Source organism: Nelumbo lutea, chromosome 1, assembly GCF_056320005.1.
Source record: "Nelumbo lutea isolate HS-2025 chromosome 1, American lotus-T2T, whole genome shotgun sequence".
NCBI classification, from domain to species: domain Eukaryota; kingdom Viridiplantae; phylum Streptophyta; class Magnoliopsida; order Proteales; family Nelumbonaceae; genus Nelumbo; species Nelumbo lutea.
Window position 1 is genome coordinate 105489713 of NC_142684.1, and position 72089 is coordinate 105561801.

Sequence of the window (72089 nt, forward strand, 5' to 3'; positions counted from 1 at the left end):
AATAGTCTGATCTATGGTTGTAAACGGATTGAATTTGGATCAGATTCAGTTGCACCTGCATCTAATTATATGTTTGATTTCGGATTAGATTCAGATTTAATCTACAACTATTTTATTGTGTTTAAATATTTTTAACTTATATATATAATAATAAATGTGTATAAATATAACATCAAATTTATCAATTATAAACTTTATATAAATATACATAATTATACCATAATTAAATGTGTATATGTATGTATGTATGCAAGATGGTCTAGGTCACCTTGCTTCTCCTTGCTCCATTACCCTAACCCTTCATTCTCCTTGACTCTCTCTCTTCTCCCCCATCCCACCACTCTAATTTGCAATCTCAACACCATCTCTCTTCATTCCTCTCCCTTCCCATTGGGTTCTCTCTCCCCCTCACTATTCACGTCTCTCACTTTCAATAACAACCTAACGTCTCTCCTTAATTATCTCAATATATGTTTTATCCTCTTTTTCATTTCTATCTCTAATTCCCCTCTAATCTCTCCACTTCCCCATAAAGAGAAGGCTATAATTTTTTAAGATTTTGATTTTCCAAATCAAGCAATATTTATATCTATTGATGTGATTTCAAGCAAAGAGATGGGAATAAGAGGAGTTCGATGTTTCCTATATATTCATGGCATCTTCCATTATTGTTAAAAAAGCTATTCTTAAATAAGAATCTATTGTTAAATAATCCATTAGTTATGAAAATTATTAAAAATTTGTGGAAAATAATCAATCAAAATTATGAAATAATTACTTCAAAAATAATCCATTGTTTAAAATATATTAAATAATTTAATAATCTACCAAAAATTAATAAAAATTCCATTATTTAATAATTTTTTGTTACTAATAAATGTTGAAAATTTAAATGTTTAGCATAATTTAAATTAATCATTGTAATTAATCTCCAAAACTATTTAAATAATAATCCGCTATTATTATTATTCAACTAAATAATTATTAAAAAATGTAGGGAAATTAAATTAGGAAATAAATATATCAGAAATTGTTTGATAATTATTTAAACAATAACCCATTGTTATAATTTCAATAAATAATTATTAAACAACTTAGGAAAATTATTATAAGTATATACACACCAATCTAGACCACTTGGTTGACTTCGATTATACCTAGTTTTACATTAGTTAACAACAATTGGCTTATTTTTAATTAAAAACAATGTAATTTACTATAGTTACATTTACTTCGATTAATAGTAAATAATTTAGGCTTAAAAAGTAAATAATTTACATTATTTTTTTGTTATTGTAAATAATTGATTTACTATACATTACTATGAATCAATAACAATTTCAATAATTTTTGTTTGGAAATTATCATAAAATTTTGTAATTTGTTGTTATTATTTAATTTACTATTAGTTAATTAGTTATAGAAAACTATTAGAATTATAAGGATGGAAGTTTTACCTATAAAACTAGGGCCCTACCCTGCCCTGCCCCGAATGGGGCAAGTTTTCTCAAATCTTAAACAAGGAGGGGGTAGAGATGGGATGGGGATAGGGAAAATATTTTTGCCCCAAATTAGGGATGGGGTTTGCATATAATTCCCCAAACAAATGGTAAATTAGTAAAATATCCATAGATTTAATATTAATTTTTAAAATATCTCTAAGTTTTTCTCATATTCTTATAATCCTAGGATCACATCCAAATTCCCACAATCCTATTTGTAAAATATCCAGCACCAATTGGTGGTGCGCAATGTGGTTGCTACTTGTTGGAAGGTGACTCAGATGTTGACCTAGCTAGTTTATCAAGTTGGCATGCAAAAAGAGAATATGAGAGTGTCTGGGCTGCTTTATTTGGGTGGGCACTTTGATGCTTAAGTCAACAAGCTGGAGATTTAGGAGAGAGCTAAAGAGTAAGATAATAAGAGTATCCGAGAGCTGAATCATGCATACCTTCTCCGAGGGAGGAAATGCCTTTATATAGGCATAAGGAACCAAGAGCTTCTTGCAATGCATCCGAGATTCCTAAGAAACCATGCTTGCCATGTTTAGATGAGAGGGATAGAATCCATTCAATTAAATCTGATGTGCACAATATAGAAAAATGGGTGTAATGGTCGAGCTTCGTGATCCCGAAGAAGTAAAAAACAATAACCTGCTTACAGGAGTGGAGCCAGGGGAGCCATGGCCCTCCCTAAGGCCCAAAAATCCCCACTATTTCATGTAAATTTCCCCCTCCCTCATTCCCCACTCCAATGGGTTGGCCCCCCTATAACCATCCATATTTGTTCCCCCCTCCCGCCAATCCACCTTAGGTTTTGGTCCCCCGAATTAAAATTTCCTAGCTCTGCCCCTACCTTCTTAAGAGGTTAGCAAGCACGTCTTGTAGGTTGCCAATTGGACCTCATTTAGGTCGACAAGTCCTTAAGGAGGTCGCTGCCCACACCAAGGTCACTTCGACTGGTACTAACGAGGTACCACAGGTGGGCAAGTCCTTGAGGAGGTTGCTCCTTACACCAAGGTCCATTGGAACGGTAACGACGAGTAAGGGTGCTCACAGTTCAGTTAACCAAACCATGGGGCATTTTTTGGAACTGAATTGGTATTATCGATTTTTAGAAAATCGATAACCATAACCGAATTGAACCCAGTCGGTTAATCGATTGACCAGTTCAGTTAACTGTTGGTTCGATTCCTCAATTTTTTTGTTTCTACTTTTTACGATATATATTATAAATATATGTAAAATATTATATTTTAAATGATAAATGATAAATAATATATTATAATATAAAAAAACTAAAAATATATAATATATATTTTACATATTAATTTAAAAATAAATATATATATATATAATATCGGTTGGTTCGGTTAACTGATTTTTTGGTTTGGTTTTTTGGTGTTTTTTGCTCACCCCTAACGACGAGGTACTACAGGTCGACCCTGGACGAGGTGTTGCGAGCTGCCCTACTAAGGTGCCTGAGCTGTGTGTGAGGTGCCTCGGATTGATTCTAGGGTGCATCTCCTTGACTCGACGAGATACACATCTATTTGTGTGGCACTGAGGTGTCAAGTGGTGAAGATGGATGCCACATGTCGCTAGGTCAGTGGAGGACCAAATCTGCTATCATCAATTGCCCCCCACACTCGAGCAGAGGCTAGTTGGGCGAAGGGTGTAACTTGTTTGAAGATGAGGCCCGAGGTGGCCTACTCTAGACGTTAGTTAAGTCAATCCGCACTAGTTGGCTGACCTACCGAGCTACTTGTTGGCGAGAAGGCGTATACTTGAAACCGAGCACCACTTTTGAGAGGGCGTAGTCTTTCAAAATTCAAAATAGAGCGCACTTTCGAAATTTAAATTATGGTGCATGCATCCTTCAAAATCTTGGATGTGGGCTTCTTCTAGTCCATTGGATTGGGCGAATCTAGACCATCAGTAGTCTGCACTACTCTCCCTCAAGGGTCCCATGTCACTTTTTGATTTTGGACTTACACTAAGGCAAAGATTGTTGATGACCTCCAGCTCAGTTGTGACAATTTCCGACAACTCATCTTTTCTTCTTATCATCGATAAGTCTCCATTACTTCCTAGTTATGTCTAGCGGATCAGAGAGAGACTGCTACCTCTCAATAAGCCCCATCTAGAACAAGTTTCGGTCCCTCCGAACTGTTTGTCAAGGAGATAGTGGACCTAATTAACACCTATCAAATCCCTAATAGCTTAAACTGTATTTAGTCCGAGAATGGGCAATATCCATGGAGCCATGGAGCCATGGAGAAACCGAGGTTTGTGTCTTTAGGGAGGCCCTCATTGCAAGGCCCCGCTTTCCCCTTCATTCGTTTATTTGTGAAGTCCTCCATCACTATAGTTTAGCACTAGATCAACTACATCCCAACTCAATTAGAACCATTGTAGGCATCATTTCTCTTAGCTATCACCTTGGTTTCCCTTTAGACATAGAGATCTTCAGCAGGATATGTCACATAAAGTGAGTGCCAAGTGAAAACTGTTGCTTCTACTTCAGCTACTAATCTGGGTTTAGGCTTATGGGTAGTTTTTCATCCAAGATCGCGAATTGGAAGACAAAGTTCTTCTTTTTGAGCTGTGAGGAGGGTTGGCCTATGCCGATGACCTAGAGGGCCAAGGCAAATAGTTATGAGGTCGAGTTTGACGAGGAGTTGCTGAATGACCTTAGACTCCTCATTAAACATCGCTCCATGGTCGACGAGTTCTTGGCTGAACCGATGCTTAATGAAGCCAGCCTTAGCCCCATAGGTAGGTTGCACTATATTTATTACCTTCAATTTTTATTCTTACCCTTAGCATCTTGATTGTTTTTCTTTTTCGTTTGATCACAGGGATGACTATCTTTTCCTCGATTGTAAATGCAACACGATGTTCATCAAAGAAGAAGAGGGGGGTGGATGGTGAGTCTAGCTACGATGTCAAAGAGAGGTCAGCGGAAGGTCTCTGTGTTGTGGTCGACTTAGAGGAGGGTGGCGACCCGATACAGGCCAACCCCGCTCACGTTGCTCCAGTGCACTTAGTGAGCGCATCCCACTTCAATGAGGCAACGACTCCTTACATTCATTCCTGGGGTCAATTGCTTGATCACTGATTGGATTCATGACTCGTATGTGGTGCTCCATATGGGAAGGGGTATTCTCCTTCCCATATGGAGGTCCCTACATTCATTCCTAGGGTCAATTGCTTGATCACTGATTGGATTCATGACTCGTATGTGGTGCTCCATATGGGAAGGGGTATTCTCCTTCCCATATGGAGGTCCCTACATTCATTCCTAGGGTCAATTGCTTGATCACTGATTGGATTCATGACTCGTATGTGGTGCTCCATATGGGAAGGGGTATTCTCCTTCCTGAAGATGTCCGCATTTATGACGAGTTGGATCCCTCTGAACTCGGTGCTCGGATTATTCGAAATGCCATGCAGGTAAGCATCTTCGAGACACTTGCCCCATTGTTTTATCTGTCCCTTACCAAGTTGTTTTCTTGTCCGTAGATCAACCCGTTGGGTCAAGTCATGCTAGATCAAGTCACTACCACGAGGCGCAAGTCTTGTGAGATGAGGGCCAACATAGAGACCCTCCAATCTCAGCTAGAGGCAACTCGTCTTAGCGCCAAGGAGGACCGCTAGCAATTCTGTTCCCTTTACGCAAGTATGAACCGTGAGCTAGAGGAAGCTAGGGGGACGATTGTTAGTTTGAGCGGTGAGCTTCAAGAATAGCGGGCCAGGCACTTTGATGACATTCACCAAGCCCAAGTTGTTTCTATTGAGTGCTTTTGTCGATCATCAAGGTCTGAACATGAGAGAATTAAAACAGTGGTTCCTTCTCTAAAGAGGGCTTCAAATTGTGCCATTGCTTTCTTCGATGCCAGTACCCGTACCTCGACTTGAGCTCTATCTCGCTTGGGTCAGTCCTAGACGATCTGACCCGAGAGGTCACGGAAGAAGTAACTACTCAAGAGGAGGTAGACGGCGATGAAGATGATGATGAGGGTGGTGAAGAGAATTATGACTTGTGGTGAACTCCCTTTGTCCCCCCCTTTTTTACTTTTTATGCACCGAGCCTGCGAGCTCGGTAAAACTTGAATTTATTGAGACCTATTCTCTATTTCACTAGTTTTATGAAACCCTCTTGGAGTCTTCCCTTCTCCATTTCTCTTTTTATTAGGTCGGCGAGGAGAACCTCTATCCTTTGAGACCTATCCGAGTGTGGTAGTGGCAATGTTATAACACTGTCGAGCTAGATAGATGGGGGCCGGCCTGCTTAGATCGGTCTACCTATTGACGATGTGTTTCAAGGTCGTCTTGAGGAGACCTTAAGCTGAAAGTGGTTTAGCTTCCCTATAGAGTTCGGCTTGACCAACTCGCTGAAGTGGATGGTCATTCTGTAGTTGCAACTTCTATCATTCGATTTCAAATAGATGTTTATAGGTTAGAATTACACTTACCCTGCGAGCTTACCAGTCGTGATGTGGTGTGGGTGCACCTGAAGCATCTAGGAGACAGGCACGAAGCGCGACTAAATCTATGCAGTCACAAGGGAGTGACTTCCTTGGGCCTACGTTTGCGGATCAATGCAACATGTGTATTGCACTTGCCCCTGGAACTGTTGGCCGTCTACTCCTACTAAAGCCATGTTGGGCTCACCTTGATGTGGTGGCTCTACTGTCTGCAAGTTACCTACCTTGAAGGGAATCATGTAAGGTTTAACCTGTGAGGCTGGCTCCACAGTTAGCCAACTGCCAACTCTCATGGGAGCCATGGAGGGCTCAATTAGCAGTGAGGCTTTGTAGTTAGGGCTAGACTATTTGGGCCAGATTATTGAAACTTGCCTAGGTTGGTCGCTTAGATTCTTCCCCCCTTGTGATAGCATTGTCGATATGTATGTTGCTGTTAGCGTTGGATGATAGGTCGGTGGCACGGCTACATTGCGTTAGCCCTCAGAAGCACGGTCATCTACTCCTCCGATATCTACAAGGAGCTCAACTTGTGGGGGTGACTCTACTAATTGTAGGCCGCCAACTCGCACGGGAGCCTTGAACGGCTCGACGTGCAAGGGTAACTACATAGTTCATTGGCTGCCAACTCCCACAAGAGTCACGAAGGGCTTGACCTGTAGAAATGACTTCACGAACAAAACTGACGAGGCTCATCTTGGCTGATTACTGTTGAGTGCGAATTTGAAATGAGAGTTGAGAACCTAGCTTCTAAGTAGCGGTTCCCACATACAACGCCAATTGGTGGTGTGCGATCTTGATGCTCCCTGTTGGAAGGTGACTGAATGCTGAGTTGACCTGCAAAGAGAGAATATGAGAGTGCTCGGGTTGCTTTACGCAGGGTGGGCACTCTGATGCTTAAGTCAGCGAGCTGGAGATTTAGGAGAGAGCTAGAGAGTAAGATAGCTAGAGTATCAGAGAACTGAATCGCACATTCCTTCTTCGAGATTCTCGGGAAACCATGCCCACCATTTTGGAGGAGAGGGATAGAATTCGTTTGATCAACTCCGATGCAGGTGATATGGAAAAACAAGTGTAACAATCGAGCGTCGTGATCTCAGAGAAGTTAGAAACAATAACATGCTTAAGGAAGAGGCTGACAAGCATGTCTTGCAAGTCACCACCTAGACCTCAATCAGGTTGGCAAGTCCTCGAGGAGGTTGCTGCCCACGCCGAGGTCGCTTCGACTGGTATTGACGAGGTACCATAGGTCGATAAGTCCTCGAGGAGGCAACTCCTCACACCGAGGTCCCTTGGGCCGGTAACGACGACGTACTACAGGTCGGCCCTGAATGAGGTGTTACTAGCCGTCTGCTAAGGTGCCCAAACTATGTATGAGGTGCCTCAGATTGATTCCGAGGTGCATGTCCTTGACTTGGCGAAATACGTGTGTGGCACTGAGGTGTCAAATCGACAAAAATAGATGCCACATGTCGCTAAGTCAATGAAGGGCCAAATCTACCCTCATCAGGTGCCTTGCCCCGAAAATGCCCCATCATTAGGGTTGGGGTAGGGGTGGAGTATAGTTTCTTGGCTTACTTATAATGGATAGATTAAGTATGTGTTTGGTTCTGTTTATGTTTATTGAGTAAACAGTGCCACATAGGTGCCTCATTAATTATTTCCATACGTATCAATGTTTGTTCTGTGCGCCTCTCCCGTTTCAAGAAGCTTCTTGAGACACGTAGGTGCTTATTGGCACTTTGCTGATGTGGTGCCTAATGGTGCCTATGTATCATAAATGCCCACATTAATAGCTTTTCTCGATTTTGCAGCCACACAAGTACAATGAACCGGTTAGGGTTCAGTTCCCAAGTTGAGTGGTCCGATTGTTCCCAAGCCACTGAATGGTTCAGATAGTTCGACTGCCCAAGTCAACTGTTTGTTGACCAAATCAAAGCTTTTTGGCAAAATTCTGGTTTTGGGAAAAAACAGAACCGGTCACCTGACCAGTTCCCAGTTTCCCGGTCCAACCGTCCGGTCCAATCCGGTTTTGAAAACCATGATTATTCTCACCAAATGACGGAAGCTGTTGCAATTCACAGTTTGAGAAGCTTGAAAATATGAAATCGACAAATTCAATTTGTAATAAAGATTTTGATTCTGAACAACATTTCCTTTTTCTTTTGGTTTTCGAATTCTACTTACATCATGTACACCAGTTTCTGATTGAATTTAATCCCCAGAAAATGGTAGAAAATCTTTTCTTTTCGTTTTTTTTTTCCCGGACTTAGATCCATTCGTGGCCACCATTTTTGGTTGACAAACTAAAATGGTGGAAGTTCTTCCACGACCACCGTGTTCGGCTTCTCCTCGAACTCAAACTAACTATGTTCACGTTCCTCACGTGCGTTACTTTCTTCTTCACCAGCCCACGCACCTCTTCCGGCGGTCTGTAGCTCCGTATCAACGGCCACTTTATCCCCTTAAAGAACGGGTGCTGTTTTATCTCCGTCGCACCCTTGGCGTACCCTAGCCTCCTCCTCGGGTCCTTCACCAGCAATCTCTGTATCAGCTCTCTAGCCTCCGATATTCCCTCCTCTTCCTCCTCCGCCCTACCACAGTCCCGAAACCTAAATGACTTGGTCGACGCTATGTTGCGCAGTGTGGCTTCTTTACTCCCTCCCTTAAACGGCGTTTGTCCGTATAACAGCTCGTAAATGAACACCCCAAACGCCCACCAGTCCACTCCGTTACCATGTCCGTTGGCACTCAACAACTCCGGCGCCAGATACTCGTGCGTGCCGACGCAATATTTCGAGAACGCCGTCGTCGGCTCCGCCACGAACTCTGCCACCTCCGTCATTTTATGCCGTCGGGAAACCGTTCCAAAACAGGTAGGCTTCTTTTTTGTTGACTCTACCCCCGCCGGATGAAAGTGGCGTTTGTCGAGGGTGGGGAGCACATCGGCTCTGAAACACAAGTCAAAGTCCGACAACATTATATGGCCATCATCCCTGATCAATACGTTCTCTGGCTTCAGATCCCGGTACACCACCCCAAGCGCGTGTAGATATTCCAGAGCCACCAACACCTCCGCCGCGAAAAAACGAACCGAGTCGACCCGGAAGCGGTGTGTCGGCTGCTTGCGGAGGAGCGAATGGAGGTCACCACCGGGGCAATAGTCGATGAGTAGACAAGAGTAATGTGACTTCTCTAGATGGGCGTAGAGCGTTGGCAGGAAAGGGTGGTCGACCATGGAAAGGACTTGAGCTTCCATCTGCACGTGGGAAAGCTTCTTAGCTGTGAGAACGTCTTTATCGACGACCTTGAGAGCGAAGTTGGCTCCGTCATAATCTTGGAGACGGCAGAGAAAGACGCGTCCTAGATTTCCGCTGCCGATGTGGCGGACGAGCTTGAGTTGGCTGAGGTGCAGGGACCCGTCGGAGGAGAGGTTGGTGGCGGCTTTGATTGCCGCCCAATGGGGGTCGGATTTCCGGTGGGGCCGTCCTGCTCCAGTGGAGGAAGAAAGGCGGGATCCGTTGAAGCTGACGCTGAGACTGCTGCGAGCGCTGGAAGAGGTGAAGGTGCGATCCGTGGAGGTATTGGAAGCGCAGCTGGTGAAGCTGAAGTCGAGATCGGTGTCCGAAGATAAAAGGATATCTTCGTCCATGGCTTGAGACAGAGAGATCAGTCGAGCATCTTGTGGAGGCCACTGCTGGTTATATAGGATCGAGAGATCGAGATCGATACTCGAGACAGAAATGGAGTATTTTTAATTTACTGCTCAGTTGACCCATCTCATCTCTCCGCCATTAAAAGTTTAAAACATTTCTTTTGGTGACGTTGGGAGCTATCAGGCATCAGCTCGACCGCGATGGCTCTGAGCCTCTGAAGTAAAAATAAACGAAAAGCGGTCTCACGTTGTCTTGATTCCTTTTAAGTTTTAACCGTTAAGAAATTTCCAGTTGACTTCTTTGACATTGTTGTTGGCTTGGGCCACCGTATTATGGTTAAAGAAAGGAAAACTTTGGGAAGATAACTTGGATGACCGTAAGGCCCAAAGGCCCACACAAAACGATTTGATCGAACGGTCAGGAATGATTTGATCAACGCCTAGGATTAAGGATTAGTTCTCGTGCCTGTTGAAGGCGGGTGAATTAATTTCAAAGACAAGTTCAGCGGAGCTGCGCCGGCATGTAGCCGACTGACGCCCTAACTTGAAATTTTTAATTAAGGAAAGGGCTTATTGGTTTAGTTATTACGAAATATTTTAATTCCAAATTACATTTGGTTATTAATTCGGTTCTTTAATTTTTTGTGATCGGTTAAGGGAACAGGGAGTCAGGGACTGTTGAGGGAGGGAGTACCATAATACCCGTTAACCCTATGATGGGCCAAATCTGACCGCTAGGGTAGGACCCACGTGGGAAACTAGACGATGCTGTCTGCCACGTGGCCAGCACTGGTCCAACATTGTCGCTCGCTCCCCACCTCTCCCTCAAGTGGGGTCCCTACCCAACCTAAATCCCTAAATAAATAAATAACAGAACAAAATAAAAAAAAAATACTCTGTAACATTTGGTTACAGAACTAGCCTAAATTGGGGAAGATTCTAGATGGGATTCAATCAGATATATACGTGTGTGATTGTGAAGGGCGGGCGGTAGATGGGCTTTACAGGTAAGGGCTTTCATGGGTTGGGCCGACTAGGCCAGGACTGGACCACTTCTATTAATCCAACTATTTAGATTTTGAGCTTTGAAACGGTGTATTTGCACCAGGAAAAACATGGGAGGGGGATGAATGGTTAAGGCAACTGTGATGCATTTAATTCTAAATTTCTGGTTCATAGGGCTTCAACGTGGCACAATCTCTGTCCATACAAAATCCGAACTCTGGGCCCACATGCTGTTGGACAGTCCGATTGAATGTTGCATTATTTTTCGACATTGCTTTAACTGTATGAAATTGGAGAAAAGATGTGTCTACTAGTCTGATAACCGAAGCATGTTAACCCTCAGACCAGATTGGGCCCTATCGGCGTCAACCTCATTATGGGCCGGTCAGTTTGGAGGGCTGAGCAAAGTAGGTTTGTCGTGTGTTTGCAATTTGGGCCACGCTTCAGCTTGGTGAAATTGAGTGAAGATGAAGTGACAGATATTTGCTAGGAAAACTTTATATAGGTCCATGGAGCCCCATTCATGCATTAATTGAGCCACAATTTTAGGACTCGGATCCGCCACACTCCTCAGTCTGGAGTTCCAAACCCACAGAAATTTACTAGAAAACATGAGCAATGTTTAGATCTTCCACAAGCTATGAGATCAATTAGGGATTGTTTGGTTTACTTTCAGAATGGGAATGGTCTATTTGCATAGTCTGCTTGGTTCAGATGGGAATTAGAATCAGTTGGAATGAGATCTTGTTTCCAATTAAAATGGGATTTTAATTCCGTCCAGCCAAATGGTTGGAACCGGAATGGGTGATTCTGATTCCGGTTGCGATTCCAAACCCCTATTCCAACTAACCAAACGGGCCATTAGTTCTTAAAAGTAGTGTATAATTTGGTGAAGATAGTCAATTTTTGTTTCCCATGAAGACATGGCACAGATGAATGTATTAAGATGGAATGCAGCTGATCTTTTAATATAAGAAAATGACTAAACACATGCATGCGCCGAAGACAAAGAGGATTAATGAAGAATACAGAGTTGACATCATGGCATGGTCCCTTTGATCTGCTTTATCAAGTGCGATGCATTCTTCTATCTAGTTAATTCTGCTTAAGAGCCAAGACTTGAATCCAATGTAAAAAGCAAATCTTCTTCATCTCTTGGTTCCTACACCAAATATTTCTTGGTGCCCTCGCCTTTCCTTCCTCGGCTAATAAAGTGCAACTCTGAAGTCTGAACTAAAACAACAAAGCTAATACTATGAAAATCGAAAATAATACTGGTTTACTTCTAATCTGTCTGTTTTATTTATTTGTGAGAACCCTACCTTATAAGAAAAAGAATAGAGGTGGAAGGAGAGTTATTTTACTTGGGAGTAATAAGCAAATTGATGCAGTCCCCACTTTATATTAGAGAGGATTGATGTGGGAGTAGGAGGAAACTGATGTAAATTTTGCATTGCAGTGAGTGCAAATGAGGCAAAATGTACTTTGTATCAAGTAAGATGTAAATCATAATTACAAACAAACAAATACAAATGTGAACTGGGCGCAAGTCAGATTTGCATTAGAAAACAAACAAAGTTGAATTTGGAGCCAATAATCAGTATACAAGAAATTGAAATTGGTATAGTTTTATTTTTTTTATTGTTTAAAACATTTTCAAGAAAAGTATGTTGCCTTTCTTATTGAAAATGGAGGAGAATTAAATATCTGGAAATTCTAGTATTAGGGCTGTCAATGGACTGGGTTTCCGTCGAGATAGGTAAAATTAGAACCTACTCGACAAGAAATATCAATGCCCCAAAACCAAATCAATCTCTATAGTGTCTATAGTTTTAGACCCAGAACCGAACTGATTGTTTTCAGGAAAATCGAGTCAGATCCGATGGACTGATAACAATAAACCTGCTGAAAATACTATTTATATCAAATAAATTGTCAGCAGGTTCATTGTAATAGTATTTTCAGCTAGACAATCGGGTCTGTAACAGTTATTGTCACCGGTCCATAAAGTCAGACCCAATTATCTCAAAAACCAACCAGTTCGATTTTGGGTCTAAAATTATAAGGGTTGATTCGATTTGGGGACCCATTACAATAAAACTGCTGAAAATACTATATATTTAGTATATTATACATTTAATATTAAAAAAACAGCTACATTGGATCCCTCCAAGGTAGCAACTATAAAATGAATTGTTGTTCAGTCCATTAATATAAGACTCAACTTTGTCCTGGAGCCAACTTTGTAATAGTTTTAGTTAATCCAATTGGATTGATTTTCGGTAAAATTAAAAATGCATCCTTATGGGTAGGGAGAGGGGGTTTTCAAGCTCTCACATCTTCAGTTTATAAGAGAGAGAGAGAGAGAGAGAGAGATGCAAGCTGATCGGATAAGATGAGCAGAATCCTTACCACAACCATTTGTTAGAGGCTGAGAAATATTTTAATGAAGATGCAAGATCGTGTCACCCAGAAACTCTGTGGGGCGCATTCAATGCGGACTCCAAGTTGAAACCACAGAAGTCTAGACGCTAAACGGGAATAGTATGTCATCTTGCTTCTTCAGGCAGCAGTCAGTAGCCACTCAGCAGCTAGCCTCTCGTGGACGGAATCTCGCAGCCCAGCTGCACTGACATATGTCTACTAGTTTTGACACCACGCCCACGCTCGGAGCTCTTTGTCCTGTCAGTTTTTGTCTCCCTCAAGCCTTGAGCTCAGCGCCCTTCAGACCCAGTCCATGCATCTATCTATCCATCTGCCATCAGATAACATTAGAAAACAGGAAAAGAAGAAAAAAAAGAAACAACATCACACAGAGACTCTCATCGGTAGCTCTTCTGGCATGAGTTGGCTTTGGCTTTCACCCTGTTCTCCCTAGATTCTCATCTGACACAGCTAGCTTGCTCTTGTGCTGCGTTTCTTGGCATTAGTTTATGCAGTCAGACGACGGCCATGACTGAATCATCTCAGCACTCAAGTTTTCCGTGGCATTGCCCGTGACTCAAGCTATTATAATTTTTATATATGAGAGAAGCTTCTTACAGTCATCCTCGACTGGGTTCCTGCCTACAGATCTCCGGATAAACGAGACTTGCAGCTCTTTTTCCGGTTAAACATGTGAAGTTTGTTGTTGTTCGCCGGCATATCTATGCTAGCTGCATGCCCACGCTCTGCATTTCAAATTAAAGAATGTAATGTGATATAAGAGGATCAGAGTCTACTATCAGGAATACAGAAAAAAGCCTGTGGATTGATCAAATCCTTTTATCTTGGGAAGTAAATGGAATATACCAAGTCTCTAGAAATAAGATGGAGACGAGCACTCAAGGTTACAGTCGATAGTTTCCGACATATCTGCAATATTCTATCCCATGCTACAGATTCGATGTTTGTTTTTTCCATTTTTTGGCTACGATGAAGCATGGACATGCCTGAATGCAAAGTTTAGAGTTTAGACAAGTAAGCCTCTTCCTATACCTCTGCCTTTCAGGTTCAAGTAGAATGATGAGCAATTTAGCATTGGGGGTGCAACCGGGCTGGTTCGAGAGGGGTTTCGTAAATTTTAGACCCTACCCGCTTTCCTATCCATACCCGTAGCTGGTTGGATATTGAGAATCCAACCACTTAATGCACGTGAAAATGCAAAACCCTCCCCGCGGGTTGGGTTTAAAACCCACATCTAATTTCTTATTATTTCTTTGTTATGTATAAATAATAGACAAATAAAGTAATACAACTAAACAACAAAAGTTTCAATTATTTGATTAAGACATGTTAAAAACACATAAACTATCAATTATTCTTCATGTAAAATTTAAAATATTATTACATTCAAGACCTAGTATATATAATTTATATGCTTTCCAACAATGTGTGGATCGGAGAGGGTTGGGTTTTGCCTAATATTGTAGCTTACCTGTACCTATACGGGTTGTAGAATTCCAAAACCCATCTTTGCCCCAAAATCCATTCTTCAAGCAAGAAAACTTGCCTCATTGGAGAGGGTAGGGACAAGTACCTATGGGACAAGATAGAAATTGTCATCCCTAATTAGAACACGAGACATCTTTAATATGATTAAATAAATATTCATTTTTGCATTGTAAATAGGACTTGAAATTATTAGACCTTGAGGGCTTACATTTTTCCAATAAATTGAGGGAAGCTGGTCCATTGGAAAGTTGTGGAATTTTTTTCACATTTGCTTTTTGGCAAGTATAGGTGTGAGTAAGTAAGGTGGCGTTTGATAACACTTTTTAGACATTTGAAGTCTAAAAATGTTGCTTTTCAGACACCACTTATGTTTGGGTTGAGACTAAAAATTCAAATCTGAAATGCACTTTTTAGATTTGAATTTATTAGAGACAAGGCAATGACTTAATGCGCTCAGACATTTTTTAGACCGCATTAAAAGACAAAAATGCCCATCCTCGATTTTCCTCACCCTCTCCCTCTCTCTCCCCTTGTCTTCCAACCACCGCCGCTCCAACTCTCAACAATAGTGTTTCTCTCTCTCTCTCTCTCTCTCTCTCATTGTCTTCCCGCCACTGTTGCAACTCTCAACAACAGTGTTTCCCTCTCCCTCTCTCTCTCTCTCCCCTTGTATTCTCACCATCGCCACTACAAAGAGTTAGAGTGGAGTTCGATTTCCCACACCCTCTTTCTCTCTCCATCTCTCTCTTTCCCCCCTTGCCTTTCTGCCACCGCCGCCACAACTCTTAGTAGTGGTATTTGAATGTTATTCTTAATAATTTATTATTATTTTAATTATTAATAACTTATTTTTAATTTATAAATTTCTATGTATTTTCGATATTACTTATTTTAGTAAATTATTTTTTCATAATTTTTATTTGTATTAATTATTAAATATTTGAACTTTTTAATTATTAAATAGTTTAGTAGGTTTACTTTAATAATTTGATAATTATTAAATATTTTTTAATTGCTTCATGAATTTTATTACTATTTTTTTTATTATTTTAACTTTTAATAATTTATTTTTATTTTATAAATTTATAAATAGTTTCAATTTATTCTTATTTTAATAATTTTATAATTTATCATAATTTGTTCAAAATTTTTAATATTATTTTGAATTTAATAAATTGTATTTTATGAAATAGTATAAATTGAACTCAAAATTACCAAATAATATGTTCAAGGGGTAAAATAGTAAAATTAAGGAATTTCAGATGTTGAAGGTTTGATCCAACATAAACAACCTTCTCTATTCAGAACCTCTAAAAGTCAAAAAGCATCTGTCTCTTTTCAAATTTTAGACACCATTAATATCTTTTTAACTTTTCAGATTTTCAGATTTATCAAATGCCATCTAAGATTTCCAAAATGTGAAGACTCTAAAATTAATGAGACAAAATTGTCTATTAAAAATAAGCTTTAAAAACAAATGGATAAATTGATGAAACTTTTTTTGACCATTACTGAAACGTCTTTGAAGTTTGGTAATTGTAATTACTTCCCTTGAACTTTCTAACATAATTGCAAGTAGACTCCATTTGTTAGAATCTTCTAAAAAGGGGCATGAAAATATCCAAAATATCTGTAGTTACTTTTGACCAAAATGTTTATTTTCCAAATTTTCTCTTCATAATAATGCTAGCCCAAGCTCTTCCCAATCCCTTTTTTTATAATTGTTTTGCTTATTTTTCAAATTTGCCATTCATATCAATCGCTCAAAGGTAAAATTGCAACTTTAAATTCTCTTTTTTTTTTGTTGTTTATAAAGGTTGTAGTATTTTTCTTCTGTAGAAACCAGCTTCAACTGAAATTGTATGGATATTTTGGACAATTTTGTGACTCTTGATTCTAACAAAGAGGGTCTACTTACAACTGTGTTAAAAAGTTCAGGAATGATAATTGTAATTACAAACTTCATGGGAGGTTTCAGCAACCGTAAGAAACTTCAGGGGAGGTCTCATGGATTTATCCAAAACAAAAAGTACAAAGAATATAATGTAACATCAACACCTGTAAATGCACTTGTCCAAAACACTTACCCAAATAATTATATTTTCCTCCATGGCCCTTGTATTACCCAGCATGGGCTCATGATGAAAATTAGAAAGCATGAAATAGTTGGGAGAAAATCTATGATGCAGAAAAGATATGATATAGAAAGAGTTTTGACCAATCAAAACCCATCCATAAATTTTGATAAGTAAGACGCTATTAAGGTTTGTTGTTTTCTCAGATATCATATCTTTTCCATATCATATTTGAACCCGTTAGTTAGAACATGAAACGAGAAGACATTTTTGTTTTTGAAAAATGTTTGTGTAGCCATATGGGCTACTATTTGGTATGTGGAACATCAAGATATCCTGTGTATAGTCTCTTCTATGGATCATATAAAATCCACAGGATAAGCTCTCCTCTTACACCACTGCAACAGTTAAAGAGAATCATATCTGACGTGGTTTTATTTTTCCACAATATCTAGTCTAACACCTTCCATTTAGACCTGTTCACGGGTTAGACTGGGTTTAGCCTTTTTATAAGGCTGCATTTGGCATTTGGCATTCCATATTTTAAGGATTTTTCTCTTTTTTTTCATATAAAATGCTCCTATGAATACTGAATTTTTAATTGTAAAAAAGAGATAAATCCTTCAAATAATAAATGTCAAAAGCAACCTAAAAAAATGACCACATCTGATCCCAAGCCTAACCCAACAATTTGGGCTTAGATCTTAATCTTGAGCACGGCCCCATATAAATCCCAAAGCCTGGCCCAAATATATATAAGCCCTTCAAATAAATAAGTCAGTGCCTTCTGGTGCATGGACTAGGATCACAAAACTTGAACAATATTTGACATAAGAGAAACCCACATGATAATTTATATTCCCAACATTTTCAATTGAAAATGGGATCACCGACATGCAGCAGAGCTTCTTGCGACGTCAGATGGAAATCTAGATTAGATGACCTACGCCCACCTTGAACTGATGTACCAATCTCCTCGAGCAGCGCGCTACAGAGAGACTTGCCACAGAACAATATGGAGTTCGAACATGACACTTTGCGCAGAACTGCAAATTTCAAGCTTCTATTCTAGCTTATGTTCCAACTAACACTTTGCGCAGAACTACAAAGATAAACCCCTCTGAGTCGATTAGGGGTACAACTTGGGCGGGCTTAAATAGAACATGGTAGAAAGCAACCCGAGCTTTTGCATGGGTTGGGCCTGTATTTTGGGCTGTAGACTGGGCTGGGTTGAGGCATTGGGCACATTTGTAAATGAAATTTGTATGTATTTTCAAGCTTCTATTCAAGCTTATGATCCAACTAATTCTGGTTGATACAAAGATAAACCACTCTGAGTCGATTGGAAGTGCAACTTGGGTGGGCCTAAACCGAACCTGGTAAAAAGCAACCCGAGTTTTTGCATGGGTTGGGCCTGTATTTTGGGCTGGGTTGAGGCCTCGGGCACTTCAACCAGATCAAACCGGCCCAAATTGCACCCCTGGAATCAATGTCACGAGTGTGGACATAGCAGGAGACATCCGTACTGCTGTTGATGTGTTGGGTCTGATTTGGGTCAGGGTAAGTCCCAACCCTTAAGTGTATACAAAGCCAGGACCAATTTTGAAGCAGACCCTATAGGATTCGTATCGGGACTAGAAGGTCAGACCCAATTTTTCTGTGGATAAAGACCCGATCATATTGTGCTACATCTTTTAACCTGTAATTTGATGATAAAAATATTTATTAAATTGACACATTTGGACATCATAATATCACTAGTATATCACGAAAAAAACAGGTATTAGAGTCGGGCTATCTTTGTAATATGTTAAGTTATAATCATAACACATAATGTAGAACCAGACCCAAAATAATTGGGTCGATTTGGTTTGGGTCTGTCGAGTCTGCCCAACCCATTTCCAAGAGATTATCTACTTTAATGGTGGAAAAAAAAATGCAGAATTCCAATGTGAAAGAAAAACTACTTTGTTCTCCCACAGGATTTTAACAGGACAACCACTTCCTACCATCCTTTTACTGTTGACAGAATAAACCAACTGTTCAACATTCAATGCCACAATCTAGTACAGAAACCGTTTCTGTAGATAGGTTTCTGATCATTGCAGATTTCCCCCATGAATGTATCGATAAGCTGACCAGCCAGGCTTGGGGGATCATCAATGAGAGTGTCCACAAAAGCACTGACCACTCTCTTCTCTTGCATTGTTGCTTTCAGGCTGAACCATGTTAGGAACTTCACCCTGAAATCCTTCTCAATGTGCCCTTCACGTTCTAACCATCTGATCACTCGCACACAATATTCATAGTTCCTTTCAGTCCACTGCTTCTTAGAAACAGAACCCAGAACTTCATGGATGCCATCAGATTTGCTTGGTGTGGGAGGAACAGATGGAGCACCAACATAACATGCAACCTCCACTGGAGGAGGGGGCAGAAGGTACTCATCAAGCTTACTGATGTCCTCCAATGATCGAAGCTTTGAGTGGTGGTCATTTGAATTGGTTGAATCCCTCTGTGAATTTGCTTGAACCATCAGAGCTTGATTTTCCTTCCCCTGCTCTTCATCCACAGCTGAAACAGAACTTCTGCTTGGTGCTTCTGTGATCCATTTAGCTTCCCATGCACCCAATTCCTTTGTGCTGCTGAACAGAGAAACCTTACAGAAGTACTCTGTTGAAGGATCAAGATCTGAAATGACGAATCTCTTCTCTGGCCTGAGGACAATGCAAGTAGGCTTCTCTGGATAGTCGATCACATTGGACCTACGATGCCAAAGTCTGCAACCTAGGAAGTCCTCCAACAGCTTATCTTCATATTCCAAAACAATGACAATGGTGGTTGCTGATGGTTCTTCAAATCGGATCTGACAAGCTGATGAGCACCCCAGACTTAGCATCAATGCAGAAACAGAGAAACTAACATTGAAAATATTAAGCAAAGATTAAAAAAGAACAGCTTACTTAGTTGTCCTTTAAGAGCAGTATAATCAGGACTCGGGCCTGAAAACATGGAGTCAATGGCTTCTACTGCTGAAGCACATAACTTTTGAACTTCAGCACCACAAGAAAGTCTGTTAACAATGCCTCGTCCTAACTTCACAGATACTCGATCTAGAGGTCCAACCTCTTTCTTGAGTTTTTTCACTGCAGCATCAACTATCCTCTGAAGTTCTTTATATTGCTCTGTTCCTTTAAGAATCTTATGGCTTAGTGATATCCGGTAACAAAGTACATCCACTCTCCTGGCATCCTTGGCAATTACTAACTGTTTTCTCCAGGTTCTGAAGTATACAGAAACATGGGTTTTAGCTTTTTAGGACAAGACTTAACTTAAGGTTAACCATTCTACTTATATTTTTGTTTTATCTTCATATTGATTTTCTTTAAACAAAAAATAATGTACTAGGATATTCCCTCCCAGAAGTGTTTATATGCTTGTTCATGCATGTATGTATTTGTGTATATCATTCAGGGATGAGAAAATGGTTTATTCAGTTAAAAACCAAACCGAATAAACTGGAATTTTAAATGAAAAACCGAACCGGAACTGAAATAATGAAAAATCAAAATTTTCAGTTCAGTTTTCAGTTATTTTGGTTAAAACCGAATTTCATCACTATATATATCTTTTAATATATATATATATATATATATATATATATATATATAGATAGATAGATAGATAGATAGATAGATAGATAATAAAGTTTGGTTAATTCGTTTTTTTTGGGTTGACCGGATTTCTAAACTAGAGAATTGAAATTGAAACCGGAACCAAAATTTTCAGTTCAGTTTTTTGGATTTAACCAAACAATGCTCACCCCTAATCATTCATTCTAGTACTTGTATTAGAACTCACCTATAAAAAAAAATTGTATTAGAACAAAAAATATTTGGTATGGAAGAGAAGAGCTTATTACCCCATTAGTTCATTAACTTTTCCACAGAATGCACAATAGAAACTTCCATCCAACTTTGTATGGCATCCAATCTTCAAGATACCAGCCCTTTCATGCCTAAGAGCACATTCTAAGTGGCATGACACCCCACATGAATCATCCTGATTAGGAGGATCAGAACTGCAGGTTAACCAGAGACTAGGATCCTTATTTTCATCATAATTATGACAGATGCAACATGAACATCTCTTGCAAAATGTATCCTGTTGGCTCAAATTAGCTCTACAGGCAAGATTTTGACATGGTACAGTGTTAAATTGCTCCTCTTTAATGTTCACTTGTAAAAGATGCTCTGTGTTAGTGGATAACCGGAGTGGGTGCTCTTTCTTCCTTTGCCTTTTACCACCAGTTTGACTCTTGGATGGTGAAAGTGATAATGAATCATTAGTAATGTTTTTCCCTGCTCTCTTTCCCACTAACGTGAGGAGATGCTCTATCATTTTAAATTTTGTAAAGCCAGTGTATTTCCTTTCTTTACCCATTTCGGCACAGATGATTTCGAGAAGCTCTCTGCGACTCCAAGATCGAAGGATCTCCGGGGCATCATTTGACCATTGGGAAATTTCATGAACTAATTCCCTTTTCTCTTCCAAGCTCAACTGACTACATTTTACAGGATCAAGTACGAAACCTGGAAGATGAAAACATAGAAGAATGATTAGCTTCAATACTAGATAGAAGGAAGAACTTGACAACTTGTATGTCTGACATGCCATGGCAGGTGGAGAAACAGAACTGAGCTGAGTTTGTCAACTGTTTATATTGTTTCAAGACCCCATGTTATTTTGAGAGGGAAACTTGTATTACTAATGTTAGTAATAACTCTTTCATAGCATTTTAAATGCCTATAGTAAAGCTGTCATCCCAAATATCTACTTTCTTATGCGCATATAAGACACACTATTACTGTTCGTGATGGAATAAGATTTCATCAGAAACATGATTTCATGAACCATAAGATCAAAGTTCATAGTTTTAGTCATGGAAGAACATCTGTTAATTCTAGTGAAGCAAATTGGGAACAGCTTCTAGATCTTGAATAGTAGGATTGATACAAGGTTACCCTATTTTCTTTGCAGAGATGGACCCTTTTTCTTTTAAGAGGTAAAAGAAAAACAATGCATTGATACCCTCAAATCAATATCTCACCATGAAATCTCAAACCATCCTGTCATCCACTTGAAAAGCAGCAGGGTTCAAGAACAAGTCTTAAGATCATTGCACAGTACTAATGGATGGTGTTAAAAGCTGAGATTCTAACTTTATCGCACCAAGAAATTTTAGCTTTTCTCTGAAATATAGTGAATATTTTGATAATTCAAGTTTTTTTGTTGGAACTATGAACTATAGAGTAGATCCTACCATATTTGCTAAAATAACTAACACTAACCAACTGTGAACTGCATTACAAAGATTTTAAATTAATATTTAGATTCATTGCTGGAGTAGTTTATTGCCAATGTAACGTAACAATCAACCCATGACAGTGATCACCATCAAGCTTCCACTAGTTAAATTATTAAAAAAAAATCCAAATGCATCAACTACTAATAGTGAGAACAAGACTCGACTAGGTATGACTATTTGCAATATGCTTTAATTGTTACAGTAAAAGAAGGACAAAAAAGAAGAAAAAGTCCTGCTGTGGGGTCTTCTTCTAAAAGGAAAAGGAGAGAATTAAATGGAAAAGAAAAGAGAGAGATCGGTGGCATTTGCTGTAAGACTGTAAACGAAAATATATACATATATATATGCAACAGTTTGATCCTCCGCCATTCAATTCAAAAGAAAATCATGAATTCTCAGAGATAAAGTTAAAAGAGAACAGGGGAAAAAGAAGTGCAAACGAAAATATAGAGATGCAACAGAGTGTAAACCACCAGCACCAAGAGAAATTATCGAATAAAGCTAAAGAAGAAGGGCGTCAAAAGGGATCAACGTGGGGCGTAGAACAGAAAATCTGCATGCAACTAAAGAGAGCTACCCATTATACATTCTCAAAACTACAGTCTAAAACCGGAGCAGAAATTCTAAAACGGAGGGGAAAAAACAGTTACTTTGGAAAAGGAACCGACTGACCAGAAGGAATTAAGCTCAGTCCAACGCTACCCGACATACAATCTCAGGAAAGCATCAAGACTGGAAATAGCAGAAAGGATAGAAGATGGAAAACGAGCAGCATTGCCTGTAAAACAGAAAACCCAGATGGAAAACTGACCTGAAAACAATGATTCTGCGCCTGGAGACCTCTCCCCTGGTTTTCTCATGGTAAACCAACAGAAGAATCTGGGAGAAGAACAGAGAAAAATAAAATAAACCCTCTTTTCTTCTCAAGCTGAAGCTGGAGAAGAAAAGGGCGTGTTCATGGTTTTTAGAGAGGCCTTATTCCCAGAAAAGGAAACACGGAAGGGGAGAAACAGTAGAAACAACGATTGAACAACTCATTAAAGAAGGAAACAAGAGAACAGGACCCAGAAGAAAGCCAGAAGAGAATGAAAAAGAAGAAAAAGTCCAGACCTGTGAGCAGTAAAAGTGATGCTAAAAAAAGCAAATAAAATAATAACTTTTGTGATAAAAATTAAAAAGAAAGTTAAACAATCTGTTCATTTTGGACCTGATCGAACGGCCAACCGAGCTTATGAAATTATTTATCTTACTTTTTTGTTTTTAATTTGTTCTGGATATATTTTTAAATTGGAGACATTGGGACGAGTCGTGCAGAGAGGGAACGAGTTTTCACCAGACAAAAGCAGAGGAAACCCGGAAGAGCCCCACGTGCAAGACACTCGCGCCCTACCTCTGCGATAAGTTCTTACCAGTTACCACCATGACCGAAAACAAGCCCGTTAAGTCAACTTCAGCGTCCATTATTACTGGACGAGCTGCACTGCAATCGTCTACATTTCTACTCATAGTACTGGGTAAGTAATTTGGTCCGTACACGTGGACCCCACGCATCAGACAGACATGGAGTGACATGATTGGCCCTGTGTCCCGGCTCCCGTTCCTGTGGATAATCATGCGTTGCTGGGTTACAGAGAAATCTTTTGTAAGGCTGGTGTTTCGGAGAAGATGTTGCAACTGATGGGTTGAAGTAAAACAAGTTCCGATTCATCACGGGCTTTCTTTCAAACAGTTATATATAGAAATTGAAGATGATGATTCTGTGAGATTGTTCTGGGTTTTGCAGTGGTTATCGATCGAGAGAAAGACGAAGTGTAGGAGCTGTGAATTGCTTCACTTCTCTGTTTCTTCTTCCTCCTTTTCTCGTATGTACAAAGTACAATATAATACTCCATCTGGTTTTCTGTTTTGAAGAATGATTAGTTCTCCTTGAAGGAAACTGGGTTTTTAAAGAAAGAAGAAAATGATTTCTGGGACAGAGAAAGTGAAGGGTGGTGGAGGCCTGAGGGAGGAGAGGAGGCGATTAATTAGAAACTAGATAGATTATGTCATTCTCCGCTAAGTGGTTTGATTCTCAGGTCTCAGCTCCTTCTGCTATCTGATCTCTAATTGAGTTTGAGACCGATAAGGTAAAAGGCATGGAAACTCAAATAGAAGGTCTGGTACATGAAAAATGGAGAGACAGAAGTGAATCGAGCTCGTGGGGAATCAGAATATCAGATACATTTGGAAAGAAACCTACAACCATGGTGCTGCCATTCTCAAATTCGACGTCTGTTGCTGCAGAAACTGAATACAAGTCGACGACTTGACGTATCTTACGCCTTGAGAAGCAGACAAGCCGTGGTATGCAATGCAAGTGTAATGTGCAGGTAGGTTGAGGAGAATTTCTCAGCCTAATGGTGTGCCTACTGTTCTCCATGAGTAAGGCTATGTATCCCAAGTCCGATCCTATTTTATTTCTTTATTTTAATTGTTATATATTCTTTTAATAATTTATTATTATTTTTTAAATTAAATACGATCAAATCAAATTCGGACATCCGACATTTGACATCCCAAGTGCAATGCATTTGGAGAAAAACTCTTTGTAGTTTTTTTTTGACGTACCCATCTCTCAAAGATGTAGATGTGGTGTTTGTATATCACCAATTCTTCTTATCAACAAAATACATTCCAATACCCAACCAACAAGATTTGATAGGACACATCTCATACAGGGTAGGTCCCAGTTTCATGGTGAGATATGTGGCATCAGATCATGTTGATAGAGTGTCGGAATCTATTTTATTGGCAGGAGATCCCAATTCATATTGATTCTAGATCTCTTATCCACTTGATTTAATACGGTACATCTCACCATGAGGCTGGACCCATCATAAAAATGAAACCCGCTATATCTGAAATATGTGGTGTGAGATCATGATAGTAGAGGATTCGAATGTGTTCTTTTTGACTAAATAACCACCATCAGCTAATCGGGTATGTGATTTTGCTGCTTCATCTGTTTCACAGTCAATCATCCCTCACGAGCCAAATTTGATGGGCCCAGTCATTTTCCAAAGAAAATGGATTCCATTTTGTCTTCTCGTTGGGCTCGGCTTCAACCACATGCGCATAAGCGCAGCAATATCAACAACAACAAGAATAATGAGCTTTATTAATTGGGCTAATTGTGGACTACGTAGCCTTGGGGATCCAAACCATTGGGCAACAGTAGGGGTGAGAAAGAAAAACCGGAAAACGGAACTGATCGAGAAAATCGATCGAAATTGAACTGAAAAATCAGGTAATCAAATTGATCGATTCGGTAACTAATATATAAAATTGGCGATTAATCGAATTGACAATATACATATATTCTATAAATTATATATATATATATTTATGTATACTATATATATTTTGTATATATTATAAATTAATAAATATGTATTATATAAATATATATTTATAATATATGATATATTATTTATTAATTAGAATATAATATTTTATATATTTATAATTTTTTATTATATATTTATATATATTTTTATAATATATATTATAAAAATTGAAAAACCAATGAACTAAACCGACGATTAACCGAACTGGTCAACCGGTTAACCGACTAGTTTCGATTCAGTTTCAGTTATTGATTTTCCAAAAACTAATAATACCAATTCGGTCCTAAAAAACCCGATGGGCACCCCTAGGCAATAAAGGAGCCATTGGATGGGTTACATTTTCAATCTCATGGTATCAATGGCCCAAAACCAACTCGAATCTGCTACCACGATCTATTCTCACATCTCTGCCCACAAAACATTACAGCTACGCATTTCCTTGTCATTCACGAGGAGATGTTGCCAATACACTGTGGTGATGCTATGTGAGTAGGTATGTAAGAACAAGTGACCAGAATCATATACCAATATACCCGACCCTGGAATAGTTGTTTTTGGAACTAATATTAAATTATTAACACCATTCAAATTTCAACCTTTCTATCAATTATATAAGAGAGTAGGGCTGTTCACGGGTCGGGTTGGGTCGGTTTACTAAAATTTTTTCAACCGACTCGACCTAGTCGGGTTATTTGAAATTGAAACCGAAACCAATCCTGTGTTAAGCAAAACTGACCTAATCGGTTTGAGTCAGGTTGGGTTGGTTTTGACTCTAAGTACAACCATGCTTGAGAGTCAAAATGTATTAGAGGTTGTGCTTGAGTTGAGGGGCTAAGGGGGGCAGACCAAGTTAGAATAGAAGTTATCAAGAAAATAGAAAGTCAAACTGTATTAGAGAAAGAAGACCAAAATTTGTATATTTCAAGAAACCTTCTAATCTAAGTAAAAAATGATACCTAATTATAATTGTAATTGGTTGCCTATTTGGTGTAAAAGAGAAACTAGGATCCTTTGATTCTTTTCTTTAAACTTTTCCAAAAAAATTTCCTTGTCTAATTGTTTTACAATACTTGCCATTAATGTCATTCCTAACTAGAAGACTAGAAATTAAGTTAGGTTGTAACTAGGATAGAAACAACTTAGTTAAGTAGGAACTAAGTAGGTTGTAACTACTAACTAGGAACTAACTATTAACTATTAAGTCGGTTTGGCTCAATTCGGGTCAGTTTTGGTTTTCATGTGTGAAAACTGAAACCGACCGGTGCTAAAGAAAATCCAGCCGATTCGGGTTGGATCGGCCTGAGTTGATCGGTTTGGTTGGGTTGGGCCTTCTTATGAACAGTCCTATAAGAGAGAGAGAGAGAGAGTTTCATGCTCTAGATTTTTATTTGTTTGGCAAGTTTGGTAAGAGTACAAATACAAATATTTATAATATAAATACATATAAAATACAAGATTTTGCACTCTATATATTTGTTTTTGTACTCCTTTAAAACAGAACTTTTTTACAAAATTTGTGAAACAGTGCTATTTTATTTTTTTCCCCCTTTCTCTCATGTTCTTGCATGTCATTGTATCCCATTTCCTCTCTCTCTCTCTCTCTCTCTCTCTCTCCAGTATATGGGGAGTCACTAGTCTATTGGTTCAAATGTTATTGGTTTTTAGTTTTGTGATTATGGGTATAAATTATTTTTTGAAGTTTCTTGGAATTTCCAATGTGTTCCTAGACAATTATAGGGGGAGGGGGAAGGTAAAAAAGTGAAAAAAAAGGTTAGCTTTATGTATATATGATGCAAATTTTGAAAGTAGAAAAACAAGAAAAAGTGAAGAAAAAAAAGCCCATATCGACTCTTCAAGAGTTTGGACTCAAAACGAAAGAAACTCAACCAAACCGTAGAGTTCTCTTTCTTCTTCCAGCTTCATCTAGAGGCAGAAGCCATTAACGATTGCAAATTCAGAGCATATATTTTAAAAAGAAAGATCTGTTTTTCTTCTCAAATCTTCGATCAATAGACTCGCGTTTCCCTTTTCAACCTTTATCTAAGGCTACAAGTCTCGTATTATTTGAAGCTAAAAAGTTACTTCAGTCAAGGCTGAATTACAAGTATTCGATCTTCAGTTTTGGGGTTCAACTAAAGCAATCTAACTCATGCTATTGAAAACCACTTCCATTAACGAATGATTATGAGCTCATTGTTAGGGCTAGAGGAGCCAGCTATCCAGCGAAACGACTGAGTTAGAGGCACTGCTATTTTTTAATTTGGTTTTGTTTCTCAAAAGCTATGGTGTTTAATAATAGTTTGAGATCTAACTTATTAAGTTGATATTGTTGAACAATGATTTGCGATCTCGCTTGAGTTAATGTTGTTGAATAATGGTTTCAGATCTGACAATCAGTACCGTGTAGCAGTTTCATTTTAGTTGTGATCTTTTTCTAGGAAAAGAAGAACATCTCTGCTTGATTTGTTATTTTTCCTTTTTTCTAGATTAGTTGGCATCAATTTCTCTGTTTGTAACTATGACTTACCAATCTTTCTTCTTCAAAATCGACAACAGAAAACAAAAACATTCAAGAAACCAATCCTCTCAATCTCACTCACTCCATTTTGTCTATAGCCTTACTCACTTCCACGAATTTCTGTGGCAAAATCAAAACCCAATCATGTCCTACAGTGAGGGGAATAATGGGCAACACGCATCACAAACATCACCCACTGTAACTTCACCTTGCTGAAATTAGGTCTTCAAGTATCAAAATTTTTATCGAATCCCCTTTTTCAAAATTATTCAAGTTTTAAGTTCTCCTTGCTATATCACAAAGATGGTTGCTTTTTCTATCGTTTTGATAATTCAAACTATCTTATTTATTTGTTTTAGGTTTTTATTTTAAAATATAAAAAATAAGACACTAACGGAGTTATCGCGACTCTCACACGCAGCTGACATGTTATCAAATGAATGGAAGTGCACTTTGACATACACCACATACACCATTCCGAGTGGTATAATTAATTTAATTCCATAGAGATATGCAGGTAAAGGAACCAACAAACAGTGGCAATAGCACATGCCCTTACACTAATTAAGGGCATTTTTGGTACTGCAGGATGATGGAGGTACATATATGACCCGTAATGAGGGTGGTGTCAACTGTCAACTGTCAACACCCACATTGATGAATTAGACAACAAAAGCTCCTTCTATTGACTTGATGATTTTGAGGGAACGAGATCGTCAAAGTTAATTTGATTTTTTTTCTTAAGTCCGGATAGACAATTTCATTTTGATGAGAGCTCCTCCAAAAGAGTCCAGATTTCTTTCTAACGGGACACTTCTCACACTGATCTCACACTATATATCAACTATACATCTTTTTTCACACTTATATGTTATTATTCATGAAAATTATAAGAAAGAAGGACCACAGTTATCTACAGATTTATTGGGCTCAATCAACGGAGCAATAAGAAATGAGACTGAAAAAGCTCTGTCCAACCTTCTCTGAGATGATGATTGATTGGATCACCAACCTGACCTTGAAAATGTTGGTCAACATATTAGGTTGGTCGTATAAAAAATTAATGGAGGTGGGGAATTGATTGGATCACCAACCTGACCTTGAAAATGTCGGTCAACATATTCAACAAATTAGGTTGGTCGTACAAAAACTTAATAGTGGTGCGGGTAACCAAACCCGTACCTCTCGCATGCGAAGCGGGGCTACACCAAATGATTAATATATTATTTCTTAAATCATTAATATATACAGAAAACTTGAATATATATACTCAGACTCACACAAAAATAAGACGAATAAAAAATGGTTTTTTATTCTGTAGGACAAAGCATTAGAAATCTTTCATGGAAGTCTGGTTTTTTCTTCTTTTTTTTTTTTTTACAAAAAGGTATTATTTAAAATTTTGGCCATTTTGCTCAATATTTTAAAACACAACTTGGAATTGGAACCATTCTAGGCATGTTCTGACAAAACAAATTAAAAAATAATTAAAATAAAAAAATGACAAAAAATCATCAAATGGGTCAATAATTTATTGACTAATTCAACGGTTTTTGACAAAAGACTGAATTTGAGGTAAATCAGAACCAATTGCTTGGGTGGTTCTTAAGCCGAATGGTCCGATCATGCAGATCAATAGCAATTCAAAAACCATGATTTTGGTAGCCTACTATAGATAACATCTAATCATAAGTGTGGATAAAACAGTATTTACATTCCACATTCTCTTAATTGAAAAGATAAATAAAAACCGGAATTCGCTAAGGTGTCATGTGCAGAGGCTCGCAAAACAGTTAACGTTGTTTTATCCAAACATCCAAAGTGATATCGTTTATATTATTGTTCACATTTCCAGTGAGGAGTATTGCATTCCTGAAGGGCTTTGATAGTGGACATGGAGTCAGACTGGACAAATAAGAGGGAATAGGTTACTTTGAAGAGCATATAAAACACCTTCACGAATTGCCCAAAGCTCTGCTTTTTCAATGGACGCCCATCCCATATTAATAAAAAAACCCCGGCCCACACCATCTTCCCATGTGGTTACTGAAAATTCCCGGCTTTACTTCGTCTTCATTTAACAGCTCATCTGTATTAAGTTTGAAGTAGTTTTTCAGAGGAAAGGTGCCAACCAGCGGATTGATAAAGGTCTCTTGCAGGTCGTAGCAGAGACTTTGGGATTGAATCATGCCTATACTTGGGTTGGGAGATGGGCTATTCCCCGTTGTATATCCTTTAAAAAAATATGCAAAAAAGTAAGCCCCATTTAGCGTGTCTTTTTGTGTGGGCTATCAGCTTTTTAGATACTCGGGAGCCTATGTTTTCATTTTCTTCCGTTTTGTTAGAAAAAGATCTAATAGTTAAAAGACATCGTGCTGAAAGGACACACAAAACCCATTTTGAATGATTTTCGGAAAACTACAAATGGAGTTTTTTAAGTTTTATTTATTTATTTTTTAACTCGTTTTTGAATGGAAAGACACACCTTCAGGTATGTTTTGTTGGCAGGTGATCCCAAACTCGTGTAAATTGCCCCCACAACCACTCCAATTTCTCACTTTGCATGCAGGGATGATTTGTGGCATTGTCATGGGTGAAGCATCATTTAATATAATCACCATATGTAATTAATCTGGATTTTATCAAAATTTGAATAGATCTAGAGTAGAAATCTGGCCCAATGCAATGTAAAATCTTCAAACCAGGTGTATCATGTGCATCTTTAGGCTCTGTTTGGGAATAATGCAAATATGCAGAGTATAAAACGGTTCATGTAGATGCAAAGTTGGGTTAGTTTTGCATTAACAAATTTACTTTCTTACCAAACAGATTTTTAACTGTAATGGATGTAAATATGAATCCCAATAGAATATATGTCTTCCACATTGAATGCAGATTTATTTCTTTTTTATCGATGTACATTTACGTCTCATTTTAAATATAAATACGCATTGAAAAATGTGTTTTCTTTTATTTATCAATGCATAATTGTATTCTTGCCAAACACTGGCAAAATCGAACCACATTACATATTTACCCTCAACCGGAGTTTACATTCCATTCACATCATTCCCAAACAGAGCCTTAGTACCAAAGTATATACTACTAATTTAAAATTCACGAAAACTTATAACCCCCAACTCTTACTTCTTTATTACCAAAAAATCTTACTTCTAAGATTCTGACCAATAAAAATCACCCCTGAATTTCTAAGAACCTCAGAACTTGCCACCTCAGTCAAGGTAGGTAGGACTCATCACCAATATAAGAAGCTTCTAGTTCACTTAAAATTGAGGTTATACTTTGAATGGTTTGTTTGAGATGCAAATGGAACTATAGAGATGGGTACAATTGCATGGGAAGAGCAGGTGGTCCCACTTTATATGGGAGAAGTTGTAAATGCATGGGGATGTGTGGAAGTTGTCTCCACTTATTGTGTGAGAAAAATAAAAAGTATAAATGCATGAGAGTACAAGTGTAAAGTGGGAGGTGGGAGGAAAGTGGTGCAAATTTTGCATAAAGTTTGGTGATGCAAAAAGCAGAACTGCACACTCCCTACAAATGTAAATGAGACAAAATCTGCAAATTTTGTAGCGGATGGAAATACAAATCATAGTATGAAATAGATGCACATACTAGTGCAAAATTTAGACATAGCTCATACTATTAGACAAATGGAGATATAACTGCAATCTTTTTGAAGGCCAAGGCCCAAAATATCTAACCATGGTGAAATGTAGTTGGTGTTTGATGATACTTTTAAGACATCTAAAGTCTAAAAAGGTTGTTTTTCAGACCATTAGTGCATTTGTGTTCATGTCTTGTTTCATCCTTTGAAATAAGAAATAAGAGATGATTTGGTAAGACATGGCTCGATCTCTTAACACAGATAGATGCATTTCAAACTTGCACTAATGTCTAAAATATCCCAACTAATTACGGAACCTCTTGAACTCTATCTACGTTGCCTCATCTCCAATGAACATTGCGAGTGTTCAATGTTTTAAAAGGCTAAAGGGGTGGTTGAGACATAATGACCCAAAAAGGTGAGATGTAAGCCTCATGGCGTAATAATAATAATAATTATTATTATTATTATTAAAATGAAAAAAGATCCATTAGTATAAGATATGAATAAAATAACAAATTTAGGATCTTACATTTAGAATAATAAGAAAAATCTCACTTGATTTATCCAAAAGAAACTAAAAACTTGATTAGTCCTTTTTGCATTGAACTCTCTTAAAACACTAAGAAAACTAATAGAATTTGATTTACCTTATCATTTTTTCTTTTTTACTTTTTTATTTAGCCTAGAATTACTGCAGTATTATTTGCTATATGTCTTTATAAAAATATAAAAATATATACTTTTTTGCATTAATCACAAAGTAACCATTGATACTTGAGGCTTGTGCTATAAAGGCTTAAGTTGTGAGGCTTAAGCCTCAAGTAAAAATGTGTATGCCTCGACTTTATAAAGCCTTAAGTGAAGAATGATAACCAACATTTCCATAGTGGTTGGACAGTATGACCATTAATCCCAAAAAAAAAAAATCAGAAAAAAATCAGAAGTGTTTCTTTCTGTGAATGAATCAAACGTAAATTAGGGCATTAAATGCAACCCCAGCGGCCATCTCGTTAGCAGTACCCAAGTGGAGATGTGAACGCAATGATGCCATTAAAAACTCTCCAACGATCTTGAAAAGATTCACTGCACCAACCTATCTCTCCAGCCTCCATATAAGCAACTACCCATTGGCCACAACCACCTCTCTCTCTCTCTCCCCCTCTCTTCCTTTCCATCCCTCCATCGCCCTTTTCCGGCCCCCTCTGGTCATGGCTCCGGAGGAAGTCGAAGACCCAGTTTATGACATAAAGCTGTCGTCGGTGGTACCGGCGTCAATAACTGGAGAAGACAGAGTTCATGAGTTCAGTAGCATGGATTTGGCGTTGAAACTTCATTACCTCAGAGGTTTGTACTTCTTCAAGAGCAACATGGTCCAAGGTCTGACGATCTACGACTACAAGAAACACTTGTTTAAATGGCTGGAGATCAATGGCGTCCTCTCTGGCAGGATTCGGAGATCGGACTCGGGCCGGCCGTTCATCAAGTGCAACGATGGTGGCGTGAGGGTCATCGAAGCTCAGTGCAGCAACACCCTTGACCAGTGGTTAGAGATGAACGATTACTCTCTCCATAGACGCCTTTTTCCGAACCAAGTCCTCGGTCCTGACTTGGGTTTCTCTCCTTTGATTCTTGTGCAGGTACTGTTTCTAACTCTCATCTACCAAACTCTGACTTCTATAGAGACCTGTTGTATAGTTTTGCCTGAAAAGGAGAAGGGATTTCAATTCGAGCATGGACACTGATCTAGCATAGTTTTGCCGGCAGTTGGTACTATATTCAATTAACGGGGTGTTCTACAACATCATTATTTTTGTTTTCATATGCTTTTGAGACTGCCCCATCAGCAAAAAAAAAAGAAAATAATGATATTAATAAAACTGTTCTAGAATTCTGGAACATGTTTATTGATATTAGGGCCCAAAAGTTGCCTTTATCATTTATAATACTTTTTTTTTTACTAGAAATGCAATATACAATCAAATAAAAAATATGTATTTAAAATCAGAATTCTGGAACATGTTTTGATTTCAATTTTGCAAACAAAAAATATGCACAATAAAGAGCATGTTTTATTTTTTCTTTTTGTTTTAAGAAACAATCTATTTATTGTAGAACCCCCTCTAAACCATTAAACTTCAATTGTTTTCAAGTTTTCTGAATTTAGATGGTTTTCTTCTTTTATTTATTCAATGGTTTTCTAAAAATATGGGATCAAGAATATATTAAGGTTTCTGAGTTTTTTATTTCACTAGCTAATGTAAACATGATTTGCACATGACAATTTTAGATGATAATGATGATGGTAGTAATAATGTATCCAAATTATTTTAAATTTTTTTATACATTTCTATGTTTATAAAAATGATTTTTATTTATCAAACATTTTTTGTTTAAAATAATTTGAAAATAGAATTAATTTTTTTATATATTTCTATGTTTATAAAAGTAACTTGTTGTTTCTTTACTGCCCAACACTTTGATTCATACATCATAGTTGGCCTTACATTAACGAGGGTGATAGAAATGTAAATGCTAGGATGGATGAGTGAAAAACTAGAAAGAATAGGATCCGGGTTGCAGCCATCAATAAAACCTAGTAATTGTTCCAATAAGTGACAAAATAAGAAAAAGTAGATTAAGATGGTTTGATTACATGTATGGAAGACCATGGATGGCTAGAGTTAGAAGAAAGTGGTTTCATGATATGTTACAAGTGCAAGGGGCTAGAAGAGTTAGGGGTAGACCAGAAATAGTACAAAACTATTTAAGCACTAACAATTTAATGGTAGATATAGCTCTAAATAGAATGGATTAGCGAAATGGTATTCATGTAGGGGACACCATATAGTTAAGATAAGGCATGGATGTGCCCAAATGGTTTCTACAAATTTTATGTATTTTATGTAATCTTTTTGTGTTTTTATCTTTATTTAATTACAAAAAATGGATTGACCCATTTGACCCTAATAGTTGAATGGTTGAATTGCTTATCTACCACCTATACAAAAACAATTTTGCCTTTTGTTTATTTTAAAAAATATAAGCTTTACATTGTTAAAAGTATTGAATATAGATCGAATATTAACTCTCATTCTCCAATTAAATCATATATTTAAGATGCTTTTTCTCACCAACTAATTCTAATGTTACATTTATATCCAAGCTCATTCATACTAGTATAGGTATAAATATTTTAAAATAAATTAAACATATGTTTGTTTTTATTTTTAATAACCATCCATGTCAGATTTATTTTTAATTTTAGTTTTTGAAATATATTAAACACATAACAATGCTATTTGAATCGTGGAATTTTGGTGAACAACTCTCAACGGAGGGTCTTTTGTTTTTGTTTTTTTTTTTTTTTTCGATAGATACAATGGAGGGTCTTAGAAAAAGAAAAATCCTTCATTAAAATTTTGAAATGAAGGATTTTAATTTCTTTACACAAAGTACCTTCAAGCAAGGTTTTTAAAACCGAATCGGACAACAAACCAGTCAGGGGTCTGGTTCCCGGGTCAAACAGTTCAACCGTTCAAACCGAATAAACAGCCCATTCTGACAAAAAAATAAAAAACAAATAAAAACCGACCAAACCATTGAATGATTCGAATAGATCGACTGTCTGGATCAGCAGTTTGCTGACCAATTAACGGTTTAGGGGTAAATAAAGGTTATAGGGTAACACGGAACTGGTTCCTGATTTTTCCAGTCTGATCGTCCAATCCAATCTGGTTTTGAAAACCATGCCTTCAAGAGAAGATTGAAGATACCCTTGAAAGAACACCTAACCTGTAGTAGTCCAATCCCTATCAATAGAGGTATTGGACCTCAACAGTCCATTTTGTTCCATGGATTGGGCCTAAGAAACCATCTACCACAAATAATCTTGCTCTCCCAATGTCCACACCCACAACTACACCAACTTATGAATATCCACTCATCTAATTTGTGGATGAACTCATAAATAATACAGCTCAGATCTGTTGTATTTATTATTCTCAACTGGCTTTCCAGACAGTTCCAACTCTCAACAGAATTTTTATTTTCTGTATTGTTTTTTAGTTTACTTGGTTCAAATGTGGAGGAGTATCAGTGGGGCTAAGCTGGGCCCATGTCCTTGGAGATCCATTCTCAGCTTCAAGACTCATCAACATCTGGGCCCAAATGCTGTCCGATCGTCTTCCACCCAAATCATTCAACCTTCCAAAAGCAGAGCCCAAACCCCAAATGCCCGAAACCCCGGTTCATGATGGCTCAGAACCAGTCTCAGTGAAACGGGTCGAACCCGTGGGAGAACACTGGTTAGTCGCTAATAACTGCCAAATGGAGACATTCTCCTTCCAACTGACTTCCGCAGAACTTACTAACCTGCACTCAAAGATGAGAAATCAAACTGGTAAAACCCCAACATTTGAATCGCTCTCAGCTATAATCTGGCAGAGCTTAGCAAGGGTTAGAGGAAAACCAGAGCCAAGAACGGTCACTGTTTATCGGAAAGGTCGCCATGATGGGGAGTTGGGCAACAACCAGGCAGTGAGCGTAGTGAAGGCCGACTTCTCTATTGCAGATGCCAGTGCGTCAGAACTAGCACAGATGTTGGTTGGACAATCAGTGGAGGAGAATAGCAAGATTGAAAAGGCAGTAGAGAGAGACCAGGGGCTGACTGACTTTATTGCACTGGGCGTAAACCTGACATTTGTGAATTTGGAAGAGGTCGAGCTTTATGGACTGGAGTTCAAGGGACAGAAGCCTATCTATGCGAACTGTCTGATCGACGGAGTTGGCGATGAAGGCGTTGTGTTGGTGCTTCCAGGCCCAGAATCAGGCAGTGTTGCTGAAGATAGAGGAGGAAGAACGGTGACTGTGACGCTGCCAGAAAACCAAGTTGCCCAGCTGAAAAATGAGCTTCAGAGAGAATGGTGCATTAGCGTCTGAACACTATGCTTAGATCTTATGGTGGTGATGTTGGTTTAAATGTTTTATCTCTATTTTTTCGGTGTGTAGGTCTGAATTGTTGAAGAATAACATTTTCATTTTTTTTTTTTTTTAAAGTTTGAACATGATTATGAATTTATGATGGGGCGGAGTTAATTGCATTCTGGTTTGCAACAGTGGATCTCTCTCTCACAAACAGAAAATTATTACATAGTATGGGCTGTACTGGGATATGATTTTGGTTGTGACAACTGGCGACAGGGTGGTGACTGATGAGATGAACGCACATCATCAGCCCATGCCCATTCCCTCTTGCAGATATGGGCGTACTGACATTTAAAAGCTTGCAAATTAATCTATATCTATACTATCCGATGTTTTAAAAACCGAACCGGAACCGCTGGTTTTTGGGTCAGCGGTTCGATCATCTGGTTCGAATGGACGGCCCATCACAATTAAAAAAAAAATTAAAAAATAATTGAAACCAAAAAATGGTCAAAATCCATTCATTGGGTCGAATGAATTGATGGTTCGACAGCCTAGGTCAATGGATCGTTGACCAAGTCAAAGTTTATTAACATAAGATCAGGTTTGGGGTGAAATGGAACCGGTTGCCTGAACAGTTTCTAGGTCGAATGATCTGACCATCCAGGTCAATGACGGTTTGAAAAGCATGATAACTATACTATATATAAATTGTGTTGTCTATGTTGAAGTCTCAACCCATATATATATGGAACAATTTTGAGGTGAACCACATTGTATGTATTTGGTATAGCTTCTGTTTATTAAATGAAGGTTTGTATTTGATTTATCTTCAAAACCGAGAAAAGTACTTGATAAATCATTTATGGACAACTAGGCGCCATTAGGTGCCATATTAGCGGAATAGTAAATAAAAAAACCCACTTTTGTGAATTTCAATGCATACGGATAAATATGATGGGAAAAATGCTGATTTGGCGATGACATGGCAGTGTTCTAATAAATGTCTATCAAGAAATAACCACTGAACAAAACACATGCTGACACACATTACACATTGTTTTCTACTTTCAGGCATATTACTTAATGGGTTTATGCCATTATTAATTTATTATTAATGATGAAAATCATACTATTGGAAGAAGAATACCAATTTCTCAAAGGAAATTTTTCCAATCAGTACCCTGTGCTTTGGCTCAAGTGACAATTTGATCCCCAAACTTTAAAATACAACAATCCAATACCCAAACTTTTGAAACCCAACAATCTAGTATCTACCATTAACTGGCCATTGAATATCATGTGAAAAGACAAGAATGCCCATCCATTAGTTTACCCCTCGTTATTTCATCAAATCCCAATCCTAAATATTTTGATAACTCAACCAAACAATATAAATTACTCAGCACCGATGTTGGGGACTTTGGGGCTGGTGACCTCTATTCTATTCTCCATTATTATCGGATAGACCATTGTCATCAAATCAAAACCAATTTTAGAGCAGAGCTATGGAATCAACAATTAGAGAGAAGCAAGGGAGAAGAGTCCTAGACTCAAACTTCTAAGATCGGAAGTTTCCTTTGGGGTTTTTCGTTTTTTGGTTGTATTTTGAGATGAGGAGAGCACTTGTCACTGGTGAAAATTCGATGATTGATGATGAGAAAAGGAGGAAGAAGAAAAAGGATCAAAGAAGAAGAGGAGGAGAGTAGTCAAGAGACAGGGTTTGTGCTTCTCTACGAGGATCTGCTCTTCGAGGTGCTGAAGCACTTGGACGTGCGATCGCTTGCCATTGCATCTTATGTTAACAAATACTGGCAATCGACAGCTCCAATAACCGCTGAAATGGCTGCAACAATCAACAGCCGCTTCGCTCCACACACATGAAATAAAAGAATAAAAACACTGCGTTAAAAATGCTAGGCTTTATCATCCTTTTTATTCTTTTATTCATGCACTAGACGAACATCGGTTGTAGCAATCAGCAGCTCCATTCCGTGGTTCTTGCTCTCGAAGGTTTTCGTCACCTCCATTCCCACTGCCTTTGGCCCCTCTTAAAACCACCTCCATAAAAAATGCAAGTTCATTGGAGAAAAGACGAGGTTCAACTCTCCTTGTCTCTCCTCTCAATTTGCTATTTCGAGAAGATGAATGTACAACAAAGGCAAATGAAAACGCTTTCTGCTTTACTCATCACCTTTGTTAATAGAATTAGTTTGATTGACATCTCTCTCAGTTGTACTTGTATTTATAAATATAGTGACATCTCTCTCAGACATGTAATGAAAAGAATTCTCTTCCTTCTATTTTGAATGTTCTTTATGTTTTTCATGGTATCAGAGCTACTCTCCTTCTATTAGTGGAGATATGGCATCGTCGAGCACCACGCTTGCTTCAACACCGAGCAATCAAAAGGTTGAGGTGAAGACCTTTACTCATGCGATTTCTGTTTGATTAATAGAGAACAATTTTCTTCTATGGAAGCAGCAAATTATATCTGTGATCAGAGGATACAAATTACAACACTTCTTAGATGGTTCTTCAGTTCCAAAGAAGTTTCAAAGGCAAGAAGATGAAGATCAAGGTAGAGCCAGTGAAGAGTTTATAGAATGGGATCAACAAGATCAATTGTTGTTGCCTTGGATGCTTTCGTCAATGTCCGAGAACATGTTGACCAGAGTTGTTGGCTGTGAGACATCTTGGGAAGCTTGGGAGCGAATTCAAATCTTCTTTGCGTCTCAGATTCGCGCTAAAATCAAGCAGTTGAAGACGCAATTATGGAACACAAAGAAAGGTTCATTGTATATTAATGAGTACTTGTTGAAAATTAAAGGTACTGTTGATGCTTTGGCTGCGATCAGAAATCCGATCTCTCCAAGTGATCATATTGAAGCTATATTCGATGGACTCTCAGAGGATTTGATCCTTTCATCACATTAGTTACATCTAGACTGGATCCATACACTGTAAGTGATATTGAATCACTTCTTCTTGCACAAGAATGTAGAACTGAGAAACACAAATCAGTGGAGACTCTCACAGCTAATGTTGCACAATTGCAAGTCAAGAATAATTCAAATAATCCTAGCAGCAGACCTCCATTTGCAGGAAGAGGAGGTATGAATGTTCAAGGTGCCAGAGAAGGTATGAACTCTGGTAAGCAAGGAGGAAGACTAGGCAGAGGTGGTTTCAACAGACCATTTGTTATTTGTCAAGTGTGTGGTAAATTTGGTCATCTTGCATCCAATTGTTACCATAGGTATGACCAGAATTATCAGTTATTAGTTGCAGATTTTCATAATGCACAGAAGCAGCAGCAACAACAGCAACAGCAAGTCTCCTCTCCACATCTATAGGCTTATATTGCTACTCCTGAATCAGTCTCTAACCACTCATGGTATCCTGATTCGAGTGCACCAAATCACATTACCTATGATGCAGCCAATCTTGCTAGCAAGACTCCCTACACAGGAATTGATGCTCTTTATATTGGTGATGGATCGGGTTTGCAAATTTCTAATGTTGGACACGCTTTAATTCACTCCTCTTCCTCTCCTTCACCTTTGATTTTGAAAAATCTGCTTCATGTTCCTCTTATTACTAAGAATCTTCTTAGTGTCTCTCAATTTGCTAGATATAATAATGTTTTCTTTGAATTCCATCTTGATTTTTGTGTGGTAAATGATCAAGTTTCCAAAAGAATTCTTTTGCAAGGCAAGCTTAGAGCAGGTCTCTACTCTTTTAAAGATCTATATGTAACCAGATATGTTTCTTCTTCATCATTCAGTTCTGCTTCTGCTGTGTCTCAACAGCCTTCTTCTCCTTCTGCTACACCTATGTCTGCTCATACTGCTTACACTACTTCAGCGTCCTCTTCTGTTCCTGTATTTCATTTGTAGCACAATAGACTAGACCTTTTCATAGGCCGGGCTTTCACATGTCATTAAGGGAAATATTCTAGGCCCGAGCCTGAGCCCGACCCTGATAAAAGCCCAAAGCCCAAGCCTGAGCCTGAAGCCCGACCTAATAAAAAGACAATTTCCCTATTCAAATTAGAATTAAAAATCCATATAGTTTTTTTTCCTATTTAAATGAACAATGGGCCTACAAGATGGTTTTTTTCCCCTTTCTTTTATATTTTAAAACACAATTTTACATTCTTAAATAAAAAAAAAATTATTCAAATGGACATAATCACATTACTCACTTTAAGTCTAATATTAGGTCGGGTCGGGCAAGGCTATTTTGAGAAAACCGGATCCTGGCTCGAATTTATTGCAGGCTGGGCTTTTTGGCCCAAATTTAAGTCGTGGGCCTATAACCACATTCAAGCCCGTCCGGGGGCTGGACCGGCCCATTAGGCCACCCGGCCCATGAACAGGTCTACAATAGACTAGGCCACCCTTCTTTACCTATTCTGAATAATGTACTGAATGCTTGTAATGTTCCTGCTGTTAATAAAAATGATTTGGTTGTTTGCAAGGCTTGTGTAATTGGTAAATCTCATCAGCTTCCTTATCATGCTTCTTCTTCTGTATACACACAACCTCTGCAGTTAATCCACACTGATTTATGGGGGCCAGCACCTCATAAATCATACAATGGATATACCTATTATATACATTTCACTGATGCCTTCTCTCGCTATTCCTGGATATATCTCCTTAAGAATAAATCTGATGCTTTTTCTACTTTCCTTCAATTCAAGACTATGGCTGAATTACAATTTGATCATAAGATTAAAGCCATTTAGAGTGACTAGGGATGGGAGTTTAGAGCATTTTCTCAGTTCCTCTCTGATAATGGTATCCTCCATCGCTTGAGTTGTCCTCATGCCCACCAGTAGAATGGTTTGGTTGAATGCAGACATAAACATATAACAGAAATTGGTTTAACTCTACTGTCCCAATCTACTCTTCCTCTCAAATTCTGGGATGAAGCCTTCTGAACTGCCACCTTCCTTATTAATCACTTACCTACTCCAGCTCTGAATGGTTCTTCACCATATTCTCTCTTATTTCATTCTCCACCTGATTATTCAGCTCTTATAACTTTTGGTTGTGCTTGTTATCCTCTCACTGCTTCTTACAATAAACACAAGCTTGATTTCAAGTCCACTCAATGCATTTTCCTTGCCTATAGTCTCCAACACAAAGGCTACAAGTGTTTGGCACCTTCTGGTAGAATTTACATTTCTAGAGATGTCATCTTTGATGAGCATTTTTTTCCCTATTCTACTCTCTTTTATTCATCTTCCAGTTTTGTTGCAACCTCTTCTTCTTCACCTCTTCATTTTCCTTCAGCATCTCCTCCCCAAGCTGAATTACAGGGTGTTCCTAGATCTTTGACACCTGAATCATCTACTAATGTTGAGAGTGTTATTCCTACTGATCTTGTTACTAATACTTTGCCTGGCAGTTCAGATTGTTGTCCTGCAGCTGAGCCCACTTCTGCTCCTGTAGTGAGAGTTGTTGGTTCTGTTTTATCTGGCTCTACAGAATTACCTGCAACACCTGTTCAGACTAGCTCTCAGTCACTTCATCCTATGATTACCAGATCAAAGAATGATGTGTTCAAGCCTAAAGCCTTGGCTGCTTATAAAGAGCCTTCCACTGTCACAGAGGCTTTGCAGTCCCCTAGTTGGAAACAAGCTATAACAGAGGAATATTTTGCTCTTTTGAAGAATCATACTTGGGACTTGGTACATCTTCCTGCTGATAGAAAATCAATTGGCTACAAATGGGTGTTCAAAATTAAACATAATTCCGATGGTTTAGTTTAGAGATTGAAAGCAATGCTTGTGGCTAAGGGATTTTTTCAACAAAAGGGTTGTGATTTCAAAGAGACTTTTAGCCATGTAATTAAACCAACAATAATCCAAATTATATTGACTCTGGCTCTCTGTTGGAAATGGAAAATTCATCAAATTGATGTGAATAATGCTTTTCTAAATGATGTTCTAGAAGAAGAGGTGTATATGGATCAACCTCAAGGTTTTGGAGTTGAAGATAGGAGGCTGGTTTGCAGGTTCAGGAAAGCCCTTTATGGTCTCAAACAATCTCAAACAAGCTCCCCAAGCTTGGTCTGAGAAGTTAACAACTCTATCAAAGTTTGGGTTTGTGTCTAGCAAGTGTGATCATTCATTGTTTTTGAGAGTCACCTCCCGACATACCACTTTTGTTCTAGTGTATGTTGATGACATGCTTATTACAAGGACTTTTTAAATCAATTGTGACCAGTTTAATCCAAGCTTTGAATAAGGAATTCTCTGTTAAAGATCTTGGTGAGCTGAATTATTTCCTTTGTATTGAAGTGAATAAGCTTCAAGATGGTTCCCTGCATCTTTCACAGAGTAAGTATGTTAAAGACTTACTACAGAAAGCTCATGTCTCAAGCTAAAGGAGTGGATACACCTATGCCAACCGGTCTCAAGTTGTCTAAAGTGGAGGGTGAACCAATTGTGAATGCCACAACCTATATGTCGATTGTCAGAGCTCTCCAATATGCTACCATAACCAGACCTGATATTTCATATGCAGTCAATAAATGTTGCCAGTTTATGCAATAGCCTCTGGAGCCTCATTAGAAGTTAGTCAAGCGTATTTTGAGGTACTTGGATGGGACAGTTAGTCATGGGTTGCACTTGAAGGATACACAAAATTTGCACTTGTATGCATTTTCTGATGCAGATTGGGCATCGGATATTGATGATACACGAAGTACTATTGGCTTTTGTGTTTATCTAGGTGAGAACTTGGTGTCTTGGTCTTCTAAGAAGCAGCACACTGTCAGCCGCTCGAGTACAGAAGCTGAGTATCGTGGGATGGCACACAGTAGCTGAAGTTGCTTGGATACAATCACTCCTTAGGGAGCTAAATGTGACTCTAAGGAAAGTGCCATTGTTGTTATGTGATAACCTCAGTTCTATCTTGTTGTCTGCGAATCACATCTTGCATTATCGGACAAAGCATATGGAGCTCGATATTCATTTTGTTAGAGAGAAGGTTATTAGGAAAGAGTTGGAGGTTAAGCATGTCACTTCTGCCGAGCAAGTAGTTGATGGCTTGACTAAACCAGTTTCTAGCCTTCAGTTTGAGTTGCTGAAGAACATATTAGGAGTTCGAGATTTGCAGAAATGTGTTGAACGAGGGAGAACGAGGGAGGTCCAAATTACCGGGGCATGTAAACAAAATTAGTTAGATAGAAGTCTGTTAAGAGTTAGTTACAAGATTCCCTCCATAAGTTAGTTACATCCAACTGTACTTGTATCTATAAATATAGTGACCTCTCTCTCAGACATGTAATGAAAAGAATTCTCTTCCTTCTATCTTGAACATTTATGTTTTTCGACCTTAATTTTCCTTTTTTTTTTCTTTCTGCGCTTGTGTTCTTGGATTTCATATGGATCTCTTATATATAGATCTCTGTAATGTGAGAATCTATAATAGTAATACTGATAAATTTTCATGGGGTTTTTTCCTTTTTTATTATTAACTTCAAAATATCTAAGAAATGATGGTGTTTGTGAAATGAAAATTACTTTTTTTGGGTGTTTATGAGTAGATGAGCATAAGAATTTGTATGTTTTATTTATATATAATATTTATGCATATAATATATAAATTATAATGATATAATAATATACAATATATAATATATTAATAAAATAAATAATTGTTTTCAATTTTATTATACTAATTTATTTAATTATTGTATATATATAAGCAATTGTATACATCAAAATTAATATAAAATTAAAATTTTAAGTTTTTCTTCAACTTTTTTAAATAAATTGCTTTGGCTCAATCCATGGCCTGGCCTGGCCCAAGGCTTGGGTCGTGGGCTGTGCCAGGCCAACCCCCCAAGTTATCCTAGGGGAGAGCGGCACTACCTAGGATGGCCTACGAGTCATGTTGTGTTGGCCCGAGATGGCCTGCGGGCCATGCCAACACGACCCGTTTTACACCTCTATTCCCATTGAGCCATCAGCAGGCAGTAGCAACTGCCACTGTGGCCACCAACCGATTAGGTCCTGCAAAATCTCCTACTGCTACCAGCAATGCTTCTTGGGAGCATAAATTTCCCCTCTTTACTTGTTTTTGCATTTGTTTGCTTTCCCCTCTTCTCTGCAATTATTTTCATTTTTAGTATTTTTTTGAATATTGTCCTTTTGTATTCGGCCTAAGCTCCCATACTTCTATTTACTATGACTATAAGTTAGCATTTTGGCCTTTTTTTTACTTATGACATTGATCCCTTTCCTGAATTGGGACCATGAATTTGGTACCATAAATTCAGCACCCAATGTTTAGGAAGTGTAATTTTTTTTATCAGTAAGCACAATTTATTAATTGATAAGATTAAAAAGCATATACAACAAGAAGTTGTGGGCAAAAGAAAAGGCCCAAAAGAAACTATTAAATTGTTTCTATGAAGCAAAAGGGCACTCTAAAAATACTTCACACCCTTTTTCCCAAAGAGATGGAACAAAGTTGCAAAGGAGAAAATGATGATTTGCTTATTCAATTCAGCTGTTGAAGAAAATGCAATTCAAGCTAACAGATGTCATTCCCCCTTCCAATAGGTTTTTTCCATGCAATCACCCAAAGAATGCTTAGATATTATCGAAACATTAGTACATTCTCTCATCAAGTTGCATCTGCAAAACCAACAAATTTGTCTCAATTCAATTCTCTCCCCCCCCCCCCCTCTCTCTCCCTCTCTCTCAATCAGGTGACACAGGTACTAATCCTCTTGAAGTACCATACAAACACTAATAACACATTTGTGCACATCACATACATGATTATATATATAACTAAACACTTTATTAAGTGCACACACAACAAGGTGGTACATTTAAATATTTTTAAGTGCATCTTTATACTTATTTCCTATTCTTTGTGCTTAAAGGTCTTATTGCTTCATCAAGTTCTACACTTAGAATGCCTATCTACATTAGAGAGCCAAGTAAGGAATCATACTTTACCTTTTGCTTTAATTAAAATTTGAATATTTACTAATATATTTTGTACTCTACCAATTTCAACTACACTTACCATTAGGGAGACAAGTCTCACAATTGAATTAGACACACAAAAATCACAAGTTAATCATTCAACATATGATTACTCTTTCATAAAACACTAGCGAAGGGGGCCTGTGTTGATCATGGGCAAATGGGAAGGCAAGGAGACAATCTTGAATAATTCTTTATGGTGAAATTACCATTGGTATATTGATATAATTTCACATGCATATTGGTATAAGAGACCTGAGGGGAAATAGGAGAACTTGTAATAGGAATACTTCTTGAGTTTGCATCAAGAGCAGGCAACAACTAGTAAGTAAAAATCTCTTTCAGCAAAGCTTTTATTATATGTATCACAAAACAGTGTAACCTATCTACAACTAATACCATGCTCTTCTTTGAATCATAGGAAGTAACACCTAATCTCACACTCCTGCAGATACATTGGAAATACAATGGCCACTATAACTTTCAATTCCAAGGATACTTCCTTTTTTTTTAGGAATAAGGATACTCTCTTTAACTTTCTATACTCTTTATAACAAGACATAACAATCATTTTTATTATGCTTTTTCTACATGGTGAAAACGGAATACTCTTATAATTTTTTTCTTTTTAACTTATTTCAATACTCTTTATTGTCTTGTGCTGAGCACCGAACTTTCACCTACATGAAGAAGGTGGTGCCCATGTTTTATGTTTAGTTTTCTCTTTATCTTTTTTGCCCATGCTTAGCACGAGCCTTTCTACTAGTAAATACTATTGCATAATGATAAAGAAGAGCACTATAATCTGTTAGTTCATGGCAACCATACTCCTTCCAAATGAGCCTAAATGAGACCTAATGTAAAAAGATTTGGAATTCATTTTCAGATAACATTTATAGTAGGTTAAATTGTTGGACTAATAGTGAGCTCAGTGTCCTTATGGAAATGTATAGTTGCTTCCTAACCTATTTCCGGTTCAACTAATAGTAAATACATTTGAATATTACAACAATTAAACTTATTTGAATCTACAATAAATTAGTTTCAATTAATATTAACAATTATTAACATGTGTAAGTAAAATAGGGGGATTTTTGTTTGATTTGGATTTTTTCCATGCATCACATGGGGCTGCTAACATAATATAAAATAACACACTATCCACTAATGTTTTAGGTTTTCCTAAAACCCACCTTGAACCCAATCAACGGTAAAAAAAAGGGTAAAATACAAAAACCTCTGTAGAGGTTTGTAACAATCATAAAAACCTTCCCTCAAGTTTCATTTTAACAAAAGCCTCCCTTAAATTTTTAGAAAAAAAAAAACTCCCTTTAGTTACTGACTTAAACGGGAAAACGTTTGAGTAATGCATTATTTTTTCAATATGTCTATTTTACCCTTTTATATGATTTCATATTTCAGATAGAACTTTACTAAGAAGAAAATTTAACTTGAATAACCCATTTGTCTACTCTCTCCTTATTCTCTTTCGGTCTTTCCATCTCCTACCCCAGAAGTAGAAAAGTGTTGGGACTTGAACTCCCCCTTCTCCTGACAACCAAATTGGTGGTTTTTTGGGGAAGTAAGACTAAAGTTGAAATAGAGACTTCTCCTTCTTGTGTGATTACTCTGAAAGTATTATTTAGAGAAGAGGATGTGCCTGACCATATAGATGCATAGAATGGTGAATCATCCAAAGAATATCCGGTTCTATGCAAAATGACGCCGGCTATACCTACAAAAGATCTCGCATGACGAATTTGAATTCTCATATTCCCTTTTCCCAAGCTCATGGTGAAATGAATCTCAATTCCTCAAAGGACTAACACAAGAGGAACAAAGTTTGCGAGGCTCACACTAAAACTACCAAAGTTACCATGAATAGAGTTGAACAGAGGATCTGTTGTAGCAGGTTAGTCTTCTTCCCTTCTGGACTTCAGTTGAAGTAGCATTATTTTTCCTTTGGTACATTTTGAAGCGACTTTTAGTTAAGTGTAGTGTTTGCTATTTACTTCCAATATATGGCATTCCTAAGAACAAATTCTTTTAGCTAGTTTTCATTCTCTTTCTCTTTGAATGTTTTTCTTTTCCACATTTTTTCCTTGGGGTGGGGGTAATCTAATCACTTCACTAACAAATTTTGATAATGAAATTTTCAGAAATTTTGTATAAATCAGTTATTAAATTTGATCAGAACTTCAATTCTTTGCGGGTCAAAAAAGTTGAACCTCTTCAGTATTATGGCACAATCTACTTTTTGTTAGTTAGATTCTTATTAACAGCATAACATAAACACAATTGTTGTAAACATAGTTGTGAGAAGATCTTTTTGTTATCCAGGTTTCATTTCTGAGTTCAACGATAGTAAAAATAGTTGTTGTAAATGCCTTGCCGACCGCAATGAACGTCCAAGTTTCATTTGCTTTCCAGCTATGGTGGTTGAATGCTTCCTCTTTTCTTGTTGGGAGTTTCAGTGGTGGAAGATTGAAAGAGAAAGAGGACGATAAATAGGTTATTCAAATTAAAGTTTCTTTTAGAGTTATTTTACTAGTATGTAAAATTATATTCAAAAGGATAAAATAGGTATTTTAAAAAAATAATGCATCAGCCCAACGTTTTCCGTCTGCGTTGGTGATGGAAGGGAGGCTTTTCTTGAGTTTTTCAAAAGTTTAAGGGAGGTCTTTATCAAAGTGAAACTTAAGGGGAGGCTTTTATGATTGTTAGAAACTTCAGGGGAGGTTTTTGTGTTTTACCCAAAAAAAACTCCCCGACTAGGTTGGGGGAGGGCAGGTCAAATTGCCATATTTAATCCTCAGAATGACTGATGTTCATGTCACATTTGGTTTTATTTCTTTTAATTTTATGATATCATATTTTCCTTTGCATCACACAGGCCCCACTACTACATCAATAATCTTGAGTCTAGATGTCAATGGGTTGGGTACATTAGGGTGTAGGGATGGGTTAGGGTTTTGATTCTTCAACCCAAAGGTATTCTTGTAATTTGTTCAGACTTCTAACCTCCAACCTTAAATTAAGTTTAAGATTGCCTTTAATGTTTGTTTTTGTTTTTCTTCTTTCACTATGGAGAAAGTGATACCTTGGAACCCATAAATCAAATTCCAACTTAAAATAAAAGGTTATTGAATTTTGAAAATGTGTTATTAAAATGCAATCGAAACATAATGGGTACGAGTCAATCAATATTGGGTTGAACCCTATATGATCAAGCCATCAAGGCAGGTTCGAAAGTTGTATGTTATTGGATCGGGTTTGGGTGGAAGCATGTGAGGGTCGAGTTGGGGTTGAGGCAAACCTGTGCTACAGCCATTCCGTTGGCATCCCTATTTAGAAAGAAGGGAAAAGTCTAAATTGACTAAAGAGGCAAAAAGACACATGAATTGTATTGCAAAATATTTATAGTTACAGGGCTTTTCCTTGCATGCACGTATCCATGTGTACAAATTGACAAGTTCATTCTTGTCTCTCCATACATATTGATTGTCACGTGGAGTGGACTAGCTTGTGTTTGGTTTGAAGGAAAAAGGTAAGGAAAGGAAGCGAAAGGTAGGGAAAACTGTACAACTTCCTTCAAACCAACCACAACCTAGAGGATTGGCTATATATGGGAATGGTTTTACAAAGAAGACCCTTTCAGTTAATGCCACATCTCCTTATTGGCACAATGTGTCATCTTCATGTGGTTTACTTGGAAAGCAAGCTATTGTGCCATCCTTATTGGCACAATTTGGGAGTCCCCCTCAATTACTCTAACGTATTGGTTTCCACACTCTCGTAATATAAGGTGGTCCATAACTCGTAATAAGAATATCATAAGTGTGGTAGCCAATTAGGTGTTATTTATCAAAATTCATGGGTGGGTTTCTGATTGGTCAAAACTCTTCTGCTATCATGTCTTTCCCACATAATAGGTTTTCCCTAATGGTCTATTTGGTTTGCGCGACCGAGCATGTTTATTTTGGGCGACATAATGGGATGTGACGAGCATTCCTTTCTCAATATATGGGATGTGGGGTCTCACCATTTAGGTGCAACCCCACTTGTGCGATGAAAATCCCATTCCCTTCCTCCCTCAAGTTGAGTTCAGATCCCCAAAAGGAGACAGGTTATCATCTTCTTGTTCTCTGACGAAGGTTCGAAGTCCGACCATTGAAACCATATTCTCCAACGAAGGTTCAAAGTTTGACCATTGAAACCTTGTTCTCTGATGAAGGTTCAAAGTCCGACCATTGAAACATTGTTCTTTGGTGAAGGTTCAAAGTATGACCATTCAAACCTTCTTCTCCGGCGAAGGTTTGAAGTCCGACCACTTAAGCCTTGTTCTTTGACAAAGGTTCAAAGTTCGACCACTGAAACCTTATTCTCTGGCGAAGGTTCAAAATCTAACCATTGAAACCTTATTCTCAGCAATCAAACACTAGGCGATAAGACTGAGAAAATAAATTTTCTCTTCCCATCTCATCCTTTCTTGGCAACCAAATGGACCAATAAATAAAACCTATTCAGGGACCTCACCTAAGCATCTTTGAGATGGCATAAGAGCATATTTGACCAAGTGGTTTAGTGTTCAATCCTCATTGCCCCATTATAATTAATTTAATTTCAGCATAAGGTATAAGTGGGCCTTGTCTTGTCTATGCTTTGAGCCCAATGGGATTTCATGTGAGGAGTGTGTTAGAGAATAAAAACCTATTCAGGGGACCTCAACCCATAGGTTATATCACACTTCTGAATTTTCTATGTAATTAATTCAATCTGGGTAGGGATGGCAACGAGGAGGGTTTTGTAAATTCTACACCCTACCCACTTCCTTAAACCACCCAACCCGTACCTGTACCCGCCCCAAAACCCATAACGGGTTGGATTTTGAACCTAAACCCTCCCCACACATGAAAGTGAAAAACCCTCTCTGACCCTACCCTCCCCACATTCAAGGGTAGGGGCAGATTGGGTTTAAATTCCACATCTAATTTCCTATTATTTTTTGTCATATATAAGCAATAAATAAATAATAACACAAATAAACATCAAGATTTCCAATTTTTTTATTAAGACATGTAAAAAACACATAAACTAACAATTATCCTTCACATAAATGCCAAGAATATGTGGGTCAGGAAGGGTCAGGTTTAACCTAATACCGTACCCTACCCGTACCCATGTGGGTTGTAGAATCCCAAAACCCGTCATTTAAGCAAAAAAAAAAGCCCCATCGGGGAGGGTAGGGATGGGCACCCACCAGGTAGGGTAAAATTGTCATCCCTAAATCTGGGTCAAACATTGAATCTTTTGAATGATCGAATTTGCCATAGGGACGGTTTCCTTGTGTTAGTTTAGCTTAAACAATAATTGATATAATAGACTAACAAACTCTCAACTATCTCTAATAGGTGACAAAATGAGAGAATAGATTGAGATCATTTTGTCAAATGGATGGAAAACCATCTATCGCATGAAAAGTGATTTTTTACAAGTTAAAGGACTTTGGGTGGAAGTGGTAGAGAAATTAGTTAAGCATCCATAATTTAAAATTATGGATATATATGACACATAATAGAATGGAATGATGGATGATGGTGATGATGATGATATGAAAACGAGAAATCAATATCAATCCATCCTTGGATGCTATGAAGAAATAACTAGAGATAGAGAGATACAAGGCATGAATACCGGGTATAGGATGAAATAGATTGACCCCTTGGTGTAAGTGAAAAGCATATCATATTTTCCATTTTTCTTCATTTCTTTATTTGGCATGACAAATAAGTGGGTGAATTGCAACCTTAAAAACTTCATGAAACCTTTTTTTCAGTTGAAAATCTGTTTGTACATCTCCTTGCAACAACCACCACTAAGGGGGGTGCTCTATAATGTAGATAAGAAATTGGGTGGTACACCACACCCCAACAAGGTGGTTGTTCTATGTCATGGACAAAGATGTGTGGATCGATCCACACCACACCCCATGGGCATTTTGCAAGATGTGGCGCATTTGAGATAATCTATACTATTAATAATTAAAAAATAATATTTTGTTTTTTGGTAATATACACAATAGAAAAATATTGATAAATTGCTAATAATTTTAATAATTAATAAAAATAATATTTAATAACAAATAATGATATTAATATTAATTAAAAATGAGTAGTAATATTAATGATAATTGATAAGATTAGCATTAGTGAGCTCATAATGGGAGGTGTTGCAGAGATAGAAAGAAAAGAGGTATTGTATTAGGGTTAAACAAACAATGTGAAGCATGGGATCATTATTCCATGTGCAAAACAATGTAATAGATGGTTCCACGAGAAAAACCCATGGATGAGAAAAAGCATTGTGGTGTGCATTGATCCACACTATCTCGTGGATTGAAAGGAAATATATCATGGCCCATCCACACCACCTAAATCTTTTTATTTTTTGTCATCCTTAAATTGGCTGAATCATGATTGGAGGGAAGTAAGAATATAAATATAAGGGAAACCGTTGTTGAAACCTCTATTGAAGTTTAGTAATTGCAATCACCTCCCTTGAACTTTTTGACATAGTTGCAAGTAGAATCCCTCTGTTAGAATCCTTTAACAAAAGGCACGAAAATGTCCAAAATACCCATATAGTTACTTTCGATCAAAATGTTTATTTTCCACTTCAATTTTCTCTTCATATTAATCGCTACCCCAATCCCTTCCAATATCTTTTCTGAAATCGATTTATTTTCTAAATTTGCCCTTCATATCAATCACTCAAAGGTAAAACTACAACTTTAAACTCTCTTTCTTTGTTGTTGAAAAAGATTGTATTGTTTTTCCTGTAGAAACCAACCTTAATAGTAAGTTAGTAGCTATATGGGTATTTTGGACATTTTCATGCCCCTTATAAGATTTTGACAAAAGGGGTCTACTTGCAACTGTGTTAGAAAGTTTAGGGGAGGTGATTGCAATTACCAAACTTTAGGGAAATTTTCAACAATGATAAAAAACTTCAAAGGAGGTTTCCATAATTTACCCTAAATATAAAATCAATAACAAGTGGGTGTGTTTTAGCAACCCACCCATTAATGGCACATAACCCATTAGTGACTCATTATAAATGTTTGTTAGAGGTCACAATCCACCTTACCCACCCTTACCCCTTAAACTTCTGAAAATTATCAAAACTCCCTTAACCCTATATATTTAAACTTGCCTAAATTTTAATTAAAACTAATATGGGAAATATGGAAAAGATACTATTCATCTTCTTCCCCAGTTTGGCAACCTAACCAAAGAAGTGCAGTAGGTTCCCTTATTTTCTCTCCACTTCTTCTTCTTCTTCCATTATTATTGAATAGGGTGATAATCAAACCAGTCCGATGACCGCCCCCTCTCCCTTCCCTTATACAAAATTTTTCCATTTTCCTCTTCTCTTCCTCCTTTCTCTCCTCTATCCCTCCTATTGTCGTCCCCCGCCATGCACCAAAAGCAACCAAAAACACTACAAGAAAATTGTCGTATACCGACAACTACTTTTACTGACGAACAATGGCCGTCGGTATAGATTTTCATATACTGACGGATCAATGGCCATTGGCGAAGGATATCTATATCGATAGTTGTGTCTGTCGGTATAGCTTAAAAGTGAAAACGAAGAAAAAATAGTGCATGATCCACCGGCTCCCCCACGCATTTTCCTTCCCACGTGCCCTCTTTGTCTCTCTCCTATCCCATTCGTCCCTCTATCAGTCCTCTCTCTCTCTCTCTCTCTCTCTCTCTCTCTCATAAGTGCTTAAATGATGAAAGCACTTCACAGAGTTTGCAAATATTACAATAAGGATCTTCTTGGAAGAATGATGTGCTTTCTCATGTTAAAGGACTTGATAAGAAAGGACGTGTTCGTTGTATGGGAAAGATTATAACTTCTAATGGTAGTGGAGCTTCATCATCTCAACAACACTATCAACATGATCAAGTTTTGCGGGAAAAAGTTCAAAACTTAGAGGGTTTGGTGAATGGTTTTATATCTATATTTCAGAGGCGATTTCCTGATGAGCAACTTAGTGATATCACGAGTTTTGTAAACCAAAACACAAATATAGATGTATGATATATTTATATTCAAATTTTTAAAATATATATAATATTACTGTACTAATCAAATTTTCTCCAATTTAATAGGATCCAAATGCTGCTACTACTCCAGATGTCTCACCAAATGGGCATCGAAACTCTTCGACTTCAAGCCATCATCCTCATGGAAATCAAAGCAATAATATTTATAATAATTATTTTACTTTATTTGTTTTGTAGTATTTTATTTTACTTTAGGTGTTTCAAGAATAACTGCTTGCTTTCACTATCTAAGGATTTTTTCTATTCTTTTATTTATTTCGTTTTACCTTTTATTTCTACAAGTAGAGAAAAATCAACTTCATGAAGAGGAACGCCTACTGTTGCTTGAAAAATCAATTTCAAAGCCATGAGCATGCTTTTTGCTAGTTCTAGCATATTGGAGCAAATAAGTTGGTGGTTTATCCAACTATTGCTTGGACGATGTTAAAAACATGTTTTTTGGTTTCAATGAAAATTTGGGTTTTTTTAAGCTTTTGCATATTTAGTTTTTTTTTTTTTTTTTTTTTTTTTTTTATGTATAGTTGTTCTTTCTATGTTTGTCATTTTGGTTGAACAGGAATCTTGAAAAAACATTCTTTAATGTACAGGTGTTCTCTTTGTATTGGACATTTTAGACAAATAGGGTTGTAGGGAAATATATTAAAAAAAAAAAGAAAACACCTATACCGACGGACTACTTCTGCTGATATGGCCTGAACCTATACTGACGGACTATTTCTGTTGGTATAGCCTGAAACTATACCAACAAACTAATTGTGTTGGTATAGCCTGAGCCTATACTGACGGACTACGGTTGTTGGTATAGAAACAACTTATACCGACAGCTTGCTAAACCGTCGGTATAGGTGTTTATACCTTATACCTACAGAATTAATCCATCGGTATAGGTCTACACCGATGCTATCTTACCGGATGCATCAGGCGACCGTCGGAGTAGCTCATTTAGGGCTATACCGACGGATTGGGTCCGTCAGTATAGGACATATTTCCTATAGTGAAAGTACCTTCTGAACCGTATGCTTTCATTTTCATTTTATTTCAAGAAAGAAATAAAAAGAAAGAAGATCAAATCAAGATCCAAGAAAATAGAGTGAAGAGAACGAAATGGGTTGCTTGGTCTATATTGACCCACAAGTTTAGATGGGTGGGTATAAGTAGGTTTTAAGCGGGTGTGGTGGGTGGATCAAATAAATGGGCTGGGTCAAAATTTGCGGGATCTATACCATAATACCAAAGTACTCATCCATGTGGAATGAGCCCTTTCAATTGCACTTTCCAAAAGTTTTTCCAAGTCCATACTCAGTTCTCATGGTAGGAAATCATCATAAACCAAACAATCAATGAAACATTCCTTATCCATCTACTTCTACTTGGTCTCTGTCATACAATTTCACCAAATAATATGTAAATGAAGGGCAACAATGTCATAACTCAAGGAAACAAAGTACAGATTTAAAAATTAAGTAGCATTCATATATAAACATCGATCAGCTAAATATTCATTCAAAAAATAAATATTAGTAGAACAAATAAATAATTATAAAGAAATCCTTACTCCCTATATTTATCAATAAAGCCCAATTCCCTATGAAACATCCCCACTATCATCATATAGGTAGTAACTATAGAGCTTCAAATTAATGTAAGAGATATAAATGGCAAACTTAAACAGTTCAGGACCACATGACCTCCCACTGGGTTGAAACTTGAAAGCATTAAACTCTGACTCAAACTGATACCTAACTGAAGGCTTGAGATCAACATGATACTAAATCACAGATCTCTCAATTTTAAATGATCAACATGGAAATTTTGCTTCAAATTTCACTTTGTATTATTTGTTTTGAGAGGTAAAATAAAGTGTCTTTCACCGCTTTAAATGAAATAGAATGGAGATAGGAGGTAGGTTATCTGTTTAGGAGTAAGGTAGGTCTCAAGACGATGCCTTTCCCACTTTATATGAGAAAGTATCAATCGAAGAGAAAAGTGGTGTAAATTTTACATCAGTTTTCTGAAGGGAAACTAGAATTGTCAGCAAGGCTCAATTTGAAAAGAGTACAAATGCAAAATATGTAAAGTGCAAAATTTTATATTTTATATTATTTTGTATGAAATTCTGTTTTATGTATTTGTATTTGTATTCCTTCCGAACTGAGTCTAAAATAAAAAAGAAACAGTGCAATTTTGCATCAGATAGGAATACAAATCCTAATTACAAATAAAGAAAGCAAATCTGAAGTGAATACAGAATTTGCACCCAGTTAAAATTTACACAGCAACCAAATGCGCCTAAGTTTCTGCTCTTTCCTTATGCCACTTATTCCAGAAACTACTCACAAATTGGAGCATTTGGACAAATCTGCATCCATTTTCGTGATTGCAGTAGAGGATGCATTGAGTTCAAGTTTGAGAGGATTAATAATGGCAATAAAATTAGATTGACGTAGGCAATAACCCCAAGTTGGGATTTCCTCCCAGCAAAAATCTGTTATGAGATGTGCAGATGCAGATCATGTTTTGATCTAATGTTCAAAATTTCAATATGATATTATATTATATCTTTTGATTCCAGGTATGCTTATTTGAAATGAAGTTCTGAAAAAGTGTTTTCTTTTTTAAATATGAAGTATATAAAATAATATATTTTATGAGATTTAAAATATATAAGAACAGAAGGCTCAAAGTATGGAGTTCACATCAGCGCCCCATAATGCCCTACAGAACATGCCAACTGTGTATTGCTAACATCTTCTATACTTGAATCACTGAAATATGCATGTGGTTCTATCATTTACTTAGGGGTTGTTTGGCATCGTTGCTGTTTCCTGGAGCAATAACACCATATCAAAAAAAATGGTACTCCAGGAAATGGGTATTTATTTGGAACCGTTTTTTTTATAAAAATAGTATTCCAAACCACATTTCGAAAATTGGGAAGTCATAATTTGGAATAACACCAAATTTAGTGTTTCCTAGAACTGTAGCTCGTTGTTGCGAATAGGACAATGATGTAGCATTGCTATAGCATTGGATAATGAGAACCAGTGCTTCCTGGAATTATGGTACCAAATATACAAGATTGTGGTTGCTCCAAAAAATACCCTATGTGGCAGTAACAATTCTATCATTTTCTAAGAAAACAATACTCTAAATCATATATCAGCAACGGCTCTGCACACCAGCAGCATTGATGCCAAACATAATCGCCCTTGCCCCGTAAGAGCCGTATTTCAATTCTTCACAATACTTTTTTCCAACAACATTAATAATTTTTCTCAAAAGTGGCAAAAACAGCTAGCGGAGTTGGCATATCATCTGAACTACCTAATTTACGTACAGACCAAACCAACATCATCTACGACTACCTGTTTTATGTACCAACTGAGCTATATTGACTACTCATTATTACACCCAGCATGACTTTTGTCAAAAATTCTAATAAGCCCGACCCAGGTGTTGATCAGTTGATATGTTAAGTACCTATGCATGAATGATAATTATATCCTTTCTAATGAAACGGCCAGCATGGTGGGGTTGAAGAGGGACGTGTCATGTCATATAATATTATAATGTCAGAATTGGCCATTGAGCATATGAATGAGAAAAATCGGTGAATTATACTGTACTCTACAACAAAAATTGGAAATTACAATCCCTCCATAGTCTATTCTTACGCCCCTGTAAACCGTTATAAATCACATCCAATCTATGGAATTCATGGTTGAGATTCATTTATTCCACCCATGCAAATGGGACTAAAAATTCTGGTGTGGGCTGAAATGTCATTCCGAGAAAAACCGTCATTTTGTTCCGTATTATTGATATTGGTGACTGTGAGAGAGGGTCAAGCCCACACCCACAGACATCCCTGGTGTTGGGATTCACTTATTTTTATTAAAAAAAAATGTAATGTTCCCTATTTTCATGAATTTATAACAATCAAACAATTGGGTGGGCCCAGGGGGACAGCTTTGAGGTGGTTATGGATGGATGACCAACTAACCCAACCACAAATTATTAATTACGATTGTCAACAAATCCATGTCCCCGAACTTCTTGATTCAACGTGCGCCACTGGGATTCTTCTGTATCTCTCTCTCTCTCTCTCTCTCTTAATTCTCAAGCTAAAGACCACTGAAGTTACTACATTGGCCTCGCCACATGACCCACATCCCCCCGGCGCTGGCCACATCTGACACTCCTCATCCGTGTTGAGATAACTTGGTTCAACATTAGGTCCAACTATCCATGAACTAAGGCATCTATTTGCTCGTGATTCACGAGCTTCAGGGCCCATTTGGAAGGATTGAGCTGAATGGTGGCTTAATTGGCGGGGTTTCCATCTGTTTGTAGTGGAGACTTGGACCTTCCAGGTTTTTTGCCAAGCATAACTTAAAAAGACTGTTTTATGTATGGCCTCCGCCCTGTTTGGAAGAGCTTTAACTTTCATTGAGCTGTTTTCACTGAATTGTTTTTGAAGAATTTATTAAAATTTAGCTTTACTAAAAACATCAATTCCTTGACAATGATGGCACATTTCAGTTCTTCCAATTTTTCACCAAATATGACTTTCAGGGTTTTCTCATGTGGCTTATAAAGCCAAAAGCAACTATATGAAAGCCCTCCCAAATAGACACTAATTTACTCCAATCACCTCAAAGCAGTTGAACCAGTTTAGTTGAATGTTCAGTTCAACCTCCACAAAAATGTGAGTTTAAATCAGTCTCCCACAACCAGAACTGATGATGTCATCATCAGGAAATATTCTCAATACACAACAGATATGTGTTATAGGATGTTGTGGGCGGCTGATTTGATCTCTACAAATATGTCTCACACGAAATGAAGTTTCAAAAATGCATAGGGATATGTCTCCATGGCACAAAAGGGAGTCCATCCCAACTCTCCACACACCATACCCACAGCCACTTGTAATTGTGCATTCATAATATCTCCCAATAAATAAAAATATACAACTTAAAAGATATTTCGAATACACAGTTGCAAAACGTTGTGAGGACGGTGTGAACTGTGAAGGACTGGACCCGAATTCCCCAAACGAGCACTGATATCTGTGTTGGAACCGGGAGGATGCGAATTAAGCCGATCAACCCGTTCAACCCAGCGGGCCAGCGCATGCAGCCAAATACCGTAGTTGGTTGCAGATAGGGGAAGTTGGATTTATCTGGGATATCCTCAAATAATGAAGGGTAAAATAGTCCAATGGAGAAAGATCAAAGATCCTCTTCTCGCAAATCGCACAATAATGTTTGAAGGATCTCCTTGTCAGATTGTCAGAGAGAGGGAGCGAGAGCGAGAGGGAGAGAGGGAGACGTACAATACTGGTCGCTGTTGTCGACGGCCGGGGCGCCTCTCCGCTTCTCCCATCCTTTTCTAGGGTTCGAGAAGCTCGGAGAGAAGCGTCGTGTTCTCGTAAAATTTTCCTTGTTGTCTGTCTGCTGATTATCTCTCTCCAGTAATAACTCTCTCTGCTCGCGCACTTTGTACATTCGAGACACCATGAATTCGAATGCGAATGTCATCACGAACTCGCTCCAATCAATTTTGGGAGTTTCTCTCGGATACGAATCGGTTTCCGATTCCTTTGTCGTGGTATTGACTACCTCGGCTGCAGTGCTTGTTGCACTTGCTTTCTTAGTGTGGAGAAGATCCGCTCCGGAGAAACCCCTGAAGCCTGTCGAAGCTCTGAAGCCGGTGTCATTTGAGGAAGAAGAGGAAGTTGAAGTGGATCCAGGAAAGACGAAGATAACGATTTTCTTCGGTACTCAGACCGGCACCGCCGAGGGATTTGCTAAGGTACTTCCGCGGAATTACCAAATTTGACGGAACTTCATGCTCTTTTCCTCGTTTATTTTCATTATGCTTCGACGGAAGTTGTTTTTTTTTTCCTGTGGATAGTCAGAGTTGTATTTTTCGCTGATCCACCAAAAAAATATGAAAATGAGCTGAACCGTTCTATTTTGGTTTCAGTCGCTTCTTATTGATTGCTACGAAATTGAGAGTTTTCTTTAACGATAGTAAAAGAAAAAGAGAATTTTCTTTAAGCATAGATCTATATAGAGTCTAAGATTTTGAGTTTTAATAGGTTTGATTAGTCTGTAAGAATGATGAAATTATCACACTCAACAATGTATTCTTTCTTAGCCTTCCTTGAATATTAACTTGGTATCAGAGCCAAAGGTTCAACCTTGACCTCTTTCAAATTGTTCCCGTGTTTCCGGAGGGTGGCTGGCGTCTTAACCACCTGCTGGCTGCCTACTCGTTTAATTTAGTCTTTCATTCATATTTCTTTTTATAGCCAATTCTACTTTCACTTTTACTTTGGTTATGTTTCTTGCATTCACCCACTTGCCCACCACCAGTGAAGATCGGTGTTTTCTTCCTGACGCCATCAGAACCCAGAATCATTTCTTTTCTACATCACCACCGTCCCTCAGAACCCAGAATCAGTTCTAGTGATCGTTTGTGGCAACACATGCGACTCCGGTGAGAAACGAATTTTTCATATTTTTCTTTTCTCTGAACTCCATTAATGGCCGGTGAAAGACACCACCAACCAGATCGTCATGAATTCCAATGACCACAACGATGATTGATTGCTGTAAGAGACCTATTTTTGGGCACTTACTTCTTTTTCTTTCCTGTCACTCTCGAGAAACATAAGCCGATAAGCGTGGCCCCTCAATGTCCGTGTTTGTTGTGCTGCCAAAACCCAAAGGCTCAAGCCCACCAATCGTGGTTTCACCATTGCCAAATCTGCAGAGCAACAGTGACAACAGGGGCATCAAAACCTCTTTCGTTATATGACACCGCTACAGAACCAGTCGTTTCTCCCAAATTCCACTTTTCGTCTCCCCCTCAGCAGGATTTCTCCAACTTAGTTTCTAAGGTCTGTGACATCTTACACCAGCTTCAGTGGCAACAGGTCAATTTGACTTAATACACCTGCTGCTCTTCTATTTGGCCCATAGAGGTCTACTTCAAAAAAAAAAAAAAAAAACAAAGCCCACTGAGGCATTTCATTGACCCATTGAGGTCTTTATTGGCCGTTGTTGGCCCTTTTTAGATTGGCCCGTTGTGGCCCGTTTCGTATTGGCTAAAGAACCCAGCCCATTGAGACATCTTAGTTGACCCAATGAGGTCTATTGGTGGCCTATTTTGGCCTAACTTCAATCTGGCCTGTGTTGGCCCATTTTCATTCCAGTACAAGCCCATAGAGGCTCTTTTCTTCTTCGACAACAGGTTCTCACCATTTTGACAGGGGATTGTCGTCACCGGTCATCCATTACTTGCTACACCATCATCTTCACAGTTGGACACATCATCTCATCATGCCAACATACAACTGGTCATTTGCCATCATCATCATTCCAGCAGGCTTGTCATCATCTTCACAACAGGACACCATCAAGATCACCATTCCATCATCTACATGTCACATCCTCGCAATTATCAGCATATTGCACATTTGTGAGTGTTTGAGGGGGCGTGTTAGGGATTTGAGATAATGTTTGATGCATGAGCTATTATGATAAGGGTGATTAGGAGTTCTTAGTAAGATAGAATTTGTTATGTTAGGATAGAGTTTGAGATGGATTAAGATAGACTACATAGTCCTAGATAGAGTCTAAGAGTTTGAGTTTGAATAGGTTTGATTTCTATTTTATTCTATAAATATGATGTAATTATAGTCTTCCTTGAATTCTAATTTCAGACTGTTCTAAACAGTATTTAATTTCAGGTCTTCCTCTTATGCTCAGAAATTCCACTAAAAGAATATCATTTACTTTTTTTCGTCTGTTAGTAGGCTTTTGGTTTATTACACGTTAGCATATTTAAAATGCAAGTGGTGTATGTATGGGGTAGTAGTTCCTATCTGTTTACTATTATCTGACCATTTGAATACAAAGTAATACTATTTCTAATTAGTTATGAAGTCTATGACTAAGTCCCGATCTACTAGTAACTAGTAAGTAGTAACAAACAACGCAGGGCATATCATAGTTGTGCCACATGTCCTCAGCACATGTGATCTTTAAAAAACAATATGCACAAGTGCATTTTTACCATTTCAATTCTTGGAGGAAACGATATTCTTGTTGCTGTGAGAATTAAATATTTTCTTACAGGTTTTGAGTGTAAAAATTGTTGTTATATTTGATATGAGATTCCTTTCTGTGACAGGCTTTGGCAGAAGAAGTTAGGGCTAGATATGACAAAGCAGTTGTCAAGGTCGTGGACCTGGTATGTGATACATAAGATAATGTTTGCGTGTGTGTGTATGTGCGTGCGTGCACACTGTAGGAAACTACTTTTATACTTTGTTGTGATGCTTATACTGTTAACTTGTGGGTTTGTTCAGGATGATTATGCAGCTGATGATGATCAGTATGAAGAGAAATTGAAGAAAGAAACATTGGCCTTTTTCATGGTAGCCACGTAAGTTGTAAATCTTACTCTTAATAGCAGATTATATGTAAAATTTTAATTATTATGGGGTTTTCCGAGATTTCTGGTGCTTATTTAGATCACTAGAACCTGAAATTGCAGCTATGGTGATGGAGAGCCAACTGACAATGCTGCAAGATTTTATAAGTGGTTTACTGAGGTAACTTAATAGAAAGCTTAGACCAAACAAATGTAAATCTGAATGATGTTAAGGTTTTTATATCCATAAAGCTTTCTAATTATGAGAATATATTTCTCATGCTCAGGGAAAAGAAAGAGGAACCTGGCTTCAGCATCTCACTTATGGTGTTTTTGGTCTGGGTAATCGTCAATATGAACATTTCAATCAGGTAATTCTCTAATTTTTTGAGGTTTAACATTTGTCTTTTAGGTATAATTTAACTGCACAAATTCCAAAACAGATTGCCAAAGTGGTGGATGAACAATTTAGTGAACAAGGTACGTGTCTTTTTTATACGCTTTTAATCACATCACCGTTAGTCTGTTACCATATCATACAAATCTCCTATAATTGGAATTTTAATTCCTTTATGCTCCTAAATAGTATTGGCAATAACTATAACTGTTCTAAATGATTGACTTTTCTGTGATGTTTTGAGTCTTTTGACAAATGTAGTGTATGCTTTTGTTTATTTTATACTTCAAAATACTGTAGTTCTGATTAATGTTACCAATGAAGAAAATCTTATCAGTGTTAAAGATGTATCAGTAATTCTGGTTATGTTATCATTGGTCCCTAGACCTGATATCAAGTCAACCTTGCTAGCCCATCCATAGCTGTAGATTTTGCTTGACAATTTGCAGATCCAGATACCCATCTTAACTAGCAGTAAAGGTTAACTGCCAGATGTTAGGCCTCTGTAATTAGGAACCTTAACCACCAGGGTCATTCCAGTCTTCATTTTAATCAACTTAACATTACTTGACAGTTACCTTCCACAATTAGGTCAATTGCTTTCTTTGCTTTTGATTTGGGTGTTGGTGGTTATCAGATTTCAAGGTTCTGGGTTGAGTATATCTTGCTTCGTGTTTGGTTTATGATGGCCATACTCTGTTTCTTAAGTTGTAATGTTTTATTTTGTAAGAAGGGACAATTTTTATGCATTTTCTCTTGTCAAAGTGGTATCTTTATCCTTTTGTTATTACTTTTCTTCTTTTTTTTAATGAACTTCGATGTTTTTATAGAAAGAGCATACCCTGTTGAACACTAAAGGCCTTATGTGGCCTTTAGTGAAGGAGGGTGGCGTTGCCAACCTTAAGGCCTCAGGTTTATAGAAAGAACATACCCAGGGCCCATAGGCTGTCAACCATAAGGCCTCGGGTTTCCTAGGGATCTTCCATTAAAGTTAAACACTAAAGCTCCCTGTGAAGGAGGGTATTGCTGTCTATGGAGTGAAGGGCTTGGAGTAATATGCCACCCTGTAACCACAAAAACACATCAAGGAAGCCTTAGCCCTTATGTGGTCACTTTGATCACTTTTAGTGATTAAATCAATATCAATCTAAGAGACTTCAATGTTTTCAGAGAAATTGTGTATTTTCTTGTATTCCAAAATATTCCATAAAATAGCTGTTTGAATGCATCTCTACATGAGAGAGAAACTAGACTCAGACCATGGTGTATATCCTTTCGTGGTTTATACTTTTGCTTTATTAGTTATTGTTTTTCTTTTTGATAGTAAATGTAAAAAGAATTTTATTAAAAGGAAAAAAAAGCCATACAATCTTGTCAGGTGTTACCTTAACACCTGAGCACATAACAAAAGCAAGGAGAAAATCAAAGCACATCATCCAAATTACAAATTTGCAATCCCACAACTTCCCCAAGTCTGTCCCCTAAGTCCTCTTTATCGACTTGATCAAATTCTGGTAAAACAAGATCCAATTGACACAACTTTGCCAATGGTTGGGTTGCCACCAGCCTCTCCATCCTGACTTCATTTCTTGCAATAACACCACAACCGGATTAAAATTTTTCAACATATTCCTCACTAAACCCTTCTTCCTTCTCTCAACCCCTGATGTTCCAAGATAGCAATTTCATCCTCGCCTCCCTCCACCCCCCCCCTTCCTCCCACACCTCTCTCTCTTCCCCTGCAACTTTCTTATTATATTCTTCCCTCCTGCTCCTTAGTGTTCAATTGCCCTTCTAACCACCCTCTTCCACCCAGGAAAAATAAACTGAGTGATTTTCCAATCTCCACCTGTGAGATCCTCCTTTTCCTGTTATAAACTCTATACTGTCTCTCAACCTCATCGGCTTCCCTGGATGCCTTCCTCTTTGATATGCTTTCCCTACCACCCTCTTCAGCACCCCTGCTCCTGTCCTCTCCTTGTTGGAATCTACCAGTCCGGGCGAAGAAAGAGGACTGGAACCTACCTGTAATTTTAGCTGCACAACTATGCAAGAGTTTTCTCACTAGGCGCCCTCACTCTCTTCCACTGCTTCACCATTTGCCTGAATCCTTGTCTCTTGGTCCTGAACTGGGGCTTCTCTTCCACTTGAAGCTATCCTCCCATTTCGTTGTGAATGTTCAATGGCTGGACTTCAAAAGACCCCTACCTTGGATCACTGCACTCTATTCCTGATTTTGACCTTCCCTGCCAATCGCCTACAAACTCAACTCCATCTCAGGGTCTGTATTTCCAACCTGATGAGGGGCAATTTAGCCCTCCAGTGACATGATGACACGTGGCACCTCAAAACAGTCAGACAACATCTCATCACCATGCAAGTAAGCCTTGGAAGTGCCTTGGACACCTCACACCCGCCCTGACAACCTCGGTAGACCGAACTACGAACAGGCCCGACAAGACATCATGTTGTCAGCATGAGAGGCGACCTGCTTCCGTCAACCTGACCCGAGTTCAGCTAGCGACTTTCCTGACGTGCCAGTCCGGCAAGACATCCCCATTCACAAAAAAGGTATGGGTGATTTAGCACTCAAGCTCTCTATCTCTCTCTCTTGCTTTCTAGCTCTCAGAAAACTCCATTTCGCTGACTTAAGCATTGGAGTATGAGTATCCACACCATGTAAAGTAGCTCAGGTACTCTGATTTTCTCTCTTTCTTTGCAGCTCGACCAAGCAACCTACCTAGTCCGCCGTCCGAGCTGTCCTCTGGCAGGGAGCTACCAGATCACACACCATCACAACCTTATGTACATCTTTGCTTTGATAGGAGGTAGCCACAGACACCTTTGATCTCCTTTCTTCTACGACCCATTGGTTACTGACTTACTTTTGCTTGTGCATTAGTAATGGTCTACTGACTTTTTAAAAGAAACAAACACCAAGCTCGGGGTCTGGTTTCGACCTTCCCTGCCAATTGCCTATGAAGTCAGCTCCATCTCAGGGTCTGTATTTCCAACCTTATGTACATCTTTGCTTCAATAGGAAGCAGCCACAGGCACCTTTGATCTCCTTTCTTCATTGACCCATTGGTTACTGTTGCTTGTGCATTAGTAATGGTCTACTGACTTTTAAAAAGAAACAAACACCAAGATGCCTGAAGCCTTACCTATTCTAGATAAGATCTCTGATGGCAAATTTTCCACCAAGGTTCTATTTGTTTCCAGTGTAAATCTGAACCAGATACAAATTTTGCACCTGGTTAAGTTTTGCACCCTTTCGTTTGTAACTCTGATTTGTACTCCTGCTTGATATAAAATTTGTACTATTTGACTAATTTTCTCTCACTGGCAGTGCAAAATTTTCATCCTAAAAACAATTATCTTTCTCTTAAAAATATCATCCCAAAAATTGATGCAAATTTGCACCACCTTGCACTTACCTTTCTCTCTTACATATAAATGGGTACCACATCATCTTGCTTCCTACCTTTCTCACAAACGATCTCTTTCATATAAGGTGGGGAGTCCATTTTACTCACTTATTTTTATTTCTCACAAACAAATAAGAAAACTCATCTGAAGCTAAATAAAACCAGAACTTTTTTATTGGAAATGGTAACTTCACTAAAATTAAAACTATGATAAGGTACATCTGTCAACTCCTAAGAGGAAGTTGACCCAAGTTACATACTCATTACAGCACTGCCCAAAACATGTTCTCCCTAACAGTCCATTTGTTTTGCTAAGGTATCCTCTAGCCTGTTAGCTGACCTTCTTGTCCACTTAAAGCAAACACCAATCTCCCTCGTTATATTCATTATTTCCCTTATCATCTGGCTATATTTCCATGCTCCCAAACAACCTGACTGCATCCATCCCATTAACAGCTTAGAGTCCCCTTCAATCTCCATTTGATGTAGTCCCAAATGTTTGGCATATCTTACGCCTTGAAGTAAAGCCATCACCAGAACATTACCATGCATTTACACCAGTGCAAAATGAAATTTGCACTTGAAACAAACCGGACCTAAAGAAGCAACAAGAGTACAGTTGATATTGGATTAGGAATGCAAGGAATGAATTGCAACCAAAATTACAAAACCAATGCCCTTGTATAAAAGGCTATAACCTAGTCTTAGTCCCAGTTATATGGGATCTTGGGAGGGGTAGATTGGATACAGACCTAACCTTTGGCATATTTGAGGAAATATTGGGGTGTGTTTGGGATTTGGTCCTCTGCTTCCATAAAGGCCTCAAAGCCCTCAACCTCCATGGATTAGGAAGAATGCAAGGCATTTAATCTCAGATTAGCTACTTGGAGTGAATGAGTGATGCAACTAGTAGACAGACAAACGTGACCAGAGTTTCACATGGTTGAATTGTTGAATGCTGGAAGTGCTTCAGTACAATCCACATTTACAAAAAGTGTTCTTAATTTTTTTTTCTCTTCATTGAAACAAAGGTTCATTGAAGACAAGGGCTCTGCCCCTCCTCAGTATGGTTAAGGATTACTAGACTATGCCATTATTATGGAGGTTTATGTGATTATATGTCAGTGCAAGGTGCAAAGAATGGCTGGTTGATAATTTCTTTTATCTTTTATCAATAACAGTGGATTTTATTAATAGTTTGGAAAACCAAAATTACAAGGTAAGGAGCTAAAGAATATTTGCTCCCAAATACCCTATAAGCCCCAAACCATGGAGCAATTACAAAACAGTCCAAAACATAGAGTTTTTGTTCACCCCCTGCCTAGCTAGACCATCTTCCAGTGCATTAGCACTTCTCACTATCCATGTACAACGAATTTCAATATCCTTGGTGAGCCACTTGAACTTCCTCCTGTCATTGTTGTATTTCCAAAGCATAGAACTATCCTCTTTTAGCCAATTCACTACAATTTCAGAATCACCTTCTATTGATCAACTTTTAAAGTTCATTTCCTGGGCCCTTTGTATCCCTTCAAGAGCTCCTAGGAACATAGCTAGCAGGTTCCCTTTTTCATCTCTTATCACTCCCCCCACTCCGGAGGGCCCTGGATTACCCATGCTGTTGCCATCAAAATTCAGTTTGGTAAACCCATGAGGTGGTGGTGTCTGGTAGGAATTTGAGGTCTTCTTAATTGAGCCTAACTCTGCAATCTCCTTCCACTTTCTGGTCATCTCATCTGCTAAGAACACTGCAAACAATTCCAAGGTTTTCAACCAGTGAATCACCCTAATGTGGATAGTCTCCAGGATTACTTTCAAACTTCTCTCCTTATTTGAAAATACCCTTGAATTTCTCTCCTCCCAAATAATCCAACACATTGTAGCCCTACCACATCTCCACATGATCTTGGCCCTTTTGGTTGACTAGTTAGATGTGGAAGTAAATAAGCTTTGCACATTCAAAGGGGGAGTCCACCTGCACCCAAACAAATAAGTAAATCATTCCCAAATGACTTTAACAAACTGGCAAGAAATTAACAAGTGACATCTAGACTCACCATTAGATTTACAAAGGACACACCAGTGAGGAGACAAACAACTATTGGGTCTTTTTCTTTAAAGTAGATCCTTTGTATTAACTCTTTCTAGGAAGGCTTCTCAACATAAGCACCCAACCTTTAGAGGTATAGGTCAACACCACACTTCTTTAACTGGAAAAGACAGTCCAACAGGAGAATGAGGTAAAAGGCCCTTGAAGAAAGAGGTACAAGTGTAGGAACCCGAGGGAGTGAGTGTCCATATTCTACTATCTGACTTCGATGGCTCAATGAAGACCCCTTCAAGAATGGTAGTAAGGCTAAAATGTAGGCTAACCCTGTGTCCCTGACATCTCTTCTCAAATTCAAATTCCAACTGAACCCAGAAGGTGAATTAGAAGGTACAAGAAAAGAGGAAACTGGTTCATTTTTAAGGGTAGAAATAGCAAAGAGGCCCAGAAATTGAACTTTCAAAGAGGAGTCCCCAACCCACACATGTTCCCAAAATTTAATGAGATTACCCGAGTGTAAATCATACCTGACCCATGGATAAAACAAAGGCAAAATGGCTTGAATAGCTTTCCAAGGAGAAGCTCTTGTAGTCCTTGCTAGGATCCCAGAGTCCCGTCCATTGTTTGTCAGCCCATGTATACTTCCCACTATCTTAATCCATAGTCTTTCTTTCTCGAATGAGAATCTCCACAGCCATTTCCCTAGTAGTGCTAAGTTCCTAATCCTTATATTCTCAATTCCCAAATCCCCATCCTTCTTACATCTACATACCACCTCCCATCTGACCCTATGATCCTTCTTCTCCTCCCCTGGCTCCCAAAGAAAGTCTCTCATTAGATTTTCCAGCCTACTAGCCACTTTAGCCAGAATCTTAAAGACTGATAGGAAATCGACAGGAAGGTTGGCAAGAGTAGACCTAATCAAATTCCTCCAAGAGATAAGTAATTCTTCTTCTAGTTGGCAAGTCTTTTTTCAAACCTTTCCACAACAGGGCCCAAAATTCACCTTTCTGAGGATTATCTCCCAATGGTAAACCAAAGTAGTTCAAGGGCCAATTGGATACTACACACCCCAGAATGTCTGCACACTCACAAACCTCCCCCTTGCCCATATTGACTCCAATTATACAACTCTTCCCAAAGTTACTCTAAGGTTTGACATTTGCTCAAAAAGGTGTATAGTGAGCTTTAGGTTTCTAATCCTATTGATATCCCCCCCTCCACAAAACAGAATTGTGTCATCTGCAAATTGTAGGTGTGTAAGTGGCATATTGTCTCTTCCAACTCTCCATCCTCTTATTAAATCCCTAGAATCTACTTTGGATATTAATCTCCCCAATACTTCTGCAACCAAAGTAAACAAAAAAGGGGAGAGAGTCTAATCCCTCTCAAAGCTGGGAAATAGTCCACCACTGTCCCACTCACCAAAATAGAGTAATGACAATCCCTAATGCAACACATCACCCATTTGCACCAAATTTCTCTAAACCCAAAGTTCATCATCACCTCCAATAGGAAAGACCAATCGACCAAGTCAAAAGCCTTTTCCAAATCTAATTTACAGACCACCCCACTTCTCCTGGATCTCTTGAAATTCTCTAGACTTTCTTGATAATTTCTGTTTGCAATATGCAAATTTTCGAATTAAAAAATGACAACAAAATTGTGTCAAAACTGATTGCTTGAAAAAGGAAAGTGCCGGAGAATGTCTGGAAAACTGAACTAATTCAACCAGATTTCCAGTGTAACAAAATTTGTAACCAACTGCTTATTCATTGCTACTTCTGCCTTTCAAACTACTATTGAATTGTGATGCCTTTAAGAGAAACTGAGGTTGCAATTCACCTGTAAATATTTTCTGATGTTGCATTTTCTTTCTGGTTGTTATACAAGTACAACTTGTTATTGATTTGTTTGTCAATTATGGGTTTGTGATCATCTCTTTGAATGTTCCATTGAAAAATAGATCTCTCTTAATGAATACATTTAGAAGACAATGATGATGGAATTCATCAGAGTTGTTTGTTTCTTGTCCTTAGTTGTTTATCCATTATGGTTTTGCGATCATCTCTCTAACAGCACATAAACACCATACACATTGATGATTTGATAGGTGCAAAGTGTCTTATTCCGGTTGGGCTTGGTGATGACGATCAATGCATTGAGGATGATTTTGCAGCTTGGTATGACTTATCATTTTAGCTAATCATAATCTGAGCCTGAAGAAGACTGCAGATCCTGGATAAGAGCATAATTATAGCTTATTGACATTAACCACAATTATCTGTTCCAGGCGAGAGTCATTGTGGCCTGAATTAGATCAGCTACTTCGAGACGCAGATGATGCTAATACAGTATCTACTCCATATACTGCAGCTATTCCTGAATATAGGGTCGTGGTTCATGATCCTACTGTTACAGCCTATGAGGATAAATACTCAACTATGGCAAATGGGAATGTTACATTTGATATTCATCATCCTTGCAGGTACTTCTGGACATGTGTTTTTAGTGGAAACTCTCCCCCCTTCCCCCCCTCTCAAAGCCCAAAAAATCAACCATTTAGAATTCAGTAAACTTATTTTTATCTTTTCACATGAAGAGCCAACGTTTATGTTCAAAGGGAGCTTCACAAACCCGATTCTGATCGATCTTGCATACATTTGGAGTTTGACATATCAAGCACCAGTCTTATGTGAGTTTACTCTTCTTTATTCTTCTTTGAAGATAAGATTGATTAGTTATTGTGATGGCAATTTTGTAGTAATAACTTTATTTTCTCCTTGATATAACTACAAGTGAGAAAAACCTGTTTTTAGCCCAGAATTTGCAATTCATGATTGTGTACATACCTATTCTCTGAAAAAAATTCATGTGTTTTTACCTTGATTTCTCGTATGGTGTCTGCTTTTTTTTGTTTTTTTTTATTCAGTCCATCATGTTTCAGCTCATTTTTCTTTTCTTTGTTTCTTCCAAAAATTTGATTAGAATGTCCTAGCATTTGGATTCATTTCTGTCACTCTTCTCAGATATGAAACTGGAGACCATGTTGGTGTTTATGCTGAGAATTGTGATGAAACCATTGAAGAAGCAGGCAACTTATTGGCTCAGCCCTTGGATTTGCTGTTTTCACTTCACACCAACAAAGAGGATGGGACTCCACTGCCAAGCTCATTACCACCCCCCTTCCCTGGGCCTTGTACCTTGCGCAATGCACTAGCACGCTATGCAGATCTCTTGAATCCTCCTAGAAAGGTTGTTTAAGTCCTGATCATCTTGTATCTTTTGCCTTCATTGTAGTTGGAGTTTGAGATATTTAGTTTTTATCTTTTGGTACTTTCAGGCTAGTCTTGTTGCTTTGGCTGCTCATGCATCTGAACCTAGTGAAGCAGAAAGACTAAAATTTTTGGCATCACCTGAGGGAAAGGTCCATAGTTTACCTTTTTTTCCTTGGTTGTACTGCAGGCAATTTATTTGGGTTATTTTCCTGTTATGATTGCATGGTTATCATTTAGTACCTTTTCTTTATATTTTTAATTTGTTTTTATTATCTTTTCTATTTCCAGGATGAGTATTCGCAATGGGTTGTTGGGAGTCAGAGAAGTCTCCTGGAAGTGATGGCTGAATTCCCATCAGCTAAACCTCCCCTTGGTGTTTTTTTCGCTGCAATAGCTCCTCGTTTACAGCCACGATATTATTCAATTTCGTCCTCTCCAAGGTGATGCTCTTTTCCCAGAAATAATAATCTGAAGCAATTTTAACTGTCATGAGGACTCCAGAAAAGTTTTTGGATGGTATATTTTGTGCAGGTTAGCACCTTCTAGAATTCATGTGACATGTGCTTTGGTCTATGGACCGAGTCCCACAGGGAGGATTCACAGTGGAGTGTGTTCAACATGGATGAAGGTAGGAAATGATGATAGTTTAGAATCATCTTTAACTTTTATATTCAATATACTAGTTGGTTCTGACGTTCTGTGATTAGTAAATTTGTAAGAATATACAAGTATCACACACCTGTACTTGACAGCGTGCAGTTCCTTTAGAGAAAAGCCATGACTGTAGCTGGGCTCCTATTTTTGTTAGACCATCAAATTTTAAGTTACCATCAGATCCGTCAACTCCAATTGTCATGGTG

At 38.0% G+C, this 72089-nt stretch overlaps 4 protein-coding genes, 1 long non-coding RNA gene and 1 pseudogene across 6 annotated transcripts in view; 4 read left to right on the forward strand and 2 right to left on the reverse strand.

Moving 5' to 3' along the window:
- Nucleotides 1-8090: 8090 nt before the first annotated feature.
- Nucleotides 8091-9833, reverse strand: LOC148876583 (serine/threonine-protein kinase WAG1 pseudogene; annotated as a pseudogene). Its single transcript, XR_016105086.1, has one exon. The product of XR_016105086.1 is annotated as a serine/threonine-protein kinase WAG1 pseudogene (transcript).
- An 8616-nt stretch (nt 9834-18449) lies between these two features.
- Nucleotides 18450-23143, reverse strand: LOC148876584 (VIN3-like protein 2). The gene is made up of 4 exons (XM_088969905.1): nt 22834-23143; nt 20577-21246; nt 19618-19937; nt 18450-19528 (listed from the first exon to the last, which is right to left on the reverse strand). Exons 1-4 carry the CDS (start codon nt 22880-22882, stop codon nt 18705-18707), a joined length of 1863 nt encoding a protein of 620 aa, XP_088826031.1. The 5' UTR covers nt 22883-23143; the 3' UTR covers nt 18450-18704.
- Nucleotides 23144-32611: 9468 nt separating this feature from the next.
- LOC148876585 (protein ECERIFERUM 2-like) lies at nt 32612-36671 on the forward strand. The gene is made up of 2 exons (XM_088969903.1): nt 32612-33194; nt 35623-36671. The coding sequence occupies exons 1-2, from the start codon at nt 32766-32768 to the stop codon at nt 36493-36495; spliced, it is 1302 nt and encodes a 433-aa protein (XP_088826029.1). The 5' UTR covers nt 32612-32765; the 3' UTR covers nt 36496-36671.
- A 1465-nt stretch (nt 36672-38136) lies between these two features.
- On the forward strand, nt 38137-43673 carry LOC148876586 (uncharacterized). The gene is made up of 10 exons (XM_088967671.1): nt 38137-38235; nt 38818-38898; nt 38965-39278; nt 39392-39621; nt 39859-40372; nt 41737-42178; nt 42441-42607; nt 42717-42829; nt 43034-43086; nt 43224-43673. The coding sequence occupies exons 1-10, from the start codon at nt 38137-38139 to the stop codon at nt 43671-43673; spliced, it is 2463 nt and encodes an 820-aa protein (XP_088823797.1).
- Nucleotides 43674-58804: 15131 nt separating this feature from the next.
- Nucleotides 58805-72089, forward strand: part of LOC148876587 (NADPH--cytochrome P450 reductase-like) — a 14941-nt gene continuing 1656 nt past the window's right edge. Inside the window, exons 1-14 of the mRNA XM_088969955.1 lie at nt 58805-59448; nt 61837-61896; nt 62015-62091; nt 62203-62260; nt 62367-62450; nt 62523-62559; nt 70065-70134; nt 70245-70439; nt 70554-70646; nt 70981-71206; nt 71295-71378; nt 71518-71669; nt 71761-71857; nt 71982-72089. The exon at nt 71982-72089 is cut by the window's right edge and continues 42 nt beyond it. Of these exons, the coding sequence (XP_088826081.1) occupies nt 59152-59448; nt 61837-61896; nt 62015-62091; nt 62203-62260; nt 62367-62450; nt 62523-62559; nt 70065-70134; nt 70245-70439; nt 70554-70646; nt 70981-71206; nt 71295-71378; nt 71518-71669; nt 71761-71857; nt 71982-72089 (1638 nt within the window). The 5' untranslated portion in view covers nt 58805-59151. The remainder of the gene's footprint in view (nt 59449-61836; nt 61897-62014; nt 62092-62202; nt 62261-62366; nt 62451-62522; nt 62560-70064; nt 70135-70244; nt 70440-70553; nt 70647-70980; nt 71207-71294; nt 71379-71517; nt 71670-71760; nt 71858-71981) is intronic.
- LOC148876588 (uncharacterized) lies at nt 64030-65478 on the forward strand. Its single transcript, XR_016107268.1, has 3 exons — nt 64030-65047; nt 65199-65304; nt 65379-65478. It is a non-coding gene; the product is annotated as an uncharacterized LOC148876588 (long non-coding RNA).

What these genes read in the sequence shown, in the direction of transcription:
- LOC148876585 (XM_088969903.1), top strand. Translation starts at nt 32,766, where the DNA reads ATGGCTCCGGAGGAAGTCGAAGACCCAGTTTATGACATAAAGCTGTCG. An exon ending in CTCCTTTGATTCTTGTGCAG is followed by an intron (nt 33,195 to 35,622) that starts GTACTGTTTCTA and finishes ATTGTTTTTTAG; the next exon opens with TTTACTTGGTTCAAATGTGG.
- LOC148876584 (XM_088969905.1), bottom strand. Translation starts at nt 22,882, where the DNA reads ATGAGAAAACCAGGGGAGAGGTCTCCAGGCGCAGAATCATTGTTTTCA. An exon ending in AAAGTTAATGAACTAATGGG is followed by an intron (nt 19,938 to 20,576) that starts GTAATAAGCTCT and finishes TGTATACTTCAG; the next exon opens with AACCTGGAGAAAACAGTTAG. An exon ending in TGCTCTTAAAGGACAACTAA is followed by an intron (nt 19,529 to 19,617) that starts GTAAGCTGTTCT and finishes GGTGCTCATCAG; the next exon opens with CTTGTCAGATCCGATTTGAA.
- LOC148876586 (XM_088967671.1), top strand. Translation starts at nt 38,137, where the DNA reads ATGAGAAAAGGAGGAAGAAGAAAAAGGATCAAAGAAGAAGAGGAGGAG. An exon ending in ACGAGGATCTGCTCTTCGAG is followed by an intron (nt 38,236 to 38,817) that starts GTGCTGAAGCAC and finishes TCATGGTATCAG; the next exon opens with AGCTACTCTCCTTCTATTAG. An exon ending in TTCCCTGCATCTTTCACAGA is followed by an intron (nt 42,830 to 43,033) that starts GTAAGTATGTTA and finishes AAATGTTGCCAG; the next exon opens with TTTATGCAATAGCCTCTGGA.